At 43.2% G+C, this 70603-nt stretch overlaps 6 protein-coding genes across 9 annotated transcripts; 3 read left to right on the forward strand and 3 right to left on the reverse strand.

The window, feature by feature from the left end:
* Positions 1–25046: 25046 nt before the first annotated feature.
* On the reverse strand, positions 25047–34519 carry ndufa11 (NADH:ubiquinone oxidoreductase subunit A11). 2 transcript variants are annotated; one of them, XM_063201171.1, is made up of 4 exons: positions 34417–34519; positions 32441–32533; positions 25762–25884; positions 25047–25234 (listed from the first exon to the last, which is right to left on the reverse strand). In XM_063201171.1, the coding sequence occupies exons 1-4, from the start codon at positions 34433–34435 to the stop codon at positions 25122–25124; spliced, it is 348 nt and encodes a 115-aa protein (XP_063057241.1). In that variant the 5' UTR covers positions 34436–34519; the 3' UTR covers positions 25047–25121. The 2 variants fall into 2 exon arrangements, with proteins under 2 accessions (XP_063057241.1, XP_063057240.1); XM_063201170.1 differs by lacking the exon at positions 34417–34519 and adding an exon at positions 33011–33167.
* Positions 34001–38593, forward strand: vmac (vimentin type intermediate filament associated coiled-coil protein). Of its 2 annotated transcripts, XM_063201168.1 has the most exons (3): positions 34001–34090; positions 34558–34724; positions 36672–38593. In XM_063201168.1, exons 1-3 carry the CDS (start codon positions 34043–34045, stop codon positions 37024–37026), a joined length of 570 nt encoding a protein of 189 aa, XP_063057238.1. In that variant the 5' UTR covers positions 34001–34042; the 3' UTR covers positions 37027–38593. The 2 variants fall into 2 exon arrangements, with proteins under 2 accessions (XP_063057238.1, XP_063057239.1); XM_063201169.1 differs by lacking the exon at positions 34001–34090 and having other exon boundaries at positions 34519–34724.
* A 1468-nt stretch (positions 38594–40061) lies between these two features.
* On the reverse strand, positions 40062–42253 carry larp6b (La ribonucleoprotein 6, translational regulator b). Its single transcript, XM_063201166.1, has 4 exons — positions 42136–42253; positions 41879–41992; positions 41524–41737; positions 40062–41362 (listed from the first exon to the last, which is right to left on the reverse strand). Exons 2-4 carry the CDS (start codon positions 41989–41991, stop codon positions 40247–40249), a joined length of 1443 nt encoding a protein of 480 aa, XP_063057236.1. The 5' UTR covers position 41992; positions 42136–42253; the 3' UTR covers positions 40062–40246.
* A 2269-nt stretch (positions 42254–44522) lies between these two features.
* On the forward strand, positions 44523–53973 carry lonp1 (lon peptidase 1, mitochondrial). The gene is made up of 18 exons (XM_063201158.1): positions 44523–45089; positions 45518–45606; positions 45717–45836; positions 46130–46403; positions 47140–47201; positions 48148–48277; positions 48563–48646; positions 49584–49804; positions 50060–50198; positions 50601–50779; positions 50874–50961; positions 51190–51312; positions 51464–51580; positions 51889–52029; positions 52138–52303; positions 52512–52732; positions 53049–53213; positions 53414–53973. The coding sequence occupies exons 1-18, from the start codon at positions 44523–44525 to the stop codon at positions 53573–53575; spliced, it is 3048 nt and encodes a 1015-aa protein (XP_063057228.1). The 3' UTR covers positions 53576–53973.
* Positions 53974–55654: 1681 nt separating this feature from the next.
* rpl36 (ribosomal protein L36) lies at positions 55655–58439 on the reverse strand. Of its 2 annotated transcripts, none has more exons than XM_063201176.1 (5): positions 58425–58439; positions 57901–58003; positions 57259–57353; positions 56897–57031; positions 55655–55774 (listed from the first exon to the last, which is right to left on the reverse strand). In XM_063201176.1, exons 3-5 carry the CDS (start codon positions 57349–57351, stop codon positions 55685–55687), a joined length of 318 nt encoding a protein of 105 aa, XP_063057246.1. In that variant the 5' UTR covers positions 57352–57353; positions 57901–58003; positions 58425–58439; the 3' UTR covers positions 55655–55684. The 2 variants fall into 2 exon arrangements, with proteins under 2 accessions (XP_063057246.1, XP_063057245.1); XM_063201175.1 differs by lacking the exon at positions 58425–58439 and adding an exon at positions 58223–58237.
* pigs (phosphatidylinositol glycan anchor biosynthesis, class S) lies at positions 58234–60305 on the forward strand. The gene has a single exon (XM_063201165.1). The coding sequence runs from the start codon at positions 58323–58325 to the stop codon at positions 59994–59996; it is 1674 nt and encodes a 557-aa protein (XP_063057235.1). The 5' UTR covers positions 58234–58322; the 3' UTR covers positions 59997–60305.
* Positions 60306–70603: the final 10298 nt, after the last annotated feature.

Raw genomic sequence — 70603 nt, forward strand, 5'->3', positions numbered from 1 at the left:
TCCTCAGAGATTTTGATAATTCCATCAATGATAGGAGCAGGATGTCCACATACCAATATAGATAATTGCTCCCAAAAAGGTCCTTTAAACTACAACGGCAACACACTAACAGAATACACTGAAACATTCTGCACTACATACATGTATTTCCACATTTGAATACATGTGAATAGCTGCATGCACCATTTCAATACATAATTTTCAAACAATGTCTTTTGTCAACATAATCAAATCAGATGTCTGTTGCACAGTGTGAGGGACTGATAGTGGTCATATGACTCAGTAGACAAGCACCGGAGAGAGGAGAGGCAACTGGTGCGCTCACGCTACGCTACACATCTGTGTGTTTGTGTGACGTGGTCCTTAAAACATCCTTCATGCTCATCCAAATGAGATCTCACTCTTGAGGTTGTTACACCAAAAAAATCTCCACATTTGCACCAAAAAAGCACAACTGCTATTTTAAAGCCTTAAGGTGATACTGTGCCATTTTTGGAAATAAGCTCATATTACAAGGAGTTACTTATTATTCCTTGTTACTCCGTATTACAATAAGTTCATATTACAAGGATAGGGGTACAATACGCTTATTTCCAAAAATGGCACAGTATCACTTTAAACTTTCAGCATATGGACAGAGAAGAATATGCATTGAAAGCACAGCTGTTACCGTTACAATCTGTCAGTGTAAACACTCAGGCCTCCATCTTTAAAAAAAAAACAAAAAAAAAAAACAGCCACTGTGCGCATATTCTGTCATTTATGTCTTTTAAGCAGAAATGAAATCATCTCTTCACTTTAGTAATCTGCACATTAAATATTGATGGGCTCCCGCTGAGGGCTCCGGAAGGGAAGCATTTCTGCTGCAGTTGCTCAACCTCAAGACAATGTTTTGCACATGGAGGATTCCTGTTGATTACCCTCTGACAGCTGAGGAACACATGGTGCGCCTTTAAAAGTTGTTGAGAACTGTACTACATGTACATTGATGACGATCATACATACATATGCATATCTAACATACTGTATAGGTTATACGAATTGCCTAATATAGGCCTAATGAAATGGAACATTGAAAATAGAAATTAATGACTTGGTTAATTCTGTTATCACTGTTTTGTCAGAACATGCACATTACTAATAGTTCTAGAAAAGCAAAACAACTTGCAGCAATAGCAAATCTGGCAAATTAATTAGGCCTAGGTTTTTTTAAAAAAACTGCCAGTGTTACAATGACTGTTAGTTCTTTTTTAAGGGCCAGCTTGTGTTAAATTTAAACACAGACCTCAAGGGTGATTATGCGTGCCTCAGTAAGCCGCAGCTTATGTTGATAAAATGGGAACGCATCCTTACCGTTTGCCCGGCTTATCCAGACTTGAGAGAGAGTGTGTGTGTGTGTGTGAGTGTGCGGACAGACGAGGTGGACCTCTTCTTGTGACCTTTGGAGGGAGAATCTCTACATGGATCAATTATTCCAGACTGTCTGCTTCGCCCGGAGGAGGCAGAGCGGAGTGTGGTGTGGAGAGGAGAGATGAGGAGAGCAGAGAGAGGAGACGAGGAGAGTTGTTGCTGGTCTAAGCCAGGGCTCCGCTCAGCACAGCAGCGAGATCAGCCTGTCCTCAGGGCTCTGGTCCGCCGGTGCCGAAGTTCGCCTCAAAAATGGCCGCGTCCCGGCCGGGACTCATGTTGTGCAAAAAGTTGGCCCAAATCCCCATCTCGCATTGGTTTCGATTATTTTGCACATATACCTCGAGGTACCATGAATAATAAAAATCAAAAAAGACTTTTGACTTTTGCTTTGGATGAAAGAAAGCATTAAAGCTTCTTCAGCACAAGAAGATTCACGGACGGTAATAACTCCCAGGCCTCCTCTAAATTCACCCAGGAGGATTGTTTTCTTTGGCTAAATGGGCAAATGACTGGCTCTGCAAAGAAGAAGAAAAAAAGGACACAATTACACTGGCTAGAGGTTCGGAGGGCAGGTTTTTTTGTTGCTTTTTTTTTTTTAGAAGGAAGCTCTTGCAGCACAAGATAACACAAGGGAACCAGCCATGCAAGTCCCTCTCTCTAGACCCTGACACACACACCTCTCTCCTCGCACGTTTGCAGGATGGGATCAGATGGCTGAACACAAGTCCTTTTCTGCCCCTCTTTGCATCTGATACTCAACACGGCGAACTTGAGGTGGCGGCGCTCCAGGCTCGGTCCGGCTGGCTGGTGGAAGAAGAAGCTGTTTACCTCCCAGATTCCATCAGGATGATTCAGGCAAAACGGGGGCAAAAAGCGAAGGGATTATTTGGTGACAAGTCCATTAGAGAGAGACTCCAGCAGAGAAAAGCTGTCCCAGATTTGTTTTGCTGAGATATCAAATAATCAATCACTGGGAAAAAAAGATGCTGATGTCCCCATCAAACACTAAAAAAAACCCCACTTCAGATGCAGTTCTGTCGGTCCCCGAAATGATCAAAAGCGATGCAAAAATTACAAATGATTGTTCTCTGACAACAAAAATCCTTTGGAGTGATATAAAAGTTTGCACGCATGCACAAACACCACACACACGCACATATGCCCTCAGCTTCAGCAACTTCCTCTCAGTGTAGTGGCTGCAACAACGCCATACGTGATTCCTTCACCCCTGTTATCCTGTTAGTTCAGTGGATTACTGGCGTGACAGCTGCTACCTGTTATGCCTGTGACGGGACGGGAGGACAGCAGGCTAAAATAGAGCCTCCTCCTGTGGGGTGCTGAGGATACCTACAGAACAGGCTGCAGCAGAGCAAGTGGAGCACGAAACTCAAGTCCTCTTCCTCTTCCAGTCAGATGGGGGGTATGGTATAGTCCTGTCCTGTGGCAGAGAGGGAGAGAAAAAGAGAGAGAGAGGAGTGTAGCGTAGAGGAGAGGAGGGGAGTGGATTATTGCGGTGTGGACAGGAGTGGATCTGAGCGCAAGACTGAGGGCTGCTCAGCCACACTGGGAGAGAAGGGGCAGTTTGCAAAGGGGGCGGGGGGAAGTGAGGGGTAAAGAGGGCAGGGGGTAGGGGTGTGTGTGTGGGGTGGGTAGGGGACTGTAGCCTATGCGGGGTAGGTAGGGAAGTGTGTGTGGTGGGGGTGGGGGTGTGTGTGTGTGTGGTGGTGTGGGGTGGTGGTGGGTGCAGGAGGAGGATTCTCATGAAGCAGTGGAAAGCGTCACCCTCACTTTACCCCCACCCCACTCCCTCCCCGACCACTACCAACAACACCATCTCCACCACCACCTCCACTACCACCACCCTCCTCCCCTCCCTCCCTCCCTCCCTGACACAACACTTTTTCACAGACTGGAGCTCCACCTCTCCGCAGGAGAGTTCAGCGGGGCACTTCCATGGGACAAATAGTGATGACTGCTGCCTCTCAGAGGATGGAGTGGCGTGGTGTACGCGTGTGTGTGTTTGTGCGTGCGTGCATGCGTGTGTGCGTGCCTTGTATGCGTGCGTGTGTTTGTGCGTGCGTGCATGCGTGTGTGCGTGCCTTGTATGCGTGCGTGTGTATGTGCATGAATGCGTGCGTGTATCAAGTGTCTGTGTCTGTCTGCAATTGCATCTGTCAGCCAAGTGATTCTCAGTATTAAGAGATCGAGAGAAAAGAAGACAACATGATTGTATTGAATGATTGTTCTCCATCAGCGTGTTTATGTGTGAAAGAACAATAGTTATTTGGCGAAAAACAGGGACACCTTCAGATTCTGCCTCTGCTTCCCAGTGTTGGCTGTTCGCAATGTCAACTGCACTCAATCACACAGAATAATGGAGCACACATGGTCCCGTATCCTGACACGACTCTCAAGTGTAACCCATCAGTATCTCACACAGTTTACACACTCTTGAGTGAACAGTTTTGGTGAGAGCGAGCGGCAATTAGCCCAGATGCTGTGAATGATTACGCCTTATCACTGTGCGCCATGACAATTTCTTGTAAAATTATACTGCCTGCATTCCGACCGCACATGTTACCGTAAATGTATCGGTTTATCTGTGACACCGCGTTATAAATCTTAGAAATGTATTCATCTCGCAAACAGGGGAGCACACATGTTGTGTGAGATTTAAATCAGTCAAGGGCTTTTTTTTTGTTTTGCATACTGGATCCAGCAGAGGCTTAGCATGATATGGACCAGCGCCATCCCAAGTTCAGGCCAAGGGTATGGGTCACGCTGAAAGGCCACTTTGAACAACAACAATGTACTCATTATGGTTGGCCATCCGTCGTTGATAATGTCATAATAAAAGTACAATGTTTTACCACCGCTTGATCTACTGATGATTACTAGGTTAACCGACATCGATTCATCTAGCGTTGAGTTTACATATCATAATTTCTGCTTCATTATTCGGAGGGTACTGTATACGTATATTATTATGGGGAATCAGTCATATTAAAAGTAAACTGTTTAGTCGTTCTAAAACGGACACTGATTAGCCAACATTGGTCGTGTATGTTTGCACAACTTAATCTTCTTGTGTGTGTGTGTGTGTGTGTGTGTGTGTGTGTGTGTGTGTGTGTGTGTGTGTGTGTGTGTGTGTGTGTGTGTGTGTGTGTGTGTGTGCGCGTGTGTGTGTGTGTGTGTGTGTGTGTGTGTGTGTGTGTGTGTGTGTGTGTGTGTGTGTGTGTGTGTGTGTTTGTGTTTGTGTGTATGTGTATGTGTATGTGCGTTTATGCGTGCATGTGTGTTCACATTCGTGTGTGCTTGATGTGTATGTGTGTGTGTGTATGTGTCTGTCCGAGACAATTGGTGAGTTGGCCAAGTTGGCTCTTGGGTTATAAGCCAACAACCAGAATGTAAATGAGGGCTTTGTTTACACCCCCAAGCCGTCCAGCATAAATCCTGCAGTGGTTGTAGACTACACCCCCGTCCTCTCCCTTCCTAAACAGTACATAAACACCCCTCTAATCAGTCTGCCCGGGATCATGGGCTGGACTGGCCATCTAGCATAGAGGACATTTTGTGGTGGGCCCTGCACCCTCGTGGGCTCCTATTTTCAGAAATGTTATGTTTTTTTTGTTTTTTTTTAAATTGTTTACATTTCTTAAAATAGGGCCACACAAAGGTGCGGGGCCCACCGGTGAGTCAGGTCTGCGCCGCTAATTATGAGGGGCCCCTTTAAGCTAAAAGTGCCTGGGTCTTATTTCTCCCCCAGTTCAGCCCTGCCGGCATCACTCACGCTCTGGCCTCCCCGAGTAATCTCCAGCGGCCTTCACTTTCTAATGAAGCAGCTTCATGTCTGGCATGCTGGCTGAGAAGGCAGTGATTAAATAATTTAGTTTAATTTAAATAGTTCATTTTCATTTTATTCATACACCTAAAATTATAAACAGTACTAGGTAAAAAGCTCTCACAACCATGGGTGTAATTTTAGGTGTGGATTGTGGAGACATGTCCATACCACTAGATGAACCTAGCTTATCCCCAGCGCCTTTTCCACAAATGTAATGGAAAAAAAATAGTTGACCCGGACCATTTACCATAATAATGTCCCCACCACTTTCAAAGTCAAATCTACACCTTTGCTCACAACCACAATAAAACAAAAACAACTATGTCCAGATGTTTTGTTCTTTGGTGAGCTAAAAAAAATGAAAAGGTTTTTTTTATAAAGTATTTATCGGCCGTTGAGAGCAGGAGAATGAGAGGATGTCATGAGTGGTTGATAGGGGGTAGCCTATACTTCAGACGGACACATCTGTATGTTATGAGTACAATATGCGCACTGCTACCACAGTCAGAGGGGGTCAGTGGTTGAGAAGAATGTGCTCCCCACACAAGTCATACTGTGCAAACACTGAAGAGAAATGATTTTCCATCCCTGAACTGCTGGTATACATGAAGGACGTCCACAGTTAGTACTGTAGAACCACATGCGACAACTTGGCTCAGGGAAAAAGTGTGTCAGGATGGGAAATCAGACTGTGTATCAACCCTCAGGCAAGGCTGTCATGTTATCATTTGACATTGGACTGAGCCCACTGTTGAAAAAGTGTAGTGAAAATAAGAATGATACAGTCCTTGATTTTGGACCTTGAACACTCCCTTCAATCATAGTTTACTCATAGTGTTGATTTCTAAGTTTATCATGCCATCTCGGTTACCCTACCTATTGTTTCCCCGTTTTGGAAGCCAAGGATCAACCAGAAATTAGTAGATTGACCAAACAGATTCATATGCAACATGCAATGCGGTGCAGTCATGATGTCACAGGCTTGTTCGGCCTATAGGCTACGTCACAGCACTGAACTTTCACTTGTCGGTACAGAGAAAAAAACACACCTGTTTTGTAGAAGGTTGAGTTATGTGCTGATGAAAGCTGTCCAGGTGTGTTTCTGTGTACCATGTGAGGAATACACATAAGGATGACATTAGGAATTGGCCTTGAGATGTAAAAAAACATAATTGCAACTGAATTAAAATGTGATAAGTGTTACAAGACTAACATTTAATTTTGAATGGCTGCATTTTCAATTATGCATTAAAATCCCGTGTAAATGGCCCTACCGTGCCACTCGTCTACTACACGGCCGACCCAGGCTTGATTCCGGCACTGGTCCTTTGCTGGCCCCTCCCCCACTCTCTCCCAACTCGCTTCCTGTTTCTCCTCCACTATCCTGCCATGTAAAAAATAATAAAGGCTTAAAAAGCTCCAAAAAATACTTAAATAATAAAAAAAACTGTGTGTATGTAATATATTAAATCCCCTTTACCCTTATATTACATTCATGGTTTCCCCCTTTTGTTCTACTTTCCCTCTTACTCACATCTCGAGTCCAACTCCACTCTGCTTAGGAGTCTTAATTCCTTTATTGATTTTGGGGCTGGACAGGAGGGGAAATCACTGGACTGTGGTTTTCGCTGTCTAACAGATTAATTTGCTAATAGTGTGTTATCTGCCTAAAAGGACAAGTGTTCAAGATTCAGAGTCGGCAGCTCCAAATAATTCTCTAGCGTCAATCAGCAAATATTTCTACCATGTGCAGACAACCCCAATCAATACGTCACACTGTACCAATGTAGTCAGTTTTTCAAATCTGTTTGCGCTATGATAATAAAACGAGGGCTTAAGTTTGAAGATGCGTTCATTTTCTGTTTCTGTTGTTAGCAACATCTGGTGCACGCATGCACGCACGGGTGCACGCATGGGCACACGCACGCACACAGGCATGCGCACGCACGCACGCACGCACACACACACACACACACACACACACACACACACACACACACACACACACACACACACACACACACACACACACACACACACACACACACATACACACACACACATTGTGTTTTGTCCTTAACCTTGACAATAATGCCTTTGGATTTTTCCTGAACGGTTTTGATACTGTGACAGGAAAATTACATGGGACACAAACAAGCACAAACAAGCGCGTCAAACTGTTTTAGAAATGACTGAGGAGAGAGTAGGAGTAAATCTGGGAATTGCGCGGTTTGTTTTGTTGACATTTTTCAAGAAAAAGTGTTCATTGCCTTAACAGCCACACTGAGGTAATATGGTCAGAAAGAGTGAATGAAAGCGAAAGTGAAAGCCCATTGGGAAACTCCAACTCCCATTGTCATTGTGACACAGCACTCCACAGCACACAAGTGAACACTGCACACTGCACACAACGAAATTGCATTTATGCCTCACCCGTGCAAGGGGGCAGCCCTCAGTGGCGCCCCATGGGGAGCAGTGCGGTGGGACGGTACCATGCTCAGGGTACCTCAGTCATGGAGGCGGATGGGGGAGAGCACTGGGTGATCACTCCCCCCACCAACCTGGCGGGTCGGGAGTCGAACCGGCAACCTCTGGGATGCAAGTCTGACGCTCTAACCGCTCACCCATGACTGCCCGTATGAGTACTACCACCATAGACCACAGAAACATTGGACAATCTTGAACTAAAACAATGGAAAAATTGGACAGTCTCGTCCAGTCAAAACAAACTATAAAGTCTTCGTCTCCTTATTGAAGTGTTATTTCATGGACAATATAACCTTTGAGTTTAAACCTCGCTTTGAATAATTCTAGTGATTTTTCTGAGGTATAACTGAACATTCTGGCCTGTGACACTTAGATTGACTTTTGCACAACTGTATTTGACGCTTTACAGACATACTAGCAGCCAACGGATGTCCCCTAAAAATGTCCACCATTGTTAGTTTCAATTCAACCTCACTCCCCTATGCAATTGCACTCACTATGCGATCTCACAGTGAATTCAACCCCACTCATCTATGCAATTGTTTGCATGATCAACCATCACAATTGTGTGATAGGCTGTATAGTAAATGAGGTGTACCATTGCACCATCCCCTTGCATCACGATTCCTTGCATTTAAGTGTAAATGTAAAAGTAAAATAAGTACATGGGCATCCATTTGTGCATGAAATGTGCTCAGTGCATACTAGCAAACATATTCCAGCCTTAACAAAGTCCCTTCATGTCTTGATATTAATGATGACATAGTGGCTGTCAACATTTCTGGTCACAATGTTTGCAGCATACATTATTTATTACCATCTTGTTTTCTTTCTATGGATATGGTTAAAAATGTATTGGTCTAGTCTAGGGGCTATCAGAGAGGCCATGCATTGAGGTGTGGTTTACTCTGAGGTACAGTAAAGAGTCTTTAATTTTTTATGAGTGGCATGATGTTCGAGGAGTCTGGCAATATTTACTGTCTCGTTTGTTTCATTTTTCAGTCATTTGAAATGCACATTTGAGTGTGTACACTGTCAACAATGATGCCTCAGGATATCATGCTACACTGGCTCTAAAAGATAATGCAGACAGTTTTCTTTCACTTCTTTCACTTTTTTAAAGATAGCGTACATAGATACTGTATCTTGCCTTGTAACACTTAATTGCAACAACGCAGACACAATGGTCTGTGTGTGTGTGTGTGTGTGTGTGTGTGTGTGTGTGTGTGTGTGTGTGTGTGTGTGTGTGTGTGTGTGTGTGTGTGTGTGTGTGTGTGTGTGTGTGTGTGTGTGTGTGTGAGACAGCTTTGGCTGGACCCAGGACAAAGTAATCTAAAAGGACCCCCCTGACCCAACGCAAGGAAGAGCCCCCCCAGGACAGACAAACCAACGCGACCGAAAACATAGGGTAATCTCTAGGTCTATTTTGGCCAATAGGCTTTGAGAAATTACATAATATCAAAACTTACTGGAATGCTAAATCTAAAAAGTTAAGATCTGATGCTCAACCATCACAGTCAACATTATTCTACGAGTCCCCATATTGTGCATAAACAATCTAAAGGCAAACTAGAAAGTGCCAAAGTCAGAGATACAAAACGAAAATGCAAACACTCAGACGCTAGAGACTATTTGGTCTTTTTTTTGTTTTTTAGACTTTATTTGATAGGACAGTGTGAGAGGTGAAGAGGAAGCGAATTGGGAGAGAGACGGGGAGGGGTCGGCAAAGGACCCGGGCCGGGAATCGAACCCGGGTCAACCGCATGGCAGGCGAGTGCCCTACCGGTTGGTCATGGCAGGGCCGGCTGGGGACTATTTGCTGAAGTAGCTCATCTTGAACAAAAAAAATTATGAAAACTGTTCAGTCTTGCAACATATAGGTACAAACAAAAATGTGGTGGCCAGGGAGAAGTGAAATTCCAAGTCTGATTGTTTTTACTGCTTTTGCAGTTTGTGTTGATGGTAAAATGATGCTGAGTGAATGTGACAACGAGCGTCTAGGGAACTGTGTTCCCTCCAAGAGAGTGAAGTTAATTTTGTTTCCCCATAAAAACAAACACTGAAGTCTTTGTCACAACATGAATCACAGACAAAAAAAATCACTTTAATTCTGATAAAAGGCTATGTTCAAACTAAACTATTTATTGTCAAAAATGCTGGTTCAGCAGTTGGTTTGACAGTTTTGATGGTCTGTTTGGCATCGTAAATCATCTCCTCTTTTGTCATGCCAAGCTTCTTTACCTGTTTTGACAGATTTTAATTTCTTTTTTAAATTTACTGCGCTATATGAATATGTCTTGTGGCCAGTGATAATACCTTTTTTCTCAGCCTCTGGAAAACCAACTCTACACAATTATGTTGTCGTGTGTATCACCTCTGAATCAAATCATCCTCAACTTTACAACTATCTGTATTCACTATTCATTCTCATCATTCTTGCCTGACTTATATGACACATCTCACCCTGCTTGCCCTCATAAATCAGAAATAAGAGGTGTCATGTTCCTCAGTCTCTTCCCTCTGTTCTCTCACACAGGGCTGGATTAACGCACAGCAGGCTACATATGGCTGTAGCCTAGGGGGCCGCACCTGCCAGGGGGGCCCAAGATTGGCCAAAAGGGAAGAAATGTAGATGCAAAACCCCCTAACTCCATTTCTGAAGATCTGCACTTCTATATTTTTAGAGAACCCCGTTGTTGGCTTGGTTTACATTCATGTACTTGATAATACATATAAATATTTAAATTACATAAATAAAATTTAAAAACGTGCAATTTTGATACATTTGTATTAAATAAAAATGAATTAAGATTATTTTCTGAAAAGGCTCTCAGGGGGTTTTGCATCTGAACTCTTCAAATGTAGAATTGTTACAAGATGCAAAATGCAAACATTCATCTGTCATGCTGAGTACAGTTGGTAGAAATGTATCCTTAACTCCCAGCTCGTCATAGTCTATGTAAATTGGTGGCGAAATTTGTCTTTCAAGGGGGCTCACAGCAACCTTTAGCCTAGGGGCCCAAGGCGATCGTAATCTGGCCCTGCTCTGACAGGCAGACTGTGGTGAAGACAAAGCGCTGGGTGGAATCGGTCTCAAGGGGCGACTCACGCATATCCTCCAGCATGTTCCCTTTCCATTGCAAAAGAGAGCAGAGGGAGAAGAGCCACCAGAATGTTTTTTTTAAACAGAACCGACGCATAATGCATTCAATAACATTGGTGATCACAGCACTATTAATGAAATGGCGATGAAACTAGAGCACCATGCTGGAGCGTGAACTGGGTCCAGTGTGTTTGTGTGTTTGTGTGTGTGTGTGCATGCGTGCGTGCGTACGTGCGTGCGCGTGTGTGTGTGTGTGTGTTTGCATGCTGTGGTGGGTATGAGTGTGTGTGTGTGGCGTGGTTAAAGGGGGAGGTAGTTGTGATGTGTGTGGGATTGGGTGTGCTTTGTGCGCGCACGTGTGTTTGTGCGCACAGCAGGGATGAGTGTGTGAGTGCGTGCGTGCATGTGTGTTTGTGTGCACTATAGGGACGAGTGTCTGTCAGTGTGTGTGTGTGTGTGTGTGTGTGTGTGTGTGTGTGTAAAGAGAGTGAAGGGTCTGTGGCAGCACACTCCACTTCTCTTCACATTTCTGCTTCAATTTGCACTCCTGTCTGGATGAGAGTGTGCGTGCGAAGGTCTGCGTAAGTCTATATTACACTGAGTGGAGGAGAGTAGAGCAGTAGAGAGAGGGATGGACACAGAGAACTAGTGAAATGTCTGGGGAAAACGATAGTGTGTTTGTGTAAGAGTGTGTGTATGCGTGTGCCTGTGAGTGCGTATGCACGCATGCAAGTTTGCGTGCTGAGAGAGACAGAGAGAGAGAGAGAGAGAGAGTGCATGTGTGTGTGCAGAGAGAGAGAGAGAGAGAGAGAGAGAGAGAGAGAGAGAGAGAGAGAGAGAGAGAGAGAGAGAGAGAGAGAGAGAGAGAGAGAGAGAGAGAGAGAGAGAGAGAGAATGTGTGCGCGTGTGTGTGTGCATACGTGAGCCCGTGTACTGTATGCGTGTGCATGTGAGAGTGTGTGTGTAGTATACAGTTGTGCTCATATGTTTACATACCCCAGCAGAATAAACACTTTCTCTGCGATTTCTCACAAAATATGAAGGATTACACAAAACCTTTTTTTTCACTCATGGCTAGTGACTGGCTTAAGATATTTATTAGCAATATTCTGTGTTTACTCTTTCAAAAGCATGATCACAACCCAAACTACCCAAATGACCCTGTTCAAAAGTTTACATACCCTAGTTTCTGATGCTGAATATGGCCCTGTTTAACATCAGGGACCGCTCTAAATTGTTTGTTGTAGTTGTGGATAAGGCTCTTAATGTTCTCAGATGACAAAACAGCACAGTCTTCCTGGCAGAATGGTTGTTTCCTATAATATCTTTGGGAGTCTTGCTGGAACCTCACATTTGAGGTTTCCCCTGAGTGGCTCAATGATGTTGAGATCAGGAGAGTGAGATGGTCGCTCAAAAACCTTCATTTTATTCTTTCTGAAGCTAATGACGGGTTGATTTGGCTTTCTGTGTCGAAATATTCTCATGTTGGCACCATTGGAATTTCAATTCAGAAATGCAATATGAGGAGTTTGGTTGGAATCAAGCCAATGGGCAAGGGAATCATTGCATTGCAATGATCATTGCAAGGGAAATTGTTCAGGAGGCATAGGACAACCAAAAAATAACTTCAGGTGAAATATAGGACAACATGAAAAAATGTTTTAAACTGTACAGGAAAGAGGCACTTGAGGAAAGATGGGCTGTTGGGGGTTGCCAGGAGAAAGCCATTACCACAAAAATGCAAACATGTTATTTTGCATATGATACACCAAATAGCACAGTGAGAAGCATCAAAATGCCTGTGACAAAGTCTTTTGGAAAAATGAGATCAATATGGAACTTTTTTAGGCCACTATTAACAGTACCATTTGGAGAACAGTCAATGGAGCCTATGATGAAAGTTACACCATACCCTTCTGTGAAACATGGTCATGGACCACTGATTTCATGGGGACATTTGAGTTACACATGCATTATACTTTTGATCCATACTCGCAGAATGATGAATACATTGCCCTGTGAAAAATACTGGAGGAAACTTGACACACATCAGCCTTGAAACTGCACATGGTCCATTGTTTGGACATGCCAACATGACAATATTTCAACACAGAAAGCCAAATCAACCCGTCACTAGCTTCAGAAAGAATAAAATGAAGTTTTTGAGCGACCGTCTCACTCTCCTGATCTCAACATCATTGAGCCATTCAGGGGAAACCTCAAATGTGAGGTTCCAGCAAGACAGCCAAAAATATTATAGGAAACAACCATTCTGCCAGGAAGAATGTGCTGTTTTGTCATCTGAGAACATTAAGAGCCTTATCCACAACTACCACAAACAATTTAGAGCGGTCCCTGATGTTAAACAGGGCCATATTCAGCATTAGAAACTAGGGTATGTAAACTTTTGAACAGGGTCATTTGGGTAGTTTGGGTTGTGATCATGCTTTTGAAAGAGTAAACACAGAATATTGCTAATAAATATCTTAAGCTAGTCACTAGCAATGAGTGAAAAAAAAGGTTTTGTGTAATCCTTCATATTTTGTGAGAAATCGCGAAGAAAGCGTTTATTCTGCTGGGGTATGTAAACATATGAGCACAACTGTATGTGTATGCACGGGATCGGATGAATGCATATGTTCAAAAGGCCTGGGCCTGAGAAGTTTGCTTTCCTGAGTGTATTAGATTTCCCCTGTCTCAGCGCTTGCTAAATTATTCAGGGTGCCATTCTCATCATTCGATAGTATGTTGGTTCAAGGCCCATTTTGTGGCCAAATAAGGATTTTTATATTTTTACTTAAGCCAGTTGGAGGGCTAACATGCGTTCTTTTCATATAAATTAATTAATTTGATATTGGAGGTGAACGATGTAAGTACAAAATGGTATACATGCGCGCCTCTAAATTAACCCTTTTGCGCAGAGCCTGTTATAACCTTACTGTCGGCCAAATGCTGATGAAATTTCAGCCGGTATGGAAAAGCCCAACTCATTAGCCACTTTGACCCATTAGTAAGTGTGTGTTTGACTAGTGAGATGAACATCTACTAACCACTTTGGCTGGTGATGAAAACAGTTAATTTAGGAGCCTGGATACACCCATGCACAAGACTCACTCATGGATCCGGGCACAAGCACTGATGCACGCATCCACACCCACCCTACTCATTCACACCGGTGTTAAGCAAAGGGATGCAGCAGACTTCCTGTCACAAGTGTACATGTGTGTGAATGTGTGTGTGTGTGTGTGTGTGTGTGTGTGTGTGTGTGTGTGTGTGTGTGTGTGTGTGTGTGTGTGTGTGCGTGTGTGTGTGTCTATGTGTGTGTGTGTGCATCGGTGTGTGCATCAGTGTGTGCATCCGTGTGTGTGTGTGTGTGTGTGTGTGTGTGTGCGTGTGTGCGCATGCGTGCGTGCGCATGCACTACATCAGTGCCCGTGGGTCTCCTCCTATCTACTGCGTCTCTCCGGGTGAATTACAGTACAGTGAGGCATTACGGCTCTTACCTCAGCGTCCGTCCGGGTCTAAATATAGAGGCTGTGATATATCTCCTTATTAAATCAGCACCCAAAGCATTTACTTGGCTGTTTCCTGGAGTGCCAGCACTGTTACTCTCCTGTAGTAGGCACATCACGGTATTAAATTGTGGCCATTCATTAAGCAGGGCCTGATTTTTTAGGATTAAATTAGTTAATGTCTGAACTAGTAATAATTAGTGTGATGAAGCGGTCTGCACACTGTGTATTAACTCCAAAAATACTTTATTTCATTTAAACATATGGCAACGTTTCGATCCAACAGAGGGATCTTCCTCAGCAACTAGTAATAATTACAAAGGCCAAAACAATAAACCCAAAAATGTGTCAAGAGTAACTAATGGTTAATAATGTTAGTAATAACATTGCAACACTGCAAGTGTTTTACTGGTTGCCAGCACCTCCTTTTCTGGTGTACGTTTTGCAGCTCCACTCATCAACATCGCAACACATAACACAATGTTTTTTACCTTTGGAAATCAACTTACCTTGGAGTTGGGGATTGTTTTGTGAGCAGTTCTCCATTTTCATGGGTTTTCCCTAGAGTCAGGTAGGGTTTTCCCCTTATCAGCCAGGTTCTTCTTTGTTTTATCAATGACTACCTTGGGAAATATGAAGATATCACATCCTCTGTTTTGAAACCATTGTTTGTCTCCATGTATTAGATGACTTCAATGTTCTCAACGTGCACATTGACAGTAATCTTTCTGTTGCTGAATGATGTGAATGAAATGCCGAACATATCCAAGTGATCCTACTAGTGAGGAACTGTGTATTTACAACGGATTTGCACTGCAATCACACACACACGCACGCACACACGCACGCACGACACACACACACACAGACTCACGCACACACACACACACACACACACACACACACACACACACACACACACACACACACACACACACACACACACACACACACACACACACACACACACACACACACACACACTGGTGCACTGTTCAGCCATGTCTAGACTTCAACACCTCTGTATGGGTTTAAAGCAAACCGCTGTGAACATGCTGTACTTGTGTCAAAACCAAATCCATCTTGATGAATGACTCCTAACTTCACAGCTATGGAATGAACCTGAACTGATCCCAACCATTATGCACCTTTAAATGTGCCAAGTTGGTGGAGCAGGGCTGGAATGGGGGAGAAATAGGGCAGTTTTGGCTTAAAGATGCAGAACTGATTCACTGATGGGCCCCCGCAACCTCGTGGGCCTTTATTTTCAGAAATGTAAGAAAATATATATTTCATTTTTTTTCAAACATTTCTGAAAACAGGGGCCCATGAGGGTGCAGGCCCACCGGAAAATGCCTGTTATGCCAGATGACCAGTCCAGCCCTCTGGATGAGTCTTCAGACTTTCCCTGACTTGCCTTTTGTCCCTGACATTTGTAAGAGCTTGCATGGCTCTTTGGTTTGTGTATGTTGAAATAAGGAAAAGTGTCCTGGCATGGTGACTGAATGGGTGTCCTTCAGGGTTGAAAGTGAACATCAGAGTTGTATTCATTGGCATGTGCAGGGATATGTATAAACTCTTCTCTCATCTGGTTTGTGAAAGTGAAAAGTGAGTGAAAAAAAAGTGAAAGCCCAATTAAACTCCAACTCCTATTATCATTGTGACACAGTACTCCACAGCACACAAGTGTTCACTGCACACTACGAAATTGCATTAATGCCTCACCCGTGCAAGGAGGCAGCCCCCAATGGCGCCCCAAGGGAGCAGTGCGTCGGGACAGTACCATGCTGAGGGTACCTCAGTCATGGAGGAGGATGGGGCAGAGCACTGGTTAATTACTGCCCCCACCAACCTGATAGGTCGGGAGTCGAACCGGCAACTATTGGTCTACTATTGGGAAGTCTGACGCCCTAACCGCTTACCCAAGACTGACTTGTGTACATGTACATTCATCCCAAATTCCAATAATGCAGTACTAAGACATTTGTATTCCATAATTGTGCTGATGTTTGTATGTATGTACGTAGGTAGTAGGACCACTACAGCAATGGTGCAGATTTGTCCAGAAGCACGTGATTATTCCTGGGTCTTACAATCTGCTCAAGGCCATTTTTAGTACTGAATGTGAGGCCACTATTTCTACTAACACGCACGCACGCACACACACATGCACGCACACACACACACACACACACACACACACACACACACACACACACACACACACACACGCACACACACACACATTTCCAAAAACCTTTTTCCAGAGCTTCGAATGAATGGAATTCTACAGCGTCTGCCATAACGGCCAAGAGGAAACAGTTCTCGCTGAACTGTATTGCCGCATACATGCTCCTTCAGCAGGAAGTGGGTGTTCAGTCCCACAGTGCGTCCAACAAATGATTTCTGCAGGTATCATTGTTTCTTTATTCCCGTCCTGCAGGACACGCCATATAGCTTTCGTTATGACTGGTTAAACTTGACAGACACACCACTGAGGGTGGAAGTGGTGGAAGTCGGTGGGAAGCAGGCCCAAAATTGTCAGTACAGTAGAACACTTACAAATGTATAAATTAAAGTACTAACGTCAGTTCTGGCCAGGCCATGGTAGTCAAGAAGCTCGCCGCCCTCCCCTTCATCTCATTCATTCCTAATTGATCCAGGTCCCCTCAGCTGATGATGTCTCTTTCCTAGCGATTGGCCACACAGCTTCGGCGCGCCTTTTAAATTCTACCCACTTCCTCTCAACTGTATGCTGCTCGGTTTTTGCTACCCACCGCCTCCCCTGCTCCACCTTGTCGTGTATGATGTGGCATGTTCTCTTGTCACGTCGCTTGGCTCTGTTCATGGGAGGTTATCTCTCACCCTGTCCTGCTGGGGTGAGAATTCCCTTAACTGCTGCTGCCCCTTGACTCAATGCTTTTCCATGCTGCTCATGGAAATAGGGTGGTTCCTCCGAACAGAGCTATACCGCCAAATGTAGTTCATAATTTCAATAAAAGAAATTTCATTTATATTCTTCTTTTGTGTTTCTTGACTGAAATGGTTCTGACAGAAATGTGGCCTATGTTCTCACAAATCAGTGCACATACGTAGTACACTAGTAACACCACAACCCTGGTTTGTATTAGCTGTGCATACTAAACTGACCACAGGATTTCCTGGTGTTTGATGTGGGGACTGACTGACGGAGATTCTTTTGGCCCTCTGGAATCTGACCCTTGAACCCTGGGCTGGTTACGGGGGAGATGAGGGGCTGGACTGGAGAGGTGGGCTGGACTGGAGGAGATCCCAGAATACTGGAACCTGCACTCTCTTCACCGGGGTGCCGACAGGGAGGGACAAAGGGGATAGGTGTCCAGGGCCCAAGGAGAGAGGTTTCCCAGAATTGGGTCCTCATTACATTGTATCTATTGGGGTGGGAAGGCCCTATCAGATGACTTTGTCCTGGGCCCTGCCAAAGCTGTCACCGGCCCTGCTCTTCACTGGCAGCCAGCCTGTCTGAGAATAAATACACAAAGAGACTCTGAATAGGGAGGAGAGGCGACGAGCAGGAAGACATATAGAATCCAAACACAATTCCGGCCATTCTGTATGATACCCGAGAACTGGGGAAGGTATGGACGGGAGGAAGGAGGGAAGCCTTCGCACGCAAGTGTCAAGCAAATAAATTAAAATGGAATAACCCAGAGAGGTATTCAGACATTTAAATATTCCAGTATTAGACAAATACACAACTTCATTTTCCTTTGATATCCTTTGAAGTGTGACCTGACCTTGGCTTCAGGAGCTGCTTCATGAGTACCCTCCGAGTGGCGAGGTCGAACGGTCATGTCGGGGTCGTGACCTCTCTTCACCTGGAAATGCTTGCTGCAGCGGCGGTGCACTGTGACTGATAGCTGAATGGCAGCCTTTACGGCTCTCCTCTCTGTGACATCATCAATCACTGGCCACTTCTGAGGGGCTGATCGATGTGTGCCTCTAAAGGCCTCTTTGAATAAAAGCACAACATCTCCAGATGGGGCTGCTGTTATGGTATATACAGGGCCGCTGACAGCTTTGGCTGGGCCCAGGACAAAGTCGCCTGAGAGGGCCCCCCAGCCCAATACATACAATGTAATGTGGGTAAACTCTGGGCCCCTTCTCTCCCTGTGCCTGGGAAAAATGTCCCCTTAGTCCCCTCCCGGTCAGGACCCCTGGGTATATACGGCAAGCCAAACTGGGGGCATTTCCTGTATGTAGTACTTCATTATGGCGTGCTGTTGAACATAAGTCTAGCCGTAATGTCCAAACTGTGTGTGTTTTTCTTTGATTGTATGTGTATAGTATATTGGGGCTGCGGTGTTCAGATGCCTGTGGTTTTACTGGTTGCTTTGTTGACTGTATAACCTCTGTGTATTTTCAGTCTTCCGCAGGTCCTTGGTCCATTTTAATGAGGATTGTAGGTGGAAAATGAGCTGATAAGGTTTTTCCCCGTCTTGCTTCCCCATTCTTCATTGATTTTTTCGAGTCTGGACCTGGCATGAATTCAGTTCTGCAATTCAGCAAGAAACACAAGATGCACACATTTCGGAAGTTGCTTACCGGGGGTTTGTATCTCTCTGCTTGTTTTTAATCTGACTGAAGACCCAGACAACCAATACCAAATCAGAAGAAGAAGAGGAAGGGAAAAACAAACACTCATCTAATGTGTACAGGATTGTAGCCTACTACTTTATTTTATTAGGGCTTGGCGGAATTTAAATTGAAGCAAGAGGGGGGGATATGCCCGCTCAGCTAAGTCAAAAGGCACTTTTAAATCTAAAGAAGAAGCCAGCATCCCCTGCGGATGCCAAAACGCAGTTAGCATCGACCCTGACCCTTTGTGCGTCAGAGGGGGATTGACAGGGGCATCACTCTTTGCGGCTGGAGCTATGCCCACGGCCTTTCACTACTGGGTCTAGCCGTAAGAGGCTCTGCATTAAAACATGAGCCGGCCCGGCCGAATAGGGGGGAAGCTCTCTCGTCTCGAGTGGGTCGGTCGCACAAAAGCAAACCACCACCACTTAGCAACGTGAGCCTCCAGCAGGGCTGGACTGGCCATCTGGCATAGCGGGCATTTCCCGGTGGGCCTCGCACCCTCGTGGACCCCTATTTTCAGAAAAAAAAAACGATTTTTTAAAAACATTTCTGAACATAGGGGCCCACAAGGGTGCGGGGCCCACCGGTGAATCAATTCTGTGCTGCTAATTATGAGGGGCCCCTTTAAGCCCAAACTGCCCAGGCCCTATATTTCCCCCAGTCCAGTCCTGGCCTCCAGAGTGACATTTGTTTATTGTGGTGCGGTATAGCCACCATGAGGACATGACATGGGTCAGCTCTGTGGACGCTGTCCTGCACAGTCAAGAAAAAGAAAAAACAAAACATTTCGTGTCAGGGGGACTTAAAAGCCCTCATTTGATGGCTTAGCCTTCTTTGCTAGGACTAAAAAAACTCTTTATGCAATTCCACCTCTTTATTGTTTTTATGCAATCCTGTGTGTGTCCTAGTGTCACAGGAGTATCATTTGTTTGTGTTTGGTCGTACAATACTCACTGCAGCATAATGTACATTGTGGCATTATTGCGTGGACATTTCAGACCAGCTCAGTCAGCTGAAGCTGATACAGTTGTATTTGTGTCTGTGCCCCATAATCTGTCCCACTGTGTGTGCCATCCTCCGGCCAGTGGACCCAGGAGCACCAGTCACACATCAGCTGTTTTGAGCTCACAATTGCTCTGTTTACATGAGACATTTAATTCAGAATTAACTCCATTCTGAATGAAGCTTAATTCTGCTTTGAAAACGTCTTGTAAACACTTCTTAATTTGGAATTGAATGAAAGATCAATGTAAACTCGACAGAACTATTTAATTCTGAATTCTTTAATTCTGAATTATTAATTCGGAATTAAAAAAACAAAAGAACAAACTGGCACAGATCGTCAACCAGGCTGGAAAGATCATTGGATGTAAACAGCTGCAACTTTCACACTTGCACACACAGGCTCTAACAAAGAAGGCTCATCAAGTCTACCTGGATCCTACTCACCCTCTTCACTGTGCTTTCCAGATGCCGCCATCTGGACGTAGACTTAAAATGGCAAGGAAGAATGGCTACAAGCGGTCATTTGTAACATCAGCTGTGGCTATTATAAACAAGAGCTGGTCATAGTAACAGAATAGGTAAGCTCTATGTGTCCCTCAATAGTTTTAACAGAAGTGTTCTGCTAATTAAAAATTGGATACAACACTCTGTGTGCTCCTCTTAGCAGTAATATGGTACATTTTAAATAGTTTTTAAAATTTTAACTGAGTGACATGGATAGAGTAATGGGATTAATTTATTCCACAGGTTTTATCTTCTCTTATTATCCAAGCATATTTTTATTAAAAAAAATATTCTTTATTGTGTTGACTGTGATGTGTGTTTGTCTTGTGTGTCTTGTGCCACCATCAAAGCAAATTCTCCATTTCATGACAATAAAGAAGTCTAAGTCTAAGTCTAAGTCTAAAAAGTGTCATGTGAACACTAGCCAATGAAAGTTTAAGACTGATCACATCACTTAAGGCAATAACATCTGCAATCTATTGGGATGTTAACCGCAGTGATGAGTTTACTGTACACTTATATTTTATCAGTCAGGATTCCATCGACATTAAACCTACCAATCATTTATAACTTGTGCCCATCAGTCATACTTTTCTCATTTTAAGAACCGAAATGAACATCAACATATTGGACATTCTTGTCGTGAAAGTAGCCTGCGCGTCAGAGGACAAGGACTATTTTTTTTCAATGAACTGTCACTAGTAAAAACTGTCCTATGCTTTTTTCTCAGAGCGCTAGCTTCCTGCACTACAAACTTGGGCATCTTTATCAAGACCACCTGGGGTTTGACATTCAACCAACCTCGCCTACTTGGCAGGGAGCGGTTGGAGCACTCTGAGCACTTCAGCAGGGCTGGACTGGCAGTATGGCATAGCGGGCATATCCTGGCTGGCCCCTATTTTCAGAGATGTACCAAAAAAAAAGTTGTCTTTTTGTACATTTCTGAAATAGGGGCCCACAAGGGTGCGGGGCCCACCAGTGAGTCAAGTCTGCGCCGCTAATTATGAGGGGCCGATTTAAGCCCAAAGTGCCCAGGTCATTTATCTCCCCCAGTCCAGCCCTGCACTTCAGTAGTCAGACCTATTTTCATCACAACCAGCCAGCCCAGCGTTCATTCAATATGCAGTACTACACCTCAATCAGCCATGTAGTCACGCAATCTCAGAAAAAAGGGGGGTGTAATTTACAGCCCGTGAGTATTCCTCACCTTGAGATGTTCTGTGGGGTGGTCTTACACTGCAGAGGAGGCCTTGTTTTCAGTCCTCTTTGGGGCTGTCCACTTTGCCGGCTATATACCCAATGCCTTTTGTGAGAGCCGATAAAGAAAGGGAAGACATGCACATGCAATTTTGTTGACTGCTCCGTTTATAGAGTGCATGAAGACAAATATGCAAGTTTTGCATTATGTCTTCCAAAAGAGAAGAATGACCTTACAATGTAAGTGAGCCACATAGCAACGTACAGTGGCCTGATGATTCTTTTTTGACCGATTTATTGTCTTTTTTAATTGATATGTTGTTACATTGTCACTGTGCGACATCTTCAACTTCTGTTTTTGTTTATTTGTCTTTTTTGTACAGCTTCTGTCTTTACTGTAATACATGTACAGTATATGACCCTTGAGTTGGGAAAATATGCTGTAGAAATTAAATATATTCTTCAGAGAAGTGGTTCATTTGATGTTATACAATTCCTGTCACCCCCCTGTCAAGCACAGACAATACTTTTCCCTTGTATTTAAAGTTATGCAATAGATACAGATCCTCAAGTGGATTGTCCAGGCCGGGGTAGTTTATGTTGCTTTCCCATTGCATCCACATATTGTGCAATTACCCATGCACTCCAGTAATTGCTGAGCGATGTTGATGATGGATAGCTCTCCCCAAGTAAACGAAATCACATGAATTGCAGTGTTGTTTAGTCTTCAAAACAATTACAGTGGCTTTTGGCCCGCTCTTCTCACTCTAAGTGAAACCAGTGAAATCCTAAAGCTCTATAAAGTTCACAGTCTGAGATCCAAAGCAGGCGGCCAAGCCAAACAGAACCACCTGCATCTGCCATGACCCATCTCATTTATCTCTCGTTGTCACAATACAAATGGCTTGCATCTGTTTCAGTTCATCTCTTTAGTGTTTGTGTAATGCCTCATTGTGGCAATGATTCTGCTGACCCATAGTGGCATAACTATAATAATAATACTAGGGCTGTCATGAGTAAGTGGTTAGGGCATCTCAGTTGTAGACCAAAGGTTGCCAGTTAGACTCACAACCCGCCAGGTTTGGGGCACCATTGGGGGCTGACACCTTGCACAGGTGAGGCATAAATGCAATTGTGTGCTCTGTAGTGCTGTGTCACAATGACAATGGGAGTTGGAGTTTCCCTGGTGGGCTTTCACTTTGCTGTGGCATCAAGTATTTTTATTGCTTTGACCCACCATAACTTGTGTGACAGTTGCACTGACTTTTGGGTTCATCATGCCAGCTTGTGTGCCTCCATAATGTAGGCCTACACATATAGCATTGTTAAGCATCCACATGAAGTTCTGTGTTTTGCCTTTTACTTTAGAGCCTTACTCATACATAAAATGCACATGTGTATTATTATAGACTACCTCAAGCTTCTTCTTTCAGTTCTTCTTTTTTGTTTTTAAAACCTGAAGTTATACAGGACAGATCATTTGTGGTAGCTTATAGGCTATTGTATCATGTTGCATGTATCTTCCAACAGATATTATGTTCTGTAAAGTGAATTATAACAATGACCAGGTGTAGCCTACCCATTTACTGTCGATGCATCCATTCCTGTGTATAAAACCATGACGGCAACTTAATTCACTATTCACCAATGATATACACGTAACTTTCAAAGTATCAAGGGCCAATAAAACAGTTTGTACATTAAATGTTATGATATTTCAGTTAATTTGCATGCATGTCATCTCACCCCTAATAGATAATAATTTCATCTGTATGCCTTCATACCTGACAATGTCCTGAACTGTATGCGAGATAATTTTGAGAAAATGTTTCATAGTGAGGAGTTGGTGCACTGCTGGAAGAGTAGAAGCCCTCTACCACTCTAGTGATTAAGAGGTCCCCAACCTTTATGGGTCTGAGGGCTACCCGAGGGCTACTTGTTTATTCAAAATCCTCTACCGATATCTTGACATCTTTCTCAAGTCACTCTCAAGGTAGCCTACCCTGAGCATGGTACCGTCCCGCCGCACTTCCCCCTTTGCACAGGTGATGCATAAATGCAATTTCGTTGTGTGCAGTGAACACGTGTGTGCTGTGGAGTGCTGTGTCACAATGACAATGGGAATTGGAGTTTCCCAGTTGCGCTTTCACTTTCACTATGATTGAATGATAGTTTGCTTATAGCTTAGGATATAAAGAAATAATCTCATATTTAGATGAAGAAAAGCATTAACTGTGACTTGTAGTCCTGACTATTAACATCCTTGGTGTGCACCTCAGAAGCTCCTGGAGGGCTACTTGGCGCCCGTGGGCGCCACGTTGGTGACGCCTGGATTAAACACATTACTACTCACTGATGCAGAGGGAAATGGTGCTGGAGTGATTTGGAAACAAAACACTTTCAAGTGGAAAGAATCGTGATTATAGCAACCGTAGACTTTATTTTGTTTTAGGTTCATATAAACAAACTGTGAATGGTTACGGAATTGCCCATCATCATGTCTACCCTGGCTGTGCCATACGCAAGTTCCAGTAAAAAACCTTCGGGTATGGCAAGACTAAGTTACCGGTACATCATGACCCCAAAGTAGGAAAATGTGAAGTGTGTGAAGGGAGGGTGTAGATGGTAAATAAAGGCCTTGTTTAGCACATACTAAAGTACAGAAAATACTTTGAAAACTAGACAATGAGCCAAACATGGATTTGCCTAAAGATATCCAATATGAGCATGCCATGGCCAAATACACCAAAGGGACGCCCGGGAACACAAAACAACTTTAAAATTCGCTATGTAATATTCCCAACAATCATGTTCTACTGACAAGGTTGTCAGTTATAGGCTACCAATGCTGAAATTCTACAATACCAACTAACTTCAGGCTACACCGTTGGTTTCCGACAGCACAGCCCTGAACACTATAATGGGTTTTGTTGTGTGCAGCACCATCTAGTGGTAAAATCTACTATCAACAAAGTGAAGCATTTCACTTCCTTCGCTGCTACTGTCCCCGTATATACACTGTCCGTATTATAATTTTGGCTAGCAGTTCCCTGCTAGTGACACAGCAGCGTTGAATAGATGCCTACAATAATCATTATGTTATGTGTATCTTCATCCTTGTCTTAAGACAAAGTCTTCCTTGATGATGGTCATACAGTCTGCATCACCTCTGCCAAAATGGTAACATACAGTAAAACCATTCAGTGTAGATGTGTGCCGATAATACTTGGTGAAGCCAGCCTGGCTGATAATGGTAATGTGCACTGAAGCATGATTCATCTATTCCATCAAAACAATTTCATGAAGATTATGAACGGTAGCAATGAGCATGATAAATGTGAATAAAAGAAATCAAAAACATTGATCAAGACTCTCTAAGTTTATTAATTCCATAAACAATGTACATACAGTAAAACATATACAGACAGACGTGGGATGTTTACACGACAGGAGGGCCGCTTATTTTCCAGCCTTCTTTCTTCCCGATCTTGGTGAACAGGGCCAATGTGCCCAAACCAAGGCATGCCGATACTCCATTGATAGCACTGTGCGCTGCAAGGCAGAAGACACAAAACAAAAGAATATTATTTTCTTCAGCCATAACACAGAATGCAACACTGCTCTGTCCTTTACGTGCTATTGTTGGTTTTCGGGTCCGAAATGGCAAAAATAGCCACATACAGCTTTTGGTGGAGTGGCCGAATAGTGGCATGTGATGCATAACATGCAGTGACGCTGTAATCTCTAGCACCTTCTTTAAAATACTGGCTGTGAGTGTTGCAAAAAAAAAAAAAGTCTACTGTCTGAAACTGCCAAGGTAGAGCCTGGGGAGGTGACGGCATTAAAACCTGAATAAAATGGGCTTGGATTTGGAAATTCAACATTTCAGGTCAGGCACATCAACGGTAACAGTGCCATAGAGTTTCCAACAGAGTAGACACATTACACACAGATGCTGATACAGAACAAAATAGCATAAATTACAATAAAATGTAGACATTTGTAAACTGACCACCGAACTCTAGAAGTTTGCATCCGTGCATTCCTAACTTCCACCATGAGTGCGTTTTTGTACTTACTTCGAGCTCCTAGGAAGATTCCTGAGGCGCAGCCACCAACAAAGTAGTTTACAGGATCATCTGGGGCCTCCCTCGCCTGTGCACTCAGACATGTGGCCATTCCAAAAACTGCCCCTAGCGCAGCTGCAACAAATTGCATAAAAACATATCAATGGCGATACATAACAATGCTTGATATGGCTCATTCTTTTGAAACTCTACTCTCTGTAAACCTGAGGTTGTTCTCCCGACAACCATTGTAAATGCGTTCTATTGCAACAGCTGGGGACAATACAAATGTCTGAAAACACTAATGTTAAACGAACTCGGAGTACAGCGAAGTGCTCCGAGTTTGTGTTTCGGAACCCCGAGTTGAGTACCCGTTCTTTTGCACTTTCCCGAGACAGGGGTCTGGGTTTGCGACATCCGAGTTTCAAAAGAGTGCACCATTATTCCTCACTGTTAACCAGTGGTGGCTCAGAGTGGCTGTTCGAGCCTGATCTGATCTGATCTGATCTGATCATATCTCTCGGCCATTCCTCACACAATGCAATGTTGGTCTGAACCGTCCTTCACTACTGTCACACAATGGTGGAACATGCCCCCAGTGACTTAAAGAAGAGTTGCGCTACTTTGAACATTAAAACCCAGGATTTCTCCCTGCACCTTAGGCCTATATTGATGGCAGCCACCTTTGAAACAAACCCCACCTTCTCTAGGGTCACCCTGGAATATAACTTAATTTTATTGCAAATGTAATTTCTAGGGTTCCTTTACAGAACATGTCATATTTCATGTGAAGCTGCAAAACATTATATTGCTTCCTGGATAAAAGGGCCTCAGGTGCCATAAATGTTGTTTATATATAAACATGATTTGGGAGGAAGCCTGCGAGTGATGGACAGCTGTCATTTCTTGCTCCCGCCTTCGCAGATACTTAAAACCCTCCTTTCCCTTTCAGCTGTCTTGCGAAGGATTTCCTAATTGTCCCATCACCTCCCCCTACTCCTCCTATTCACTAGAGCAACCAGCTACACTCCTCTACACAATGGGGGTCGAAGCGGATCTCATCCCACATGATCTCCGCTTTCAGCATCCCAGGACCGAGGCCAGCCAGCATGCCACTCAAGTGTATTGTACACCAAGCACTCAAGGGCAAACTAGTGAAATGGGACATCTAGGTCCCCCACCCCTGCTTTAAACTGTGTGGCCACTGGCCACCCAATTCTATTAAGTAGATCAGGGAGATGTTCAGTAGAGTAGACCTACTTCCTTTTCTAATCAGACATCGGAGTCCCTGAGTTCAGAAAATACAAACCTTCCACAACTTTGATCCAACTAGCACCGAACTAGCTGATTGTAATGAGCACTCATGACAGAAGGTTCAGGATAGAAGTTAGAGAAAATGAAAGTGTGGATTCTAGCAAATCTATATAAAACTATATCTCCACTCAATCTATATCTAAACTTATATCTCCACTCATCAAGTGTGCGTAACCTAGTGGCACAAATACTGTTGCTCCAGTCATATCTGTGGTCTACTATTAATTCTGTATTAAGTAGCTTTAGACTAAACATGACCATCTAGCCGATAACACTATAGTCAGGGTCATTTTTCCAAAAAGTTGACACCTGAAGGCAAATCATGTTAATTTTCGGCATACAACTGATTTAGGGGTATTCAAGGGTGCTGAATCCAAATCTGCCGTATGCCGGACGCAAAAATGCACCGAAATGCCTCAAAACGGGCAAAATCCAATATGGCCGCCGCCACCGTGTTAAAATCCTGCAATCACTTTTCTTTTGGACTAAATAAGGTATGAATTTGAAAATAGCACTTATTTTTATGTTTTCAGACATGGGGAAAGCCATTATGTCATCAGATTTAAGCTCAGATTGGAAGAAAATGCTTATGTCATTGGCTGGTAGCCATTTTAAAAGCAGAGAGCCTCATATTGTCAGCGATTTTTAACATTTTTACTAATCTTTCAAGATTCACAGAAAAAAATGCTCTTTGTCTCTGTGAACACAAATACTACAGAAAACTACACTGAACTGTCTCCTTTCATCTGAAAAAAGAAGTTTGTGTCTACCTTTTTCCATTCTTTAGTTATGGGCAGTAGAACATGGGATGACGCCACAAAAAAACACTGATTTTTGACCCCAAAATACTGCACTTCTCTCTGCCCATATTTTTGCTTTATGTTTGATGTGCAACATTTTCAGGGGGTTTGAAGGGTGCTTAATGCCAATATGATGTATAAATAAATGTATATTCCCATTGTACATCAAAATGAAGGAATCCAATATGGCCGCCGTCACCAGTCTACAGTGTACGTTTCTTTGATTACACAAGGTAAACTCTTAAGTACATTATGTAGCATTAGGTTTTCATACAGGGAGAATTAATTTCCATACTCAGATTTAAGATAGATATCAAAGGAAATTATTTCAGTGTAGTCTGAATTCATGATTGCAACAGGAACATAGGGTGACACCACAAAAAACAATATTTTTTGACCCCAAAATACTGCACTTGTCTCAACCCACATTTTTGCTTTAATGACAAAGTGTCTTTGATAGTGTTCATGTTTGATATGCAGCATTTTCAGGGGTTTTGAAGGGTGCTTAATTCAAATATTCAAATATGCTGTGTATTAGGCTCAAAACCTCTTTAATAGGCCTACCCCAAAATGAATTAATCGAATATGGACGCCATCACCAGACAAGGTGGACTCTTACTTACATTGTAGCTATAGGTTGTCATACATGGAGAATTCATCTCCATACTCAGATTAAAGATTAGAATCAAAGGACATGATTTCATAGGTTGAATTCATGTTTACAAGTGACAGTTGACTTTCATGTCAATAAGCTGTTCTTTTGAATGAAAATGTTTTCTCTACTTCCACTTTTATTTTAATGCTTATTATAACATGATGCAATATGTCCACCTCAATCCACCTCTTCCATTATGAGACAAATTTACACACATAAGTCTGAATGTGCCTAAATATATTATGCACATCTAAATGTTGTGCATTAGGAATTCATTGTTTGCCGATTTTATTGCGGTGCTTACATTATATCTTTGAATGGTGGAAAGGTGAAACGTGGATCAAAACAGTTTATGTTATTGTGAGGAATATACTTGATATATGTTAACTCATTCCCAACCATTAGGCCTATCAACCTCCTCCTCTCCAGTGATTTGGCAGGACACACACTATCATGCACTGCATGGCACTTTCGCTGCAAATGCAACAAAAGCAAATTATGACGTTTTGCAATGATCAGTCCTATCTAATTCAGATGTCACATGGTTACATAAAATGCCCCACATTATCAAATCTCTATATTGAGTCAGGCCCACATACCACTTCCTATCCTCCTGCCAGTCACCGAAGTGGGATGGGTGGTATTGAACAGGGCTTTAGTCCCACTGCTCCTGTATCTGCCACTTATACATGGGTTCTCATTGTTTATCAACACAATGTTATGAAGAGGGGCAAGACACTGGCAGCCAACCACGTGAGCTATTTTTTTTTGACAGACAGCGGTTTACAACAATCAGAGGCTGAGTTGTGCGCGGCTAGGTTCACAGTCAGGTTATAAACAAAATTTAGAACCCATGTATTCTCAAGGCACACAAAGACATCACAACTTGTGCTCAACTCATCCAACACTGCATCTGCAAGAAGTGGCATGGAGTACACGGAGTCAAGCAGTTGCTGCAATTCAGCAACTCCAGGAGGGGTGATTAGGAATAGGTTAACTTTGTATACCAAGTAAACAATTTTGGTTAGAGTAGAGGAGGGTGACTGTATGTGCATATATATTTGGTATATATATAAACTGGTATCAGAAGTAGTGTGGAGTCAAGTCTCTTGGCGGAAATACGTAGGATGGTGCGCAAGGCTAATAGAAATGGGCACCCTCCTGTCTTTCTCACAGCACATGAACACAATATTCAAAAAAGGACATTCCAAGTCAGCAAGGACATTCTGATTTTTGATACCTCCTCGTATAACTTAACCCATTGTGTCCTGGAAACACATATAGGTTTTTCAGGATCTTGAGATTTTAGCTGTTTTATTAACTATGTGGGTATGTTAGAGCTGAATGAACACATTACAATGCAAGGGGAGGGTATTGGCTTTTAAATGTAACTCATTTCATGTTTGTATGTGCTTCGGAGGCTGAGACATTGTGGATTTAATAGGAAGAGGGCACCCTTTCCCAAAAAGGGCTTAGGACAAAATGGGTTAATTAGCAGTCCATTTTTGAATATTGTGTTCATGTGCTGTGAGAAAGACAGGGAAGTGCCCATTTCTGTGCCTAGGCACCTTAAAACTACCACTTGCTCTTCTGTCTGCCATTGGCTCTCTCTCTCCAGCTGAGCACCGTTATTGATACACTGCAGATGTACATTCCAGTATATTTTAACTAGGCCAATTTAAAGTCTATACTTGCACAATTCTACCAACAGAAGAGAACAGACAGACTCTCTTTTCCTCCTGCTCCCCTGTTCAGCAGGGCTGGATCCCCACATGGCTGCATGCTGAGCCCCCCATCTAAAGTCATGGCCAGCAAAAGGGAATGAAGGTGGCAGCCTGGTGTACAGAGACCGACACAAATTTCTCTAGCTCTGAATGAAAAGAAAACCAAAGATATCATTGCTGCCTTCAGGAGGCACACCTATAGCGAGAATAGACCTAGCCCTCTCTGAACTTCCCACTGTCACAGAGCTAAAACATTGTCTTGGACATTATCCTGGTTCTGAGTTCTTGGGCCTCTACAGATGTATCATTGGCACTACAGATGTATCATCAAAGTAAGGACCAAAGACTAAAACCACATTTCACACACATGGACTGTCTGACTGTTCATTATAATCTCTTGTTCCCCTGATCTCCTTCCATCCTCCGGTTGTTGTGCAATAATTGATACAGTGCAATGTGTTGAGCTGAATTCTTGCCGTACTACAGAACAAAGGCCAGCCTTGTAATTAATGGTTATAATTGTCACAGAGTGGCCATCTCAGCTGAATGTACATTAAGCAAGACAATCTATGCAATAACTTTGGATGACTGATGTGCAATACCAGCCTGAGTATGTCCTTTGTGTATATATTCTCTCTCTCTCACACACACACACACACACACACACACACACACACACACACACACACACACACACACACACACACACACACACACACACACACACACACACACACACACACGCCACTCCCTTATCTGTACACTCTATTCTATTCTATTCTATTCTATTCTATTCTATTCTATTCTATTCTATTCACATCAGTCTGCCTCTTGATCCCCATTATAGGCCTAGATATACAGTGATCTGAGCACAGCAATTAAACCGGCAAACATGAAGTAATTCCCATTGTACAAAGGATAATATTAGAAAATATTCGATTTAGGGACTTTCAGACTCTTGTGTGCATTTATTTTTTATGGGTGAAGAGGTGTGGAAACATTGTGTGGTGGTTTGAGGTGGGAACATTTTTCATGGTATAATGCATTAAAGTGTAATTGAAATAGGGAGAGATTTAAATACAAATGGTCAATTTATGGAAAAGGTAATCTCCTGTTGCAAACATGAATTCAGTCTACACTGAAATAATTTCCTTTGATATCTATCTTAAATCTGAGTATGGAAATTAATTCTCCTTGTATGAAAACCTGATGCTACATAATGTACTTAAGAGTTTACCTTGTGTAATCAAAGAAATGTACACTCTAGACTGGTGACGGCGGCCATATTGGATTCCTTCATTTTGATGTACTATGGGAATTAAAGGCATTAAGCACACTTCAAACCCCCTGAAAATGTTGTATATCAAACATGAACACTATCAAAGACAATATGTCCTTAAAGCAAAAATATGGGCAGTGAGAAGTGCAGTATTTTGGGGGTCAAAAATCTGTGCTTTTTTGTGGTGTCATCCCATGTTCTACTGCCCATAACTAAAGAATGGAAAAAGGTAGACACAAACTTCTTTTTTCAGGTGAAAGTAGACAGTTCAGTGCAGTTTTCTGCAGTATTTGTGTTCACAGAGACAAAGAGCATTTTTTCTGTGGATCTTGAAAGATTAGTAAAAATGTTAAAAATCGTTGACAATATGAGGCTCTCTGCTTTTAAAATGGCTGCCAGCCAATGACATAAGCATTTTCCTCCAATCTGAGCTTAAATCTGATGACATAATGGCTTTCCCCATGTCTGAAAACATAAAAATAAGTGCTATTTTTAAATTCATACCTTATTTAGTCCAAAAGAAAAGTGATTGCAGGATTTTAACACGGTGGCGGCGGCCATATTGGATTTTGCCCGTTTTGAGGCATTTCGGTACATTTTTGCGTCCGGCATACGGCAGATTTGGATTCAGCACCCTTGAATACCCCTAAATCAGTTGTATGCCGAAAATTAACATGATTTGCCTTCAGGACCTTAAATAAGCACCTTTTCAGAAATCCTGCCTAGACTACTATTAAAAAAAAAAAAAAAATAAGATTACTGACTGTTGCAAAGAGGGAATTATAGCATCCTCTGGGATACTTTGCCCAGCTGAGGCCTAGTTACCAGAGTCAGTAGGACAGACATGTACTTTACAAAGTCAAATCATAATCACTGGACCTGCGCTGCCTAGAGCTCTACAAATCGTATTTGAACTCACCCATTGTGGTTGTGACTGAAGTGGCCCTCTGAACTGCCTCAAGGGTAGTTGCAGGTTGGTAGAGCACAATGTTGTAGGCTGAGCCCATAAGTCCTGTGCAAGAGAGATCATAGGCTTATACAGCAGCAGTACTATGCAAAAGAGATAACTCTTCAAAGCAGCATCAATCAATAATTCCAATTCCAACGAGCCAGTGCTGCCAGAGGAAATTAAAACTAGCTTTGACGTTTATCGTACAGCTGTCACTCGATACTAAATTATAGCTGGTAACTTACTTTGTAAACAACCTGGGTTTAACTAATCGTTGACATCTGCACTCCAACGTCAACCAGATGAACGTGCCTAATATTGTGACTATATCATTGCAGAAGAGATTACAAGAGAGAGATAGTTTATCCAAATTGATAGCTGGTCCCTGTTTGGGTAGTTGGTTTGTAGTTAGCTCACCTATCTATCCTAGCTAGCTTGAGGTTGCGAAGACGCGCTGGCCACTAGGCCGACGTGTGTTTTCCTCTAACTTCAAAACTGTGCGGATCAAAATGTAAACAGTTCATTCGATTCGCAGCTCACCCAAAGCAGTGCCCATTTTTGTTGTAATCCATGTTTTAGCCACACACTGAGTACCCTCTTCGATATCCCAGTAACCCATCTTGCCTTAGCATCAAGGACACCACTGAACGCGAGTTAACCAAAGTTCACAATACCAAAAGCCTTTGTGGTCTATCGCCATCTAGAGGCGTGGTGGGAGAAAGCGCCGAAAATGACAGTATGCAGCAGCCCTTGTTGCACTGTCAATTAAAAGCAGTCAGTTAAAACACAAAAGGTCTGTGTTAAAAAAACATACTTAAGTTTGCCATATAAAAAAGGCTGCATCATCACCACAGAATGGAGGTCAATGTTTCATTTCAACGAAACACAAACACCAGTGAGAAGGCAGACACTGTGGGATGCACCATGGTGCACCTGCATGCTGCAGAACATGGAAATAAACAGATATGTTAAATGGCTAAGATTTTGATGAGAAAGATGACAGTACAAGTAATTGAAAACCAGTGATCTGTAATGTTGAAATGTAGGTCTGGTCATGGGAACAAGTCCTCCAAGACCAGCTCCATGTGGACTGAGTTTCTTTCTTTGAACTTGACCTGATTCCGAGTCTAGGCCCAAAGGGACAGTCTGATTCTGGGTTGGGCCCTCCATTTAACAGTCAAACAGACACTTGGTTATGGAAGCTTTTCAAAGCATATATCAAGGCCAACGTGCCTGGGCAAAGTAGCAGATGATTATACCATACAGGCTTAAACCTTTCTTTTTTCCGCAATTTAATTTTTATTGGGTGCTTGTAGAACCACATTTCATTTGACTTCGAATTCAGTTTGTTCTTTCTTTATCATGTCTGGTAAAATGCGGTGCATCTTTTTCTTCTGCCTGGTTGCTTCTTTTTTGTTGCCTGGTTGCCTCTCCACTCTCATCAGCATCTTGCATGACGACGTGTTGAGTGTGTTTACTTCCGGGACGCGCTGATATCCACAGGTTCCAAGCTTGTTGCGAAGAAACCAGCTGAAGTTTTTCGTCCGCGGCCAGATGGCAGTAACATATTGAATGAATAAGGAAATTAGGATGGAAACATGGTTTATGAATACGTGTAAGGTGTGGAAATGATCGTCTTGCAGACACAACCAGCAAGTTTGGGCATGCATCCAAGGCGAAGGAGTAAGTTAAGGGAACAGTAACAAGCTAGCGATACTGATACCTTCTCATGATCTCATCAGGGTAACCCCATTCAAAGTGACGATGTCCACAATGGACTGTTTTGACTCATAACTTGTTTCTAGTGAGTGGAAAGGCAGCTGCTGTTGTGGATGAAATGGTATACAGTTGTCGAAAGTGGGCGCATCTCTCTCTTGAACTCAGCTGAAGAAGTTACAGCAAGAGCTAAGTTAGCCATCTCCAGCTAGCCCCATTTAGATACTTGCCAGTTAGCTGTGCTATCATCTTGCGTGGTAGACGTAGAGACTTGGCTGGCTAGTGTCGGATCAGTTAACGAGGACTGGCATGGTGTAGTTGTTCTGTCGCACCACGGTGCCTGTGACATGTCTTCCCCGTCACCGGTTCAGATTAGGGAAGCAAATGCACATTTAGCCGCATTGCATCGACGGGTTGCCGAACTGGAGGAGAGGCTCGAGGCAGCAGAGAACACAGTGCGCGAGCAAGCTGAAAGCCTCATTCGGAAGGATGACCAGCTCAGGACTGCTACTCAGGAGATAACAGAGGCCAAAGACAGGTGAGTTACTGAAGAAAGGGGAAACGATTACACCACCAATCAGGAACCTAGAATGAATACTCCACTGCACATCTCTAGTCACGTGTGCTGTGGTTTGTACTTTGAAAAGTAACTTCAGAACTGGAATGAAGTAACATTGAAATCTGTGTGCCTACAGCTTGACTGCAGTGAATTTTAGACTTGATATTACATCATGATGATATTACATTCTGATTATGTAATTGCCTCTTATGTTAGGCAAGGTGTGCTAGACACTCTACCAGACTTAATTCTGGCCCATTACTACAAAGATGTTTCAGGAGTAAACCAGGTTAAGTTAAGAGGTAAGCCATCTGATTTACCTCTTAAAGGGACACTCCACCCATTTTGCATTAGGCTTTCCATTGTTAGACACCCAGTCATACTTTTGAATGGTCTTGCAAAAATCTCTCAATTCCCCCTGAGATAGGAGAAACCCGCATTCATCTCTTAACACTTCCTATGTCAATGATGTAAAAATGGTCATTTTGGACTACAAGCCTTTTTCCCACCTTTTCAACCCCGCTCATAGGGGGTTGGACCTAATGCTCTAACAGACCTATCACAGATCAGTGTCCCAGTGCTTTTGAAATCACTGGCATTGAGGCTCCGATAAGCAGTGTTGCCAGATTGGGCTGTTTCCCACCCAATTGGGCTGCTTGAGATAGCCGTCTGCGGGTAAAAATGGCATTTTACAGGAAAACTCGCCCAATCTTTCCCATCGACATCAATAGAATTGGGCGGGATTTAGTGCTTCCAGGTGGGTTTTGAGCATGTTTTGGGCTGGAAATCATCAGCCTCATCTAGCAACACTGCCAGTAAGTCACTGGCATAGCTGGAAAGGAGAAGCTGGACCACACTGCAGCTTAGTTTTCAAGACTTTATTTTTTGCACACACCCGACCAACGTTTCGGTGTTGCTACACCTTCTTCAGAGTCAAATGATAGCAAGAGAGAGACACACATTTCAAGACTTGACATTCACAGGTGATCCCACTTGGTTTGGCTAAATTGGTCTGATCTCATTGCAGGTAATTGACCCCACCCCCCAACACCAGGACAAGATTGCAGACAATTAGACAGAGAGGCTTCGTAGAAAGGCATTTTGGATTCATACTCTAAATTCAGTGGAGCCTCAGGGCATAAATGAGGAACACAATATGTCTTGCTCTCTGTAACAAATTGTTCCAGCATCGCGGCTGTGGTCTTGTAATAATTGTAGCTGTGGTTTTATTGACAATGTTCTTTGTGTATTGTTTCTTTTCACTTTTTTATTTTGTTTTGGGAAGTTGGCAAGCTGTCTAATTGTCTACAATTTTGTCCTGGTGTTGGGGGGTGGGGTCAATTACCTGCAATGAGATCAGACCAATTTAGCCAAACCAAGTAGGATCACCTGTGAATGTCAAGTCTTGAAATGTGTGTCTCTCTCTTGCCATCATTTGACTCTGAAGAAGGTGTAGCAACACAGAAACGTTGGTCGCGTGTGTGCACAAAATAAAGTCTTGAAAACTAAGCTGCAGTGTGCTCCAGCTTCTCCTTTCCAGTGATGTCTGTCCCACTGTGATGCACCTGCAAGCTGAGGGAGGGATGATGCATAGAGTCCCAAATAACTGGGTGTGGCCTGTGGAACTTGAGCATCGCAGTGCATTATGGGGATTGTTGTCACAAATCCACAAGCACTAAAAAGTCATTTTCTGCCTTTTCTTGGCCAAGAAGGCACAAAATTAGAAATGTATGTTACTATTCTACTATAAATATGACCCACTTTCAGTAACATATTCATGTCTCCACCGGTGGAATGCCCCTTTAACTTAATCTGGTTTGCTCCTGAACCAGCTTTGTAGTGTAGGCCCCTGTACTGTCAATTTAGACATGGCATAGGTTTGATTTTGCTCACTGTCTGATCACAATAAACTTATATCCCATTCAGAGAGATATCCTACCTCCACGAGAAGCTCTGCCATTCCGAGGAAACGATCCACAAGTTTCAGCACACAGTGAAGGAGAAGGATGCTCTTCTTGGCCAGCTGCGACACCGGTGCCAGCTCTTGGACAACATCTGCAAAAGCCGCCCATTGCTGGACAAGATGCTGTCACACATGGCGGAAGCTGAGCGAATGGGGCCTGTTGTTGACCTGGGTGAGACCGCCATCAACTCTTCTCTGACGGACGGCGAGTCCAGCTGCAGTCCCAACCGAGTGGCCAATCACAAGGACTTCTCCCTCAGCGAGGACGATCTGGACGACCAGGAGTTAGACGGAGTTGTATTTGGGACCACTGTTTGAGACAAATCCTTTTACTTGATTTATTTAAATTTTGTCATTGGCATGCAGACCCTGAGTACCACCACCACCACATGACTTCATGTATCAGGCAGCATTGCAAGTATTGTAATGGTTGTTGTGGGGGTCATTGTTAAGGTCAAGTTGCCTAATGCCTAGTTTTAAGTTTTGTTACCACAATTTATGTTTTGAGGTTGCCTGACATGAAAGAGTTTGTTCATAGAACAGTTCTAATGTAGAGAACTGAAACTAGAGTTAAATGAGTGCACTAGGTAAACTATGTGAAATGAGTACACAGGGAATAAACGACTTACTCAACCTAAATTATTTTAGATCGTATATGTAATTGCAATGGTTAAGTGGTAAGTGCAATGGTTTGTTTGTGAAATGGACCAAAATATTCTAAATGTATGCTGGTTTGGAGAAGTAGGTCAGGCAGACCAGCAATGTAAGTCTTCTTTTTTTTCTTCTACTTTTAAACAATATTTAATTAGCTTGTTTTAATTACAAATCTCAAGTCAAAACAGGAGAGCATTTACAGTGTAATGCAGCATACTGTAAAGGCTGACGTTGGTTAATGTTTCATATAACTTAACACATGCATTGCTATCCTTTTATGCATTCATCGTGACATTATATTAACATAAGAAGCCTTCATGAAATCTAAGTATTGAGTTAGTAAGCCACATAGGCAGGGTTGGCAGATTGGGTACATTTCCTGACCAATTGGGTTGCTTGGGATGGCCATCTGCAGTTAAAAATGCTTTGCCCAGGGTTTTCTGTAGATTTATACAAAGTAATGGAATTTAGTTGAAATCGGGTAGGATTTAGTACCTCTGGGTGAGTTTTGAGAATTTATTGGACTGGAAATTCAGTCGCATCTGGCAAACCTGTACATAGGATTATCTTTCTCATAGATTTGTGAAACATTCTGAAATGTCAGCTGCTCAAGTGTTGAAAATAACACTTATTCCAAATGGCCTTGACAGACCCTCATATGTTCAAACCAAACCCACCAACCCCACCCCACTGAATTCTTTGTTGAACTCAATGTAACACTGTCTGCACACTTTGGAGTTCTGTTCTCAGTTTACTGCTCTGCTGTTACTTGCTGTAATCTGTCCTGTTACTTGTCGAGATGGGTCATAGTTCAGTGCTTGAACTCCTGCATGTGGTCTTGCCCTATACCAAGAATGCTTCAGTGAAGCAAGGTCTATGCAAATCTTATGTTTGCTCTTTATCTAATATGCTGCGCATGACAAGGGCAGCGTTATTATAGTTAAATCAACAGTGATAACTTTGGGAGAAAAAGGTACAGCTATTTTTGCATCTGTTATATCTAGACAGCCGTGTGTAATGTTGAGACACTTACAATACAAGTAATTTTACGTAAATAATGTCTGGTTATTTTCTGGTAAAGACTTTGTAACGCACTGTAAAAGTTTACAGACGTGTCACAGGTCTTGAACCATTAAGTGTGGAATGAAATTATGTCCAAGACTTGAGTTCTGATAATTGGTCTGTGTTATGTCATGAATAAACATTCTGTTCATTGAAAGCGCAAGGTTTCACCTTTGAAGTATATGAACTTCATGCTGTATTTTTTTTTTTAATATTGAGAATTTCAGCATAAAGAAGTTTTAGGGCCGGAACAAATCTTTAGTGTTGGCTAATCAGAAAACTTCAAGGTGCACTGTGTAATATTTTTAGCAGTTTACCAGAATTCATGCTGCCCATTCACAAATGTTACCTTTTTCATGAATACTTACCACCATGATCAAATTTTAAGAATTCATTATGACTGGGAAAATTGCATTTTTCAAACATGAAAAGGAGGATCTTCTCCATTGTCCGCCATTTTGAATTTCCAGAAATAGACATATTTAGCCGCAAAAAAACTTACTTTACTTTGGCCATACTCGCAAATATTAGTTCATTATTTAGTTGTAGTAAATATTAGTGAAAAGATCAAATTTGGCTGAAGACAGCACAATTTCAGTGAGCAGCATAGTTGCAATACCTACTCTGGCCTCCGTCTCACACAGTGCGCCTTTAAACTGATGCGCTCAGCTTACATGTATGTAGAGGGTGTACAGCATCTTGTGGCCTATATAACAGGGGTGAGAAACCTTTTTCATTCGAGGGCTAGTTCAAGTTTTTTTTTAAGTCCTCCAAGGCCTGTACTATTTACCACCCCCCCCCTTTTTTAAAGGCCTTTATTGAAGGTGGCCGCCTTTACAACAGACCCCACCTTCACTAGGTTCCCTGAAAATATAACTTAATTGTAGGCCTATTGCAAATGCAATTTCTAAGATTTCTTTACACAACGTCATATATTTCATGTGAATCTGTATAAGATTAAAATGTCAGGGGCCGGATGTGATGGCCTCAAGGGCCATAAATGGACCTCGAGACAGGTTCCCCACCCTTTGTCTACCCACTACGGATGCAAATTTGCCACGGCATACAGTTCCAACACTACATGCTGGGCAGGCCTTGTTCAAGGCATGAACTGAAGTGTGCTTCACTAAATGGCAATAGCGCCACTATCTATTTTCCCTCCGCTTGTCCTACCCACCCATTGTAGAGCTTTACATCTTAGCAGTAAAATAAGTGTAGTTAAGGGGTGTAACATACTCTTCACATGACTTGCTGTACTTATCTTATAATCTATGACTCAATGGGTCCATGTCAAACCACAGTAGTACCTCCCACCCTCTCCTTTAAAAGACTTGATTGTGACTTTATACATCGCTGATGCTCCCCGCCTCTGTGGAGGAAATCAGAGTTTCCCCGCTGGGCAGAGCAACTGTTGGGGTTCTTTCCCCCATTTAACATCCCGAATGAGAAAATGACCTTTGAATTGTGTTTTCGTGAGAAATTTGAGTTGGAAAAAAAAAAAAAAGACGCAATGTCCTCTTACCTTGCATCACGAGGTCACAAGTAAAAAGAGAGAACAGGAGGTGGTAGATTGAGTTGGACCCACAACCAAGTGACAGCTGCAATAAGCTCACAAAGTCAAGTCAGAAGGTTCAATATTAAAGTTAGGATTTTTTTTTATTTATTAATTCATAGAATAGAAAACTTTTCTCCCACCCACAGTGATTGACATAACACCCATATGAATTTCATACTTGATTTTTATGGTAAATAAAAAAAGTGCTTGGTGATTTATTTCCCCCCTCCCCTTGGCAAGAATTGCATGTTGCACAGAAAGCAATGCCTATCGCAGAAGGATCTTTCCTCTCCCAATGCAGTTGTAGAAGCCCTTGCTGCCATCGGGGCCAACTGGCTGACGCACCACCTCCACAGCATTGATGACCTTCTTCAGCTGGCCAGGTGACACAGAGCAAGTCTTATCCACGCCGAGAGACTGAGCGGCCGTTTTTCTGCGCTGGACCCACGGGCTTCCCACGAAAGCGGCACTATCCTGGGAGAAATCCCCGGAGCATTTGCTCCTGCTGAAGGAGGAGCTGTTTGAGTTGGGAGTGCTCACAAACTGAGGCGTTGCCAGCGGCGAAGTGCCATGGCTGCTGGAGAACAGCTTGCGCGGCGCCAGCGGGCTTCCGACGGGGCTGCACAGGGGCTCCCTGTAGGGGTCGTTGCGGCAGGAGGCCAGGCGGGGGATGGCTAGTGGGCTGCCATAGAGGGCCTGCGGGCGGGTGACCCTCCGGTTTGGACGGGGAGATGGCGGGGCAAAGTCGGACTCGGAGGAGCTGTAAAGCACAGAGTCCTCCAGGGTGTAAGGGTGGCGCTTGGCCTTGCGGTTGGGCTTCTTGCCACAGGGGTGCTTCACGCACTCCTCAGAGGACTCCTCTGCACCATCCTGGATGGAGGAGGTGGAGGCGCTGGGCTTGCGCGTGCCACGGCTGCCCAGGAGCACCACCCTCACGCCCTTCTTGCCCTGCTGCTCTTCGGTCTGCAGGGTCTTGTAGGCCTGGCGAGCTCCCTCAAGGTATTCGTACTCAACTACGGCGCACAGCTTGCGGCCCAGCTCGGTGTGTTTCTTGCTGAACCTCTTGAGCTCCACGGGCAGCTCCTTGCCCGGCCGCAGAATCCTGAGGGAGGAGATGGTGCCGTGGGCGCTGAAGAGGCGCATGGCTATCTCCATGAGGTCCTGTTGCTCCAGGTTTGGGGAGGCGTTCTCCTCCTCCTCCTCCTCGGTGGAGGTGCCCAGCAGGTTCCAAGCCAGCAGCAGCTTGGTGGTGGGGATGCACAGGAGCCATTCGGGCACGGGGGTCTTGCGGCGCACTTTGGTTGCCTCCTCGTTGACCTCTAGGTTCTCAGAGGCACGGGCAGCAGCCAATGTGGTGCGCCAGTCACGCGTCAACTCCCGGATCTAAAGGGCAAAGGTCAAGACTAGTTTCAGATAGGTCGGTCTCAGATAATTGACAAGGAATAAATGATCACTGGTTACATTATGTTCCAAAGTAGTAAAACTTATACAAAATGTAAAAGACAGATTAAACAAATCCGGGGTTTGTATGAAAAACAGCATACCTTTTTGAAAGATGTCAGCAACTTGAGGCTGACATAGCCCAACTTGTTCCTCTGCACATGTTTTAACAAAAATGCATCCTCAGCAAGGTTCTCATTTGACAGGTAAAATTCCAGCTGAGCAGTTATTTTCTGGCTCAGTTCAGCAGTCGGTGTAGACCAAGCATCCCCTTCCAAGCAGTCCTCCTCAAACACGTCAGTCAAGTCTGCAGAGCTCCTGATGAAAAGACATGGAAAGAGCTCTCCATTGTTCGACCTTTCAAACAATGCACATAGGCACGATGCGTCCACGGCGGCTACGTTTGGTTGTTGCGCTAGAATATCAATCATTAATTTGAAGATGTAGCCTATACCTTACCCATCCAAACTGTCATTCAGTCCATCATCGGTGGAGTGACGTTTAGAATCTGGAGATTGCTGTGAAGTATCATCTTCGCATTGAAAGACATCTGTGAAGGTAGGCGAGGACATGCTGCACGATAATAATAATAAAAAGAATCAAGTTACAAGACCAAATCAACTCGCCAAAGTCATCGACAATAGTTTCACAATCAAAATAATTTTACTCGACATTTGTTTGAGAATAACAGTCGGCAGGAATAAAGATAAACCTACCTGCTGCCTTAGGACGGTATACCCTCTGTCACCGCACCATTAGTTTTTGAGGTGGTTTGGCATGTTAATTGGAATTCGAACCAAAACTTTCCTTGCGTCATAATTGCTAAGTTGCGGCAGGTGATGCCGCGCTTGCGGGTTGCCATGGAGGAACGTCAGCGATGTTGCTGAATGGCAAGCATCTCTCCTAAACACAGCGTGCATGGGCAGACCTTCGGGCTACAATATGCATTATGATTGACCTTTTAACTGCTTAAATTTAGGCCTGTGTGTTGGGTGTAGCTCATCGTCACAAACTCTCCCTCATTCTGTAAATGAGTGCACTAGGCTAGATCAGAATGGACAATGCAAACAAGCAAATAAATAAATAAAACAAATCTTATCTTATCTTATCTTATCTTATCTATGTTCATCTAGACAATTTATTGCTCCATCTCGACCTTGAGCACTGTCCAGACAAGAACCCATTCGCTCCCTCTGTTTGTCTCACTAGGCCTAAAACTAAAAGTCCAATAGGCCACAATGCAGTTTATCCACTTCTAAATGGTAGCCTAATGAAAACCAGAGAAAATAGGGCGGTCATGCCTTTTTTTTAAGCTTTTGTAAGGCTTGTAAGCTATTGTATGTATATAAAATGAAATAATTCCCACCTTGACCAGAAAGAAGAAATTGTGTGGCCTTTCGCAGCTAGAAAGACGTTCAACAGGCCTGAAGAATTGGTTTTCTTGCAAGATGGTGTCCCCGCACATGCTCATGCAACTAACTCAACAGTGGTGTTCTCAGTTGCTTTTTGGCAAAGAGGAATGGGAACCAAACTCTGGACCTCAACCTGAACAAAACTTGCTGGCAGTGGCACTGGCATTTTGGGGGGCAGGTGCTCGAGGGGGCTGGGTGGGATGTGGAACTTCCGGCTACCTTACTTGGCAGAATCTATAGCCTATATTTTGGTGGGGCATTGTTGTCACATACTTTTGATAAGAATTTGCAGATGATAATGTCAACATGGACCACAGTGCATTGTGACTAAAAAAATCCAAAAATGAAGCTGTCAAAAAGGGCATTTTTGTTCACTAGGGCAAATGGGCAGGTGCTTTAGCACCACATTATCCGTATGTGCACGCCTATGCCTGCTGGGCTGCTGTCAACATTCTGGTCTGCCACATTCCACCACCACCATAAACAGGTGAATGCAAGGGCTATGCAGGAGAGGGGCAACATTGAGCCATACTAGCCTTTGAATAAGTGCATTCTGCTGCTCAATCTGAGGAGACGTTTTGTGTGGTGCACCGTTTGGGACACCCTGTACATACAACTCTCTCTCTCTCTCGCCGTAAAAGTCCTCCGAGGGCCGTACTATGAACATAAACCAGGATTTCCCCCTGCACTTTATAGGCCCATATTGAAGGCAGTCACCTTTAAAACAGACCCCACCTTCTCTGTGCCCCCGAATATAACTTAATTATATCGAGACATAGGTTCCCCACCCCTGTTTTTGGGAGATGTATGCATGTTCACTATACCAGGAGTTGTTATTGTTGTGTGTTATGTGTTGTTATTATGATGCAGTTCTTAACTAATGGGAATATTCTTAAGCTTTTTAAATTTATTTTGTTTACATTAGGCCTAGTTATTCTATTCAATTATTTATTTAGTTTTTCTATACTTTTCATGCCAACCTGCCACGGCCCCCAAGGGGCCCCGGGCGCCACTTTGAAAACCACTACACTATGCATCCAAGAACATGGAGCACATTGGGAAAGGGAATTATGATAACATGCACAGGTGATTTTGAAATGGTGTTTTTTTGCAGTTGACCTTGTTCCTTGGGCCCTCTGGGCAGGGTATGTTGTTTGGTAATCCACCCAGGGTGCGATTTGTTGGGGGGGATTGTCCCCTCTTCTGGTTTTGATATTGCCACTTTTTCTTCATAATTTTAATCACAGTTTAATTTAATTCCATTGCTTAAAATCTGAAGCATATCCCACCTTCTGGCTTTCTGACAAATCGCACCCTGAATCCACCCCTATGTAGTCAGTTGCAGAAACTTGGGATTTGGTTATCACAAGTTTGTTTGCAAATGGAAAATTGATTTGCAAATTGTCAAAGAAATTATCATTAAACTAAGTGTGACAGACTGCCTGAGCTAGTAATTCCTTTCCTCGTGTGGATAAAGGCTTCAATCGTTCTCTCCCCATTCAAATGTGTTTTGGTCTAGTCTATTCTTCAGACAGAAATAGTTACTAGCAGCACAAAGGTTTAGCCAAGTAAAAACACTGACAAAACCATTACAAAACCCAAAGGTGAATCAGTGGGAGGAGACGATTCAATGACGCAATCAAGCGTTGCCGGAAAATGCGCATGTGTGTCTAGAAAACTCCACAGCAAACATGGCGACCTACATGAGGATGTTAGGAGCGCTGAGACAGTTTCACAGAAGTGGGGTTACCATAGTTAAAAATTGCTCGGGCAACACCGGCCAGGTACTGAATGGTAGTTTTGGAGGAAATTCAGCCGCTACGTCAAGTAAGGTCACGGAACGCTGTTATTCCTCCTCAAATCTTATATGTAAACCATCCTTATGCAATGGCTCTCGTAACTCCAACATCTCATCAATGACAGCGGCGGCGGTGCGATGCGGTGGACCTAACAAATGGATAAGGAGTACAAGTGGTTTTGGATATACCACGGGGATTTCTGGACATGTCGGAGCCTCAGTGGGCTGTCAACAGAGGCGATACTTTTATGGAAACAGGGGGAGTGGGTTTTCAGAAGATGGAGCCGAAAGTAGTGGCGCTGGAGGAGGGGATGAGTCCAGTGGAGACGGTGGGACAGGTTATGGTTCTCCCCAAATGACTGCTTTGACACCCATGATGGTTCCAGAGGTCTTTCCTAATGTACCCCTCATCGCCGTGAACAGAAACCCAGTTTTTCCTCGATTCATCAAGATTATTGAGGTAAAACTTAATTTTGTGACATTTTGAGATACAGGGCAAACACACAAATTAATCCTGTCCCCAAATGACCTTGCTACTTACTGCACATTCGTTCGTATCTAGATGCATCAGGAAAAGAAACACAATGATGTAACCGGCAACTTGTTGAGTGCAGCGCCCTTTCTTGCTGGCTATTACATCAGCCATAGGGTTAAACCAATGCACGAGCTCTTGGCATTCCCAAGAAACAAATGTCCAATCGTTATCTCGAAAGTATGTAGTAGTAGGAACTGTGGATTTTTTTGATCTTACGTTACACATGTTTCAAGTGGTGTCACTGTGTGTGTTTGTTTTGCACAGTGATGTCTCCTCGTTCGAGGTTAGGGTAACCTTGTACTTTTATACAAATATAATGTATTGACATTGTTCCTATTGTTGTAATGTGACAGGTAAAAAATAAAGCTCTGATGGACCTGCTGAGGCGCAAGGTCAGACTGGCTCAGCCGTATGCTGGCGTTTTCCTGAAGAAAGATGACAGGTAAGGAAGGACTCTTTGCAAAAATGGCCCTAATTAATGGTATCACTTGGTCTTGCATGGCCCATTGTTCCTTCTCACATCTGTCACTGTATGATTTTGTCTCTACTCAGCAATGAGCAAGATGTTGTGGAGGACTTGGATGCCATCTACAACACTGGTACATTTGTGCAGATACATGAGATGCAGGACCTCGGAGACAAACTTCGCATGATTGTCATGGGGCATAGACGGTAATGGCTGTCATTATATTCATGTCATTGCAGTTTTGTGTAGTATGTTGGCTCATGGACCCTGAGTAAATCCCTGTTGTTTTAGTTTACATATAGAAACCATTGAACAATTTAAAAAAAAAAAAATTCTGACTGATAAACTATCTGTAGCTTTTTCAGTATTTCAATTCCATTTGTTCCATGTGTACCATAAAAGAAAGGGATTAAGATGTTGAGTATTAGTTCTAAATCTAATATGCTTAACCATGGCCAGTGTTAAACCATTGTGTTATTCATGTGCCTTTTGTTATTAGGATCCGTATTAACAAGCAGCTGGAGGTGGAGCCAGACGAACCCCCGTCTCCGGTGGAGTCCGAAGGGGAGGGAGGCCAGCCCAAGCCCCCGCGCCGCAAGCCCAAGCGCCCCCGCAAGGAAGGCAGCTCCCTGGCTGAGGCCATGGAGGACAGCGTCAAGAACGTGGATATGACCGTGGAGCCGGTCACGCTGCCGCCGGCCTCCTCAGACATCCTCATGGTGGAGGTGGACAATGTGCAGCACGAGGAGTTCCAGATCACAGAGGAAGTCAAGGTACCGAGCCCGGCCGTTAACACGGCAAAGAAAATTATGGCTGCATCTAGCGTCGATTTTATCTATTTAGGAAGTCAAGCTACTGGGGTGTTCCTAAGCTGTAATAACCAGTGCTGCGTAGAACCAGATGAACATTAAGGCAAAATGCTTTTGCTTGAGTTTCAATGTATTTCAACAAAAAAGTTCTAGAAGATTGATTGCCTGTGCTTGACTTTTACAGTGCATACAGCATTTCAGCATATTGTGTGTTATGCAGTGTTTTACAGGGTTACCACTGGTGCTTGAATTCCTTGAAGATACTTCAATTTCAATTAAGTGCTTTCAAGGTTGTGAAAAAGCTTGATTTTGTTTTGGTGAAATGCTAAATGCTTGAAATTTGAGTCAAGACAAACCCAATAAACCAAATAATAGAAATAAATTGTTAAGGTACATCAATTTTAGGGTGTCAAATGGCAAATCCCATCTGACATCTCACTACCTCAGATTTTTTATTAGAATGCAAGAAATTGCTTCTTAAAAACAAAAAAATGTCTAGGGGAGGACCCCCACACCCCCTTTCTGCGACCTATTAAAGGTGCTGGAAAACTGAAAATTTGGTGCTTGAAGGTGCTTGAAAAGTGCTTTCATTTGTTCATGAAAGAGGTGTGGGAACCCTGGTTTTAGGATTTAATTCCAGTTACTGCATTACACTGTATGAGTTAAGCATTGCTTCAATCTTAATCATGTTCCTCTTTAGGCATTAACTGCAGAAATTGTCAAGACTATTAGAGACATCATCGCCTTGAATCCTCTGTACAGGTGTGTAGAAATATCACTCTATACTCTATATCTATCTGTTTTTCAAATAAATGTTTGCATTCATATATGCCGATCCTATAATTACCTAGCCTGGTTCACACCAGACGGTGTGTGTGTAGCTTCGGCGCCTCCTGGCGGAGCAGAGCTACACACACTACCGTCTGGTACACAGCCATAGAGCACACTCCATCTCCAGCCGGAAAATAGACGTAGCATTTATTGTTTCTGCGCGGCCTCATCACCAAAAAAATCCTTCAAAAACCTTCCTGTTAATCTCTGAAGAGTCAATATAGTCTATAATCTGCCCTGTGATTCCTCAATGCGAGCTGCTGTTGATATTGAAGCAATAAATGCTCAGTCTATTTTCTGGCTTGAGCCACCGCATGCTTTATGGCTGTGTACCAGACGGTAGTGTGTGTAGCTCTGCTCCGCCAGGAGGCGCCGAAGCTACACACACACACTGTCTGGTGTGAACCAGGCTAATAATTACCTGGCCTCACAACCAGTTTGTCACTCTGCCCGCAGTGTTTTGAGTCGCCTGAGTGTGCCGCCAAAAAAACACATCACATGCAACTAGCTTTGGCGAAGGGTCTAGGTTGACATCTCTGAGTGGTATTCCAAGAACATGGTTAAGTGATAAACCTGTCTAAGTTAACCTACAGGAACTCGTACACCTGCAAATAGATAACCCACTGGTGTCATTTAGTTAAAGAAAATGAGTCCAGGCTCTTCTAACCACGATTTACCACAGGGAAGTGTGCATTTCTTAGATGCAATTTCATGCATTTTAATGCATTTTAATCAACCAGGTGTCCGGCTTAATGCTGTGCCGGACACCGGACAAGGCACTGAAAAGACGGACGGTCTGTCCTGAAGATGGACGTCTGGCCACCCTATTTGCCATTTTCACTGAATATTTCCCTGATTGCTCTTGTTTGTCCTGTAGAGAGTCCGTGCTGCAGATGATGCAGGCTGGCCAGCGGGTGGTGGATAACCCCATCTACCTCAGCGACATGGGAGCTGCTCTCACCGGGGCCGAGTCCCACGAGCTTCAGGATGTCCTGGAGGAGACCAATGTAAGTGGCTCAATATGGCTGCGCTGTAGCGCAACAGAATTTCAACATTTGTTTAAGGGCTCAGGTCATGACAGAGTGATAAGCTGAAGAAATGGTCATATGATGATATACTTTTATTTCTTCCAACATTTCACTCTGACCTGAGTTAAGACAAATTAGACTGCATAAAAAAACTTTCAGAGGGCTCTGGAAATGTTAAGTATTGAAGTAGATGTTTGACATTTGTTGTAAGTGAGGATTTTGAAGAATTGTAATGTAATATCTACCTTTACTTTGCTTCTGCAGATTCCCAAAAGGTTGTATAAGGCATTGTCTTTGCTAAAGAAAGAATATGAACTGAGCAAGTTACAACAGCGGCTGGGAAGGGAGGTAAGTGTCTTTTCTGCTGTGGTTTCATACTCTGACCTTGACTTTGACCTTGGCAAGGACACAGTGGGTTTACATACAGTGTTGAATCTCGCCCTCAAACCCGTGCCTGCAGTTCACCTAGGGAGCGCTGTCGAGACAGCAGAGGTCATAAGGCTGGCGCTAATAACTGACAATTGTGCTCGCTGTCTGCTGAAACTTGACAATATTACTGTAAGTTCTGTGAAACCAATGTGGATTTCAATTAAATGTACAATAACATGGGAGTTATGTCCTTCTGATTTCCTACAGCTTTGGCATTTATGAGTCAGGCTCCGCTAGCATCTTGCTAACAAAATTGCTTTACGGCCGTCGTGATCACAGCAATGCAGCTGGCCGACCAATCCAAACGCAGTGTGTGAAGCCACTCGTGACGTCATATTGACAATAAAGACGTATTTTACAAAGATCCAGCAAGTTTAAACATTCAAACTAACTGCTGTTTGAAAGGATAATCTATCCTGCCTTTTGGAAAAATAAAATGAAACGATGATACCAATTCTCTCCCAAAGCAATGGCAGCATCGTGGTTGAGCTCCATGGGACCACATTCATTTCAACAGCCTCTGCGCTCCTTGGCGCTCCTCTGCGCTGTCTGGATGGCGCCACTTAGTGGACAGTACCACCCGGAAAAAGTAGCGAGATTGCTCTCTCGTACTACCCATAAACACTCTCTGGTAAGGCTGTCTAGTCCTCCTCAAGGTCATGTGAGGCTCATTAACTATTCCTGACCATTCTCATCTAAGATTCAATTAGTGTTGAATATTAAAAAGGAAGAAAAATAATTGTGACGCTTTTTACATTTTTAAATTTACTTTGAGTAGAAATGTCTGTTTTGCTTGAGGAAATATTTAGTGTTGAAATGAAATTGCAGGATCTATTTTTTCCTTGTTGTTTTGTAGGTGGAAGAGAAGATCAAGCAGACCCACAGGAAGTACCTCCTGCAGGAGCAGCTGAAGATCATTAAGAAGGAGCTGGGCCTGGAGAAGGAGGACAAAGACGCCATTGAGGAGAAGTTTAGGGAGCGACTGAAGGAGAGAGTGGTGCCGCAGCACGTCATGGACGTCATCAATGAAGAACTCAACAAGCTTGGCTTGCTTGATAATCATTCCTCTGAGTTCAAGTTAGTGTTTTTTTTTACTTTTAATATTAAATGTACATTTCCATTGGGATATGGTGTTTGGCCTTCCTTCCTTCCTGTCTTTCTTTCTTTCTTTCCTTATTTCCTTCTTTCTATCTGTCTGCCTGTCTGTCTTTGTCTTTTTATGCTTCCCATTTTCTGCAGTGATAGAAGTTAAGGGTGAAACGGTAATGAGTGACATCATTTGACATCATGTGTCACATGTCTTTTCTTTTGGCTCTTTTGGTAATCCTCCAGTGTTACGCGTAACTATTTGGACTGGCTGACCTCCATGCCCTGGGGAACTAACAGCACTGAGAACCTGGAGCTGGGCCGAGCCAAAGAGGTGCTGGAGGAGGATCATTATGGGATGGATGATGTCAAGAAGCGTATTCTGGTAAGAGCTGCTCTCATATACTGTACTTGCAATTTTCAGTGTTGCCGCGGTAGACCATTGATATCCTGTAACGTTTAAGAAGTATTCATTTATCAATTAAAAAGTTGTGTTAAAAAATATGTCATAGGGGCCTTGCTGTGGCTCAAGTGGTAGGGCACTGTACTGCTGCACCTGTGACCCGAGTTCGATTCCGGCCCGGGTCCTTTACTGACCCCATCTCTCTCCCACAAGCTTATTGTCCATATCCTCACTGTCCTATCACACAATTAAAGGCAAAAAGCCCCCCAAAAAATAAAAATCGTCATGGGATGTAAGTTTTTTTGTGAGGTGTTCCTAATGTATTTTCAGTCAGTCAAGTGAAATTAATTTTATTTGTAACTTGTAATAATATTTTCTTCACAGGAATTCATTGCGGTGAGCCAGTTGCGGGGCAGCACCCAGGGCAAGATCCTGTGTTTCTACGGCCCCCCGGGTGTAGGGAAGACCAGTATCGCCCGCTCCATCGCACGGGCACTCAACAGGGAATATTTCCGTTTCAGTGTTGGCGGTATGACTGATGTTGCTGAAATTAAAGGTCACAGGTGGGCAGTGCTTCCACTACATATGAAGTTAATGACCACACGTAAGTGTGTGATGTACTGTAGTAGTGATCTATAACAACTTTTGTCTTTGCAGGAGGACATATGTCGGTGCTATGCCAGGCAAAATCATACAGTGTTTGAAGAAGACGAAAACTGAAAACCCTCTGGTGCTAATTGATGAGGTACTTCATTTATATACTCTTTTGAAAGTCGCTTTGGTTATAAAGCGTCTGCCAAATGCAATGTAATGTAATGTAATAATGTAATATGAGGTTCATATTATTCATGAGGTACTTTATTCATACATTATTATGAGGTTGCTTTGCAGTTGAAAGATTTGCACTTACACCTACAATGATTATACCAAATCATTTTGGATACCCAACACTGTCACGTGGTTGTGCTACTAGGTTGACAAAATTGGACGAGGTTACCAAGGCGACCCCTCCTCTGCGCTTCTGGAACTTCTGGACCCAGAGCAAAATGCAAACTTCCTGGACCATTACCTTGATGTGCCTGTGGACTTGTCCAAGGTATATTATATTATTAGGGGCTCATTGAGATTGTATTCTGTTCTATTTTAATTTATTTGGTTGTACTGTATGTGTTGTCTCTTACTGTAACAGTTCCAAACATGTTTGTTACTAGCACTGTCGTTATCATGTCTCTCTTTTCCATATCTAGGTTTTGTTTATTTGTACCGCCAATGTGACTGACACCATTCCAGAGCCCTTGAGAGATCGCATGGAAATGATAAATGTGTCTGGATACGTAGCTCAGGAGAAACTAGCCATTGCAGAGGTGAGGCTTTCAAAATGTTGTACCACGCACTGATGATGGCTTAAGAGCCGAAACACGTCTGCTTGTGGACATGGTGGTAATTTATAAATAAATAATGAGACGTAGCTTGTGAGTGCAGATTTTTTGTCTTTAAGTTCATACCTTTTATCGCATACCCAAAGTCATAAATTTTTTCCCAGAAGTTGCACGCGTCCTCTGACAAACTGTCAAAATGTTGAACATTTCCTCTCATCACATTGCCAACGACAGTTGAGGTGTCCTCCCCCCATCCCTAGAATAACATTGAAACCACACATCTCTCCTTACAGAAATATCTAGTGCCTCAACTACGAATTCTGTGTGGACTGGATGAGGAGAAGACTGAGATCTCATCGGATGCTTTGAGTGTTCTCATTAGGCAGTATTGTAGAGAGAGTGGAGTAAGGAACCTTCAGAAGCAAGTGGAGAAGGTAATGTCAATTCACTAAGATCTAACAAAATCAGACATTTTCTGACTGTATTTTGCACACTGTAAAAAAAACCTAAATGTTGATGGTTGTTCTTGTTTTTTTGTAAAGGTTTTCCGCAAAGTAGCATTCCGTATTGTGAATGGAGAGGAGACCTCAGTGAAGGTCACGCCTGACAACCTGCAGGACTACGTTGGGAAGCCCATCTTCACTGTGGATCGCATGTACGACGTCACACCCCCAGGTGTTGTCATGGGATTAGCTTGGACAGCTATGGGTAAGGAAAACAAATGACATCCATTGCACAATTTACCCATGATGCAACTCTTGTGAACAAATCAAAATGGATCTTTCAGAAAACTTAAATTCTAACGAAAATAAAAAGCACAATCACAGCCTTAGTTTTAGGTTAATTCAGTTAACTCTACAACATTGCAATGTGTCATTTTGTAGCTAATTAATTTTCATGCTTCTGTCTTGTATAGGTGGCTCTACACTCTTTATCGAGACCTCTCTAAGGCGGCCTAGAGACCGCTCGGCTAAAGACGGACCAAGTGAGGGATCGCTGGAGGTGACGGGCCAGCTAGGAGATGTGATGAAGGAGAGCGCCAAAATTGCCTACACCTTCGCCCGGGCCTTCCTCATGAAGCAGCAGCCAGACAACGACTTCCTAGTCGGCTCTCACTTACACCTGCACGTCCCAGAGGTATGGCTTACGTCACACTGAACACTATAATTCCGAGGTTAAAATGGTTTTACTGTTTTATTTGTGCAACAGCAGGTTGTGGATGTTGTAAATTAGAAGCTAGTCAAGTTTAGTCTGCTTAAAAAAACTGAGTGTCAGTGTTTTATGTAAGCTTTTGTACAAGCACAATAGTGTATATAAAACCAGCTTGGGACAGCTATGATTTAAGTTCATTTTCAATTATGCTTCATATTGCTTCCTCTTTGTTCAGCTTTTTACCATGTACTAGTGTACCATCTCCTGGAAAACTTTTGTTGTCCCGATATTTCTCTCCCAGGGAGCAACTCCTAAAGACGGGCCCAGTGCTGGTTGCACCATAGTGACGGCTCTGCTGTCCCTGGCCTCTGACACGCCAGCACGTCAGAACATTGCCATGACGGGAGAGCTGTCCCTGACTGGCAAAATCCTCCCCGTGGGGGGAATCAAGGAGAAGACCATTGCTGTGAGTTGAAAAAGGGGCGGGGGAGATGTTTCTAACAGTAACTGAATATACTATAAAAGATTTCTTGTGCTTAGTGTGCGTACAGTTATTCATCATCATATGATGATATCCATCATAAAACCCCATACCAACAACATAGCATCTTGTGATTGAGCAGTCTCTTACCCAAATATCACTGACCAAATAAATAATCTTTCCAGGCCAAGAGGGCTGGTGTGACTTGCATCATACTGCCAGAGGAAAACAAAAAGGACTTCTCCGACCTTCCCGACTACATCACTGAAGGCCTGGAGGTGCATTTTGTTCAACACTATGAGCAGATTTACAAGATTGTTTTCCCTGTCCATGAACAGTCCAACTGAAGCACCGAACTGGCTGTAGCCACAGATTTCTTTTTTTTATATCCAATGAAAAGATGCCATGGCGTACCCCCTTGAGGTCAATGATTGCAGTTAGCTGATGGCTAGACGCTGCCGTCATGAGTTTGTTTTGAGGAGTGTTTCTAAAGGATGCCACCAGGTGTGAGGACATGCATAGGCCATAGGGGAATAGGTTGGCAGCTCATCTATTCAAATTCTTTAAGATCCTCATGCGACAGTCAGCTGGATCATGTTATTGCTGCCGCGCAGCCTCAACAAAGTCTTTTTTTATTTACAGATGTTGCATATAATAATGGAACCAAATCGATATTGCTGATTCTTTGAATTGTTGAAATGTTACATTGACTTCGGAGTTAAAGCACTAATTTAAAGAAATGAAATGTGTTGCCTTTTTATTTCAAAATACTGAACTTAATGTGGTTTCACCTAATACTACTGGTAGTACCAGTTAGTGATTTTTGCACAATAGTATTGCATGTAAATGAATCAGACCTTATTTACAGATCCTGGCCATATAATTAGAATATCATGAAGTTGATTTATATCCATAATTTCATCAATAATGTTTAATAATAGGGATGCACTATCCGCACCCGATACTGCTCATTATACTCGCCGATACCAGGAACGATACAGCTATTAAACAAAACAATGCAAAATCTTGTCACGTTCTGTGGACTTAATTTAGCATGGAAAAAAAGTGCCACCTCATACATTTACTAACATTTAAATCTACATGGAAATGGACAATAAAAATATCACAGGTGGAAAAAAACAAGGTTATGCATTTATTTTTATTGTATTTTGGTGGTAAAAGGTATCGGTAAGTACACACATTAATGGACTTGTACTTGTATCGGTTTTCAAAAAAGTGGTATCAGTGCATCCCTAATTTTTAACTTTCATGGATTGTAGATGCGTTGCCCACATTTTGAACTATTCCAGTCATTTATTTTTTACATATATCTTCCAGGAATTCACAATATTAGAATATTGTAATCATTTTCCTCAGAAAAAATAGGGTCCAGTTCAGTTGAAATTTGGTACTTTCTACATAACATGTTCAATACTTTCTAACCGTCTTTGCCTTATTGAAGTCAATGGCAGGAGCATTGCATGGGCGTTATGGAAGCCCAGATATCCTTGATGCTTTGCGGTCAGCTGTTTTTGTTCGTTTGATCTGGTGACCCACACTTCATTCTGAATATACATGGGTTCGCCATGTTTGTTAACACCATGTTGTGAGGAGAGGTTGAGTTCCGCGCAGTCCGGTTAAATCAAAAGGTTAGAACACATACCCCATAGATTTCCATGCCACGTTTTGGGTTCAGTTGTGAATTTGTAGTGTTTTGCTCGCCCTGACATACTAACTGCAATGGCTATTACTCCCTAATAGGGATAGTTTATGTAAAATTTACACTTCACCATTTGTCCACATCAGAAATGCATTTTTAACTGAAATTCTTGAAATTACTACAGTATCAACTCCTGCAAAAGTGCAACAATTTAGACATCACTGCAGTGGGTAAAGCCCACTGATCTATACATACGTCAGTAGTAAAACCTGAATTTGATGGCACTGCATAACCCAGGTCAGTATTCCAGAGAAGAATGTACATATTGCTTTTCAAAGCATCTTTGCGATGCAACAGGACCAACTAAGCACTGCTGAGTACACAGGCAGGGTAACATCAGGTTTTCGGTCACCCATGGCTACCATTTTTAAAGCAGATGCACCTAGATTAAATACGGTAGTATATTCTTAAAACCTTCAATGGAATCAGGAATCAAACCATTCTAAGGTTATCACAGCACATTTAATTACAAATACATTGCAGATACTACACCTGGAACTTTCAGATGAGGAGTAGATGACAGAATATTAGATGAAACAGTTAAGCTGTTAGATTCACCTTGGCATTTAAGACATGTTTAGAATGTATGACATGCCTGAATTACAAGACTTCACTTATGTAGACCGAACTTTGAATACGACACTGCACCCATGCTTGAACACAGGCATCAAGACTTTAAATAAAGACAAACACTACAAGCGTGACATCAATTATACAAATTGTCCTTTATTCCACTTTACTCCTTCTTGGCAGCAGCCTTTCTCATGGCAGCCAGGATGGTGCTCAGTTCTTCCCTCTTTCTCTTAGCGCGGATGTGAGTTCCCACCTGCAAAGGAAAAACAAAACACACAGGCACTAGGTCAAACCTCTGAGGAGATCAAATCAAACTCTGTATTAAGATGTTTGATGAACTTCTACTTAGGTTGTTGTAAACACACTGAGATGGAGACGGGCAGCACAATACTTTCACTTGTGAAAACTGCTGTACACTCAACTTGAATGCAGTATTGTATTAAAAGGAATTGTTTGAAGGTCAGTAGACCGAAACGTTGCATTAAACCATGCAAATGTGAACAGTATGCGGGAGCTTTCTTTGCTTTAGTATTGTATTTTTAAAAAATGATGTTACATTACACTTAAATGACGCTTTTCACCCAAAGCGACTTAGTTATTTTCAGGGTAATAGTTACAATCCCTGGAGCAGTACAGGGTTGGGTGCCTTGCTCAGGGGCACATCAGCCATGGGTGGAGGTGTAGGGAAAGGTAGGGGTGGGATTTGAACCTGCAATCCCTCTTGGCCACCTCTGTAATCATTACACCACAGCTGCACCAAAGCTTCAACTTAGGCCTTCAGTCATCTCAAATGTTTGAAATAACACTGATTAAGGTAACCCTTTACAACAACTCTCACTATCCCAACTGTCGTCACGTCTGCACAACTTCACTTGTTCACACCCTATAGACCCAGTCCGCACCTCTCGCCCACCAATGAAACTGCTCGTTTTCCCCTCCGTATGCGCCGCTGATCACTGCCAGTCATTGGACATATTGACCAGCCACTTCATGCAGCGGGTGGAGCAAACATGGGGGAAAGCCAGCAGAATCATGAGCGGGCACAGAGTTGCCAACTGGGTCTATGGGTTAAGATTAGGGACGAATTAATACTCCATGGGCCCCGACAGCAAGAAAGGCCCTCCATGGGTGTTGATAATTTACATGAAGACTGGTTTTCAAGCCAGAAATTTAACACCAGCATGTTCAGGCTTGTTAAATGCAATATTTAACGCAGTGCAAGAAATAGAGGCTTAGGCTTCGGGGGCCCCTTAGTTCTTGGTCCTGGGCCCGACCGGCCCGTGCGGTAAACCATTCTTGATTATGGCATCCTTTTAATTCCCCAGCTGCACAATGGAGCAGAATTAAGCATGATAGATCAAAAGAAATAGCATACCCTCTTCTTGATGAACTTCAGGGCACGCTTATCCTTGGACACCTTCAGCAACTCCATAGCGCGCCTCTCGTAGGGGGCAAAGCCACACACCTCGCGGATCATGTCACGCACGAACTTGGCATGCTTGGTCAGTGTCTGGAAAGCACACAAACAGGTACACACCACCTCATTAATTCACAAGCCCAAAGAGTCCAGTTGTTTACAAAGCAACCGATCGCATGGCATAGCCAGAATGAAAGGAAACGAATGTGCAGACATGAATTCACGTGAGAGAAGATAGCGAGGCACAAAACAAACCGCTCTTCACGTCATTTCACCAGTGTTGCTAGCAACTCAAAAGACAGGCATGACCAGATTCTTACCCCTCTCCTACGGCTGTGTTTCGGCTTTGCGACGTTTTTGGTCACCGGGTGGCCTTTGTTAAGGCCCACTGCCATGGGGTACCTGATGGCCATCTCTGTGAAAACAAGCGGAGGTTAGAAAGGGTAACATGCAATCATGCTAACCAAAGCAACAGACCGAAGAGCAACTAACAAATAAAATGTGCAGGCATATCTACGGCGCTAAGTATTTTACATCCAACCTGACACCATGCTCCCCACTGCATAGCATCATAAGAAGGAAGCGAGCTACCACCAGCACAACGGCAAAAGGTAGACTACTACCATTTAGTATGTCGCTGGCCTCTTACTTCATGTTAGAACACCAAACTTACAACCGAACACCACAAAACGCCACAATATAGGCGTATTGTAACACCACAGAAACGCTGGGCCGAAACTGTTATTTAATGGGAACGCACCAGACGTGTTGAGCTGACCAACACAACCAAGCTTCCAACCCATGATTATTCAACATTATGTGACATTAGCTGCGAAATATTAAACACATCAACTCAGAAATGTGTCCGGATTATATTGTTACTATTTGTGTGGAAACAACACATATGATGGCAAAGATTTATTTAAGATTTCAAGTTACACATACAAATACTGATTTCATACCTGCTTCTCTAATGGCGTCCAAACCGGAAGGAACGTTTGTCGTCGGAAGCTGCGACTTCTAGCCTCGCGGAGAGGGACTCGAGTATTTACCACAGCGCCATCCCTTGGTAGGAAAGTCAAGGTTGATGCATGCACTTGAAGTGAAATTTGTAAGAAAATAAGGACAAATTTGGACAACCAAAGTCGTTCAAGCAGAACATATTTTAAAAAGATATGTTTATGATATTATAAGTACATATTAAATGGAATGGATGACAGTATTGGTAAAATAAACCCTCAATGAAAGACTACAACCCCCACAATGCAATCTACCCCTCCGTACAGGAAGTGTTGTGCCCAGGAAACAAGCTGCTGTCAAAACGGAGTGAACAACAGTCTGAATGAAAAACAGAGTTGTTAGATAAAATACTAATACTGGATCAATGGATCTGGAAAAGCAACGTGGACGGAATGCTGCGCTTGCAATAGCTGCAGTAGTCGTCATTGTTGGGATTCCTCTGTGGTGGAGAACGACAGAGACCTACCGTGCATGGCTACCGATGACACAAATTCGTGAACTGGATTCATTGCATCTTTGTCTTACTGTGGAAGTGGAGGTAGTGTTTGCTCAGGGCACACTGGCACCTGATCATCAAAAGAAGCTTCCACTGAGTCAGGTACGTGAACAAGACCACCATGTGGACACTGAAACAAACCTCAAATACAGATATGAGACTAAGTATCGAACAGCCACGATCATGGAGGAAGACGCCCTCAACCAGCCAACCCCAGCAGAGGCGGACACTGCCTTACACATTCTGAGCGAGAGTGCATGTGGCTCTGTGGTTGTGTATGTTTTACCAGCATCTTCCAATCTGTTAGCAGAAGGTGTAAATGTATTTGTAGGACTGAAAAGGACAGCACTGGTCACATTTGAACAGCGAACAGGACCACTGCAGGCGGTTCTCTCTGCTATAGATGCTGAGGTAGAGCCAGTGCTGCAGACCATGTCGTTTGGACACCGGGACATCATCGCAGCGCTAAGCAACCGCATCCGATTGGCCAAGTTGAGCAAGGAAAGCCTGGTGGACAGCATGAGAGCTTTCAAGTCCAGCCCCGGCTATGAGATCACGTTCAGTCTGCTCAACCCCAGCCCCCAGTATCACAAGGTGCAGTGGGACATCGAGGGCGCGGTGCAGCAATACATCCAGCCTCTGCTGGACAAGATGGCCCCCGTGTCCAATTTCTCCGTGGACTCTCAGATTCTCTACTACGCCGTCCTGGGCGTGAACCCTCGCTTCGACAAGACGGCATCGGCCTTCACGCTCAGCGCCGACAGCCTGGCCCACGTCATCAACCCGGTGGAGGCCCGGCTGGGCTCCAACGCCGCCTCCTCCAACCCCGTGCTCAACTTCCTGCTCTACGTCCCGGACCCCCAGCACTCCCCGCTCATCATCCGCGACCACCGGGGCCAGGGGGTGTCCACCAACGCCTTCCACAGCCCTCGCTGGGGCGGCATCATGGTCTACAACGTCAACGACATGTACGACAAGGACACCGCCAGCCTACCGGTCAACCTGAACATCGACATGAGCAAAGTCATGGGCGTGTTCCTGGCCCAGCTCAGGCTGCTGCTGGGGGTCCACCAGGTGCGGCCCCCCAAGGGCTTCGAAGTGCAGGGCCCGGGCAACGCAGGGGTGGCCGATTGGGAGCTGGATCGACTCCTGTGGAGCCGCAGCGTGGAGAACGTGGCCACGGCCAGCGCCACCATCACCTCCCTCTCCCAGCTGCTGGACGAGATCGGCAACATTGTCATCAACGACAACATCGCGCAGCAAGTGCTGAACGCCGTGACCGCCATACAGGCGGCCATCGCTGAGCTGGAGGCAGGGAACCTGGCCTTTGCCCTGCAGTACAGCAGAGAGGCCATCTTGGCCTCCGAATGTGCCTTCTTTGACCCGTCCCTGCTGCATCTCCTCTACTTCCCAGACGACCAGAAGTTTGCCATCTACATCCCTCTCTTCTTGCCCATGTGTGTGCCAATACTGCTGTCGCTGCTGAAGATTGTGAGTGAAGTGAGGCAAAAGAGGGCAGAGAAAAACGCCAAAAAAGACTAACACTAAGAAGGGAAACTCAGAGACTAACATGGTTACACTTGTTTGCAGAGACGTTTTTTTTATTGTTTGTACAGTTTTGTCCCCTCAGGTATTATGCACTGATTGATTGAAGACACTGAAGATGGGCCTAATAAAATTGTCTGGTGAATGGGACTCACTCTGCAACTAGTTACTGCTAAGTTATTGGGACGGGTGAATGTTTTGTTGAAGTCAATGAATTGTTTTAAATGAGATTGTGCGGAGCCCTTATGTCACTGAGCTAAAGTGATGAAGTCAGAAGAAATTTTCAATAAAAGCTGAAGATTGTGATGACTGAATTCATGACGTCTTTAAAATATACAAGAGAAACATTGAGCTCTATAACATTTTAGTTGCAAAAAGGTAATCTAGATGGTATAGCAAAGAATCAGGACCATAATACACACATCTATTTACATCAATCAATCAATCAATCAATCAATCAAAATGACTTATACCAACATGCCTGATGCTTTAATCCAAAGCAACTTGCAGTTCTTGAATGGTAATGGTTTCAGTCCCTGGAACAATAACAAAGGGGAGTTATGTACCTTGGTCAAGGGCACTTCATGGATGGAGGTGTAGGGCCACATTCCTAAGGGTGGGATTTGACCTTGCAATCCCCTGATCTGAAAATCACCTCCTTAACCATTAGACTACATTATGCATGTATTTCACTAACATGTAGAACATGTTCTCTGTATGCTTTGTGAAATGTTGAACACAACACCTATCCCAGACCTCCTGTTGGATAGTTTGCACCCCAGGGGCCTAAACTACAAAGCCGGTTCAGGATAAGTTAAGGTTAAGGTAAATCATCTAATACAAGAGCTTTTCTCAAGAAAATGAGGACTCCAGGTTCTTCTATTAGATGATTAACTTAATCTGAACTTATCCTGAACCAGCTTTGTAGTATAGGCCCCTGGTCATTGGTGATGTTTGTCTTAATGCACCAAACTGTTTGCTTGGCTCTCGCCAGACCCTCGTGTATTTCTGCTCAACTTTGTGAGCTTGTTGTGAGGCAAGGCAGGACCAGTGGTGAAAGTAAGAGGTTGCCAGGGGGTGCGTAGCACCGGTATAACATTTTCAGCAGGTGTGCAGCACCGGTAAGAAATGGGTAATGCTTTCCCCACATTTGAGGGGAAAAAGGTAAAGAGGCACAATTTTGGTTGAAAACACATAAAACTACATAATTTGAGACAAGTGTCGTATCAAATAAAGTTACACGATATAGTCCTGAAGTGAGTTCTGTAGTGCAGCACACATGCCTATTTTATTTGCGCTCATTCTATTATTGCCTGCCTCAAAACCATATGAAAACACACACACACCCACGCACGCACCGGTAAGACATGGAAACTACTTTCACCACAGGGCAGCACCCAACCATCTGGTGAGAGTCAGGTCACCAAACAAGGTTTCCATTGGGTCTCTGGCCTTGTGTGGCTATGGCCAAACACCTTGGATATTGTTTATACTTGTTTGTTCATTTTATTATTTATTTTGAATTATCCAGGTTGGATGCTGACGGGGTTCCCCCTTGGGGGAGCACCTCACCTCACACGTCATACTATTTAAGACTGGAAAGCGTGCCACAAGCTTCCTACTGGAGACATTGATAATGGACTAGATCCGAAACGTTTGTAGCTCCAGATATTTTCCGTTGACTTCTTTTGTTAATTTGTCGGACACAATACACTTTTTGAACCTGCAAGCCTTGTGTGCGCCTCATCTTTTTGACTGTCCAAACACCATGCGGATATCCATTGCCAACCCCATTCCCACTGGTGTCATATCGCTGAACCACATGGAGATGGGGGAGAAGGCAAACATTGTGCCCTTGCCCACATAACATCAGAATTTCACCTATGTGAATGGACTACAGCGGGCAACAATGGACTGCAATGGACACCCAGGCTCCTAAATCCAAGCCACTCCACCCACGCCTTTTGATGAAAGCGAAAATACATAAACATTATTGCAATTTGCTAAAGTAGCCCAAGTCATCTCGAGGGCATTGTGTTGACTGAATATTATAGATGAGATTCTCATCTCCCATATAGGAGGTAGGGCAGGAAGACCTCATGAAGGCAAAAATATAAAAAGTGGAGGAAACACAGGCACATTTTTTATTTGTGTTAGATGACATGCTCAGCCAAAATACAAAAGACAGGATCCAAAACATTGTACACAGGCAAAGGTGGTCAATTCTATGAATGGTTGTCGACAACACATAAATATATCAGACACTTTTGAGCCTCACTGCGAACGTGTGAGCTTCAATTGAGAAGAACGAAGCGTAGAAACGGGAAGCAATACAAGCATCCTCCTTAGCACGACCTCGGACACATTGGCTCAACTTGTAACGTCCACAATGCTCGACCTGGACCTGTGTCTAGTTTTTGTAAGTATACATATGGATGATACTAAGCTATAAGGCGTATGATATTTTATGTTTGAGTGGCAGGAAATTATGTCAGGAAAGACTTTCACATACAGTATGTTGTGGTCAAAATGTCATTTTGGTAACTCATAATTCAACTACTACTAATATACATAGATTATTATTAAGACATTTCTTTTGATGTCTTTGTGCGTCTTCAGTCTTGGCTGCCAGTTTTCCATGGATGGTGACAAGTGCAGGTAATTAAAATCACTGAAAAAAGACACACACACACACACACACACACACAAGCTGTATTCTATTCATTCAGACAATTGTGAGTGCTGATGCCCTGTCGTTATGGCCAGACTCATCTGCAAGCCTGGGGCAGCATTTCTATGTTGTGTGCAGGTTTTTGACAAACATGTTCTGTTGCAGAAACACGTGCGGTGTGTGAGAGCCAAACTATGTCAATCAACTGTGGTGAGAAAAACTTCACACCGCTTTATATGCTTCATGTTTGAGGTCCTTTGTCCCTTGGGCCATTCAACTGTTTAACAGTATACAGAAGGACACTAAGAAGGACATCATTATTGGGGATTGGACTGCCTGAGATGCCAGAGCTGGCCCAGATCTGGAACCTCTTGGCATGTGTGTGTGTGTCTGTGTGTCTGTGTGTGTCTGTGTCTGTGTCTGTGTCTGTGTTTGTTTTTATGTAGCTACTTGACACCTGAATTTCCCCCTGGGGATCAATAAAGTTTCTCTACTCTACTCTACTCTACTCTACTCTGCTATATATTGATTTGTGAATGCTATGACTTTCGTAACAGGGCGAGGTGGCGGCTCAATAAGCATTTTCAGTGCTTATTATAGACACAGATCATACAACCTGCACAGACGGCCGGCCCATGCAGCAGATCACTAATACTCATTGTTATCTGAGCGTCTTCCTCCAAATGACTTTCAGGTTATTTATATATTTTGTCAGATGAGAGAAAAGAAACAGCCTAGCCTGTTACATTTAAGCCTAACGATAATCTGCATATATAAAAACTGTGCTTTCATTTATTCATCTGTTTGGTTGTTTGGTTGGCTGTTTGTTTACTCTAGATGTAACGGCCGGTCCCAGTGCTCCACTCTGGTTTCCAACTCTGTGTTCTCAGATCCTTGTTGGGGGACCTACAGCGCCGCCAGTTAGTATTGGCACCCCTTCATTTTATTTGCAAAGTGTGCAATATATCCAGAAATAAATGGAAATACACACAACTTTTACCACCAGAATCTTATAATTGAACATATTAAGATATTTAGAATTGCAAAGTATTCATTTCCAAATGCATTTTGTAATTTCACGCAAAAACACGAAAAAGGGCATGTCCAGGAATATTGGCACCCCTCCTTCACGGGTTAATTGCACACTATTAGACAGCAATGGCAGCCTCAGAAGGTTTTGGTTTTCATCAATGATTGTGTTCTTTCATTTTACAACCAATCCACTGTGCATTTGGATGTGTTCTTTGGGTTTTTGTCTTGCTGAAGTGCACATGATGTTCAACTCAAACCAAGTGTTCTTGCCATGATTACACATTTTCATGTAAATGATTATAGCTGTCATGTCATGATGCCTGTCATGATACCTGTGATACGGTCAAAGCCTCCAATACCTGATGCAACAATGGGGTGACATAATATTATGGATCAGGCACCATGCTTGATTTTTGGTAGGGTGTCCTTTTCCTTAAAGACTTTCTTGCAGAGTTTGCAAACATGCTGTTTGCGTGAGTCACTGAAAAATGGTGCTATTGCTTCATCTGACCTTAAAACATTCTTAAAAGGGCTGTGCTTTCCCTGTAATTTCTTACACAGACTTCAGGTGTTCCCTTTTATGACTTTTATTAAGCAATGTGGTCTGCCTTGGTCTCCAACCAAAAGGCACTACTTTGTGTAGTGTTTAACATGGGGTGCTTATTGAAAAAAAATACCCGAAACAGTTCAAAATTGACTGTCAGGTCTGTAGATGTTAGACCCTGTGTTTTTTCATTATTTGCATCGACTTACACAGACTTCTATCATAACATCTTCCCCTACCCCCACATCCAAGGATGTTCTTTACAGCTCCATGTTTGGCAGATTTCTGAATAACACAACACAGTGTTGAAAATACTATACCAAGGTCTTTTGAGATGACCTTTTATTATTTGGAGGTCTTGTTTTTGCAAATAATAGTATTTGTGGTGTCCTCAGGCAGCTCCTCTGTCTTCACATTGGTGAAAGACACACAAGATGTAACAGGTGGCTATTTAAAACACAAATATCATAATTCCTTGCCTAATTCATGTTCTATGGGCAAAAGCAAATTGTCAAAGATGATTACCATTTGCGATTTACCATAATTGAGTCAAATTAGGTTTCCACAATGGTATCCAATAAAGGGTGCCAATACCAGTGATCCCGGGAGCTTTACCTTCTTCATTTTCTTCCCTCTCATAGTTTAATATTTAATGCTGTTGATATTTAGTATCAACCACAAGCTATCTATAGAAAAATCATGGTTGACATCATTATTTGTTGTCTGGAGATATGTCCCATAATGTGCTTAAACTTCAAGGGTGCCAATAGTAACTGGCGGCACTGTAATTTGAGGAAATCGACTTTTCCAATATACACAGTATTTAGGCTACTGCGACTTTTTAAAAAAGGGAGTACCAAACACCTTTGATGAGGTGTTGAATGAAGAGATGTAGAGAAACAGGGCTGAGTTGAGGATGGAAGCAGAGGGGTGGAGAAGGTCATGGGCTAGTCTAGTGTTTCTCAATGAGCCCCCCAGGGGGCGCTGGGTAGCCCTAGAGGGGCATTGGGAAGGATACAGCAGTGTGGGGGTGGGGCAAATGCGGCCCTCTGCTCTGTTTCATTCGATCTACCATGAAATAAAGTTTTTTGAATGTGTCCTATTCTTACATGGACCTAACAATATATACCTATACTGTATTATATCCATTGCACAGCACAGCATGGCTTCAGAACTAGTGTGCCATGTTTGCTTCATCAAAAAGTGCAGCACACACACACACACACACACACACACACACACACACACACACACACACACACACACACACACACACACACACACACACACACACACACACACACACACACACACACACACACACACACACACACACAGCCCTTGTTACCGTACAGAGCCATGAGCTAAACACATTCACACAGCGTCAGCGTTCACCCAATCTGGTTGCACAAATAACGGAAGCAATTTGATGTTAAGTAACCGGTCAAATCCCCCACCGCTGATGAGGACCCAGGGGTCATGACCTTGGCCTGGCCTGCTGGGATACCCATATGTTAGTTAACCACTAAAAGGCCTCAATTAAGCCGCTATTGAGGGGTCGTTTATCACAGGTGTTTGGCAGAAAGCTCGTTTAATTATTCCCGGAAGAGGGGGTTGCCTGGGCCATGGGAGAAGCCTTTTTTTTTGGTCGTCACATGTTATTGGAGAGCTGAATGATGGTATTGTCTGGCGTTCACTTTGAGGGCGGCCGGAGAGCAAAAAAAAGGTGGTGATGGTGGTGGTGGTGGTGGTGTGGGGGGGTGCGTGGGAGGGTTGAGGGGAATTTTGGTGACCACATTACTGGGATCTTTCAGGCCACAGTGATTGCACACTTGCGCACACACACACACACACACACACACACACACACACACACACACACACACACACACACACACACACACACACACACACACACACACACACACACACACACACACACACACACACACACACACACACATCAAAGGCGCCCTGTCCTATCTGTCCCTCTGTGCCTGCCATGGCTGAGGCTGCGTGGGAGAGACATGGCAGTGAGAGTCCAATATGCGGACTTCCGTCCTCCTTTGCTCACTTGCCTGCTTGTGACCTCAATATGACGTCACTGACAACAGAAAATGAATTCAATATCTTGGCCTTGCCGTAGCCAACCGGTAGGGTACCCATCTGCCATGCAGCAGACCCGGGTTCGATTCCCGGCCCAGCCGAGTCCTTTGCCAACCCCTCCCCATCTCTCTCCCCATTCGCTTCCTGTCCACCTCTCAAACTGTCCTATCATCAATAAAGTCATAAAAGACCCTAAAACAATCTAAAAAAGAATTCAATATCTTGCAAAAGCACAATTCTAATGTAATTTCCTTATTTGCAATCCGGATGGTGAATGAAGAACAGTCCGCCAAAAATGGATGCGGCTAGGCTGACAGCAGGGAAACTTTATTGTTTTCTCCACGGAGGCGGGGCGTCAGCAAAACGCGAGGCCACAAGCACAAGTGGAGGACGGGAGTCCGCATATTGGAATGCACCCATTGACATGTTACCCAGATGCAGTGTACCTGAGTCCTGCTATTAGATGTGTTCTGGGTATCAGAGTCCCGATACAGTATGAGGTGTCTGTGGTCTGGGTATGAGTTATGATTTTAGATGTGCCTGTGGTCTTGATACGAGTCCTGATATTAGATGTGTGTGGTCTGGGTACCTGAGTCTATGTGTCTGTGGTTTGGGTGTGGGTGTAACGGAGGCCAACTAGCAGAGTGTGGCATGGAACGTTAGTAAACCTCCCAGGAGGTGGCGAGTTTGAGACCCAGAGGAGGCGGACTGCACGGGAACACCTCAGTTACATGATCCTGATATTAGATGTGTCTGTGGTCTGGGTATGTTTTTGTGGAAGCCAGTGGTGTAGTCTACATAGAACGCGGGTATACGGAGTATACCCACTTCTAAATTTCAGGGATTTCAGTATACCCACTTAAAATTGATTGATCCATTGTTTTGAATAGCACAAATATATACAGTATATACCCACTTCAAAAAATGCTCAAATATACAGTATACCCACCATAAAAAAGTAGACTGCACCACTGGTGGAAGCTGTTTATACATACTTTCTGGAATTAGTGTACCGAATTGGAACATGACAGTGCTAGCCACTCATCTGTTCTGCAATTATGAAAATGGGACAAAGCAAAATGAAGCAGCATTAATGACAGGATGTAGCCTATTTGCAAACCCCACATGCCTTTTTATTGCTTGCCATGAAATACACAAGTGCTATATTTTATTTTTCATCTCAACCAGTGCTTCCTGTGACTGAAATAAAAATGATGCGGGTGCATAACGTCAACTACAGTAATATGAAGTGGTGTAATATATCCCTTAGGTTGTCATGTAGTGAAGCTAGAAATGCACTCAGAGAGTGCATTTTCTAAGTCTTTCTGCCTTCTTTTTCTGGAGTAAGAAACTGGAATGTCAAAATCTGCCCTATCCCCCAATTCAATTTGTGGTCACAAGGGGCGTCTAGATTTCTAGGCCAGCAATGATGAAGAATCTTTTTTTTTTTTTTAAATCCTGGTTCTGGTTCGTGATCCGGATCACCACCAAAATTTAATCACTTGTTCCTTTGGTCATTTCCAACAACTCCACAAAGTTTCATCCAAATCTGTTCATAAGTTTTTGAGTTATCCTGCTGACAAACAGACAGACAAACAAACAGACAGACAAACCAACGTGACCGAAAACGCAACCTCCTTGGTGGAGGTAATAATTCTGTGGGGTGCAAGTAGCCTATTCTCAGTGTTCACCAGGTGTCAGCCTTGGGCTGTGTTGTCAGTTACAGTTACTTCTGGACAAGTTGCAGTGTTGTGTTTCCACCAGTAGATGTCATAGTCTCACTAGTAGTCGTAGGCCTATATCTTTTTTTTTTGGAAAGCATGCCACCACGGAGCTGTGAATCCTGCGGTAAGATGTGGTTGCCGGCAACATGTCCTTTTTATACAAATGATTGCAATTATATATTTTCTTGTTGGTAAATTTTTGCCTTTGCATTGTGCAGCGAAAACCACATTTGACATTAGTTGTGAAAGTTGTTAGGTAGTGTCACTGAGGAACAATGGCCACCTATAATATAGCACAATTATTTCATTACATATATTGCATTGTCAACATAAATGATATTTAGATAACCCTCCTGTTACAAAAAAATGCACATGCTCCTCATAGACACGTTACATGTTACTGGTATTGGGGTAAAGTTTGAAGTGACAGAAGGGTTTTAAGGGTGGGGGTGGGGGGTGGGTTGTCCATTGCTGAATGTGTTCTGGCCTTCCTCCATCATTAGAATAGTTGGGGATGAGGGCCCGAAACGTGTTCACACACAAAGTGTTCTGAAGGAAAAAAATATTTTCATATGTAGGCCTATTTCATGTTATCGCATATAAAAACAGATTAGAAATGGACCCCAAAGAACACATAAAATGTGTATAACACTTAGCAAAAAAAAACATTTTTGTGTAAATTGTACTTTTTTCACACATCTATAACGTCATCAAATATGAAGTAGGCCTAAAATAAATAAGTGCTTCATGTATGTTTCAGATGTTTAACAAATGAGTGGGGTCAAATTGACCACAAGGATCAAAACAAAACGTACAAAGTCATGCTCAAATAGGAATCATGTGACTGTCATGTTCAAGATATAAGGAAAGAAAAGCTGTTGATTTGACTGGCACTCTCCTAAATATACAGCAATGAAGACACCATCGCTGTGTCCTGTGATTATATGCAGAAGCAAAATTTGTAGCTAAAACTGAAAGCAGATTCATTTCATTGTCAACATTTGCAAATAAATACACACAAGTCTGCTCACACACATTCACATGAAACTATGCCTGCAACGAGTTCTCTGCACTAAAAACAAAAAAATCAAGTTTTTGTTTCAACTTATCAACTTATTATATAACAGCACCTCAAATATATAGGTCCAGCTGGTGAAACATTATTGGATGAATACACATTATGCAATAAGCTTTCAGAAATATATTATTGCTTAACCATTCTTCTCTGATATTGACATTATCTTTATTTGCTTAAATGATATATATATTTTTTGGATAATCCAAATCAGGATTTCTATAGTGATGCTGTGGTATGTGGCAACCATAGTAACTCGCTTGCAATTCATGTCCATTTCTTTGATTCATTCCATAAAGAAAAGGATCAGAAGTTATACAGCCATAGCGACAGAAGAAAGCAGGGGTGTTTTTTGATGCAAATGGTCGCCACAAAGGGAACATTTGAAATGCAAAACTCGGATTCCTTAATTGAATTATTTCTCGCGCGAGAGCCAGAGAGCCATAGAGTGGCGGCGGTGCAGGCACACACAGCAGCCTTTTACACACCAGTCGCCGTCTCATTGGACACTTTATAAAACAATGGCCGACAGAGTCAGTCACTGGCCTCGAGTCAGGGCACAGATTACCACTCCACATCAACAGGGCCGACAGCCATGAATTTATCGTCCTTCTCCTGCGAACAACAAACCCCTATAGAGAGAGATGCATTCAATTGAAAAGAGTTGCCATAGAGGTTGCAGTAGTAACAGCAACAGTGGAATAGAAGCAATAGTGAGTAGTAGTCATAGTAATAGGGGATTATTTAGTTTCTATATAGTAGAACAATGCACAGGGGATGTTTCTCATTGCAAATCAGACACATGAAGTGAAAATGATCATTGTCATCATAATGTTTGTTGGGATGCTTCACATATACAAGTCATGCTCAGCAACAATAAGAGATAAAAAACAGGATGCCAAGTCACAGGATAAAATCGTAAAAAAATAAAAACCTGTTGTCAGTATTTTTAATTGGTAGCCCCATAATGCACACTGTTCCACCAGTGGCACGCTGTAATAGGCATTGAAAAGTTAACTACCATAGTACTACAATACTATGACATAACACAGGGCATTTAGTAATGCACTACTACTTGGTCATTGCCATATACTGGTAACAGAAAATGTATAAAGCCGTGTCTTAATGGGTTGAAGTCCAAACATGAACTAGCCTTAATATTAAAGCAGTTTTATCTTGGAAGAGTGCCTAAAAATATGCTGTATATCTTTTACGTCTCGGCCAAAGAGCACCTTCAAACAGCCACCTGTTTATTACAGCCCTCCACCCCTCTTTCTCAAGAGCACATTTGAGTTTACCTATGATATGGGTTGACAAGTTCCATGCATCTATTGTGGTGAGATAACACCACAACAGCACTTGGACAATAATTTATAGCTATGTGATGATAAAGGTCGTGTTGATGATGCTAGATAATTTACATTGGGTTAGTTGGTCTGTGACTGTTATCAT

Source organism: Engraulis encrasicolus, chromosome 6 (assembly GCF_034702125.1).
Source record: "Engraulis encrasicolus isolate BLACKSEA-1 chromosome 6, IST_EnEncr_1.0, whole genome shotgun sequence".
Taxonomy (NCBI): Eukaryota; Metazoa; Chordata; class Actinopteri; order Clupeiformes; family Engraulidae; genus Engraulis; species Engraulis encrasicolus.

Coding starts and splice junctions, on each gene's coding strand:
- ndufa11 (XM_063201170.1), bottom strand. CDS start 33,089: ATGGGTTACTGGGATATCGAAGAGGGTACTCAGTGTGTGGCTAAAACA. Junction 32,534..33,010: donor AAAAATGGGCACTGCTTTGG/GTGAGCTGCGAA, acceptor TCTCTTGCACAG/GACTTATGGGCTCAGCCTAC. Junction 25,885..32,440: donor TTCAGTCACAACCACAATGG/GTGAGTTCAAAT, acceptor AATTTGTTGCAG/CTGCGCTAGGGGCAGTTTTT.
- vmac (XM_063201168.1), top strand. CDS start 34,043: ATGAATAAGGAAATTAGGATGGAAACATGGTTTATGAATACGTGTAAG. Junction 34,091..34,557: donor GGTTTATGAATACGTGTAAG/GTGTGGAAATGA, acceptor TCACCGGTTCAG/ATTAGGGAAGCAAATGCACA. Junction 34,725..36,671: donor ATAACAGAGGCCAAAGACAG/GTGAGTTACTGA, acceptor TATCCCATTCAG/AGAGATATCCTACCTCCACG.
- larp6b (XM_063201166.1), bottom strand. CDS start 41,991: ATGTCCTCGCCTACCTTCACAGATGTCTTTCAATGCGAAGATGATACT. Junction 41,738..41,878: donor CTGAATGACAGTTTGGATGG/GTAAGGTATAGG, acceptor TCTTTTCATCAG/GAGCTCTGCAGACTTGACTG. Junction 41,363..41,523: donor TGCTGACATCTTTCAAAAAG/GTATGCTGTTTT, acceptor TTTGCCCTTTAG/ATCCGGGAGTTGACGCGTGA.
- lonp1 (XM_063201158.1), top strand. CDS start 44,523: ATGGCGACCTACATGAGGATGTTAGGAGCGCTGAGACAGTTTCACAGA. Junction 45,090..45,517: donor GATTCATCAAGATTATTGAG/GTAAAACTTAAT, acceptor GTAATGTGACAG/GTAAAAAATAAAGCTCTGAT. Junction 50,780..50,873: donor GCTGAAATTAAAGGTCACAG/GTGGGCAGTGCT, acceptor TTGTCTTTGCAG/GAGGACATATGTCGGTGCTA.
- rpl36 (XM_063201176.1), bottom strand. CDS start 57,351: ATGGCCATCAGGTACCCCATGGCAGTGGGCCTTAACAAAGGCCACCCG. Junction 57,032..57,258: donor AACACAGCCGTAGGAGAGGG/GTAAGAATCTGG, acceptor TGTGCTTTCCAG/ACACTGACCAAGCATGCCAA. Junction 55,775..56,896: donor TGAAGTTCATCAAGAAGAGG/GTATGCTATTTC, acceptor TTTCCTTTGCAG/GTGGGAACTCACATCCGCGC.
- pigs (XM_063201165.1), top strand. CDS start 58,323: ATGGATCTGGAAAAGCAACGTGGACGGAATGCTGCGCTTGCAATAGCT.